We start from the raw sequence: 72,089 nt of genomic DNA on the forward strand, positions 1-72,089 counted from the left end.
GCCAATTTATTATTAGTAGCTAATTTATTATTTTAGCTACCAATTTTCTTTTGGTAGCAAAGAAAAAACATTTACCTACTAATTTTTTGGTAGCTAAAAATAAAGTTTCAATCATTTTATTTTGCAAAATTTAGCTACTAATGATTGGTTTAAATTTTTCGAGGATGACACAGATGAATAAAATTTAAAGTAAGTTTATACACAGATGATTAGTTTATACAACATTTTACAAAATATGTTCTTGAATCCAATATATTTAATTCAAAACAACCAATGAATAAAATTAAAAAGATAAGCTCCCGTTGAAAAGCTCCTCAATCTACACCTGTTAGCAATCATAATCAGTTTCAACGGATTCATAACCTCACAGTAGAAAGGCCAAAATTAATACTCTATATTCATATATATATATGTATATTTAAATTTAATGAAATCATCTTTCAATACTCCAAAATTATACTTGTGGTTTATGTTTACTAATAAACAAGAAAAATGGTACAAATCTAAGTATAAATGGTTGATATTATGATTTATCATTTAAAACTTATTAGGATAAATAAGTCCAACAATCCACTTATTAACAATGAAATATTAACCAATCCAAACTTTACCACCTTAGCTCATTTAGTATTTTTTTATATTAAAAAAAATCTAAAGTCAGGAATACTAATTTATTTCTAGAGTCAGTAACTTCTATTTCCCTATCAATCACTCTATATAGCCAAAACCAATATTAATACATGATTTATCTTATTTAGATCAACCATGACCAAGTTGTGCAAGCTTGCAACAAAAGAATATGAATATGGTTCTTTTATCTGTATTCTGGACAAGTAAGTTTGAATATGGTTCTTTTATCTTGGATAAAAAAATTGGTTCTGTTTTTCAAAGTTTGTTCTTTAATATGATGAGAAGATAATATGCTTGTTCAAAACTTGGAACTTTGTATGGACACGTATATGTTTGTGTTCACATCTATACATGTACACATGTTGGTTCGTTGGAGTTTTCACAGTTCTTCTTGTGTTTTATTTATTTATTTGAACTTTTGGATTGATATGAGAGGATTTGTTGTGTAAATTAGCCTGGATGGCAATTCCCTAAAAGTGGCTGAATTATTGTTCAAGAATGGATTCAAAGCGGCTTATGCAATCAAAGATGGAATTGCAGGCAAAAAGGGGTGGATGGTAAGCTTCTTAACTTTTATGTTATTTTGAAAGATTCTTCCTAACTGTTTCGCACACACAGATTTAGTGACTAGGACAACTTTACATTGTTATTTTGAAAGATTAAATAAAACCCATATGAATGCGGAATAAAATTATATAGGATAGGATCATCACAAATTTAAGGCCAAAAATATATTTACCTCCAGTCATTAATGTACTCACACAATGCACAAAATGCTTATATGTGCAAAAATAAAAGAAAATGATAGTTAATATTAAACCTTCTTGGGTATATAATCTAGAGAGCATAGAATATAGCTTAAAAAGCTACTTTCTTGGGTATATAATCTAGAGAGCATAGAATACAAGTTTCAAGATAAGCTACAAAAGTAGAGTCAAGAAACAAATAGTAAACAAAAAAAGTGAGTGAAACACACCCACTATATATATATATATAGAAAAATTAACATACAAGGATTATATTACAAAAGATTATGGAAATCAGCAAAATAATAATGGGCATTGAACATTCAATTTTGAATGACTTCTAGAAGTTGAAAATTTGGATGAGAAAGTCAGAGCAATGATCATCTAAGAAAAAGAGGAGGAAACTATAATATAAAATACAAATACTAATTAATAATCTCATTCTCTCTAAGTTCTCAAGATCACTCAAACAAAATACATAACTCAACAACAAAACATAAACTGATTTTCATCCCAATCCAAGTTGAATATTGCTACAAACAAATGGTTCAAAACTATCTCTTTTTCAAGTTCCTCTACCAGAACCAACAAACGAAAGATATCATACATTTCTCTAATATTGGGGCAGAATTAGATACTATATGACCAAACCAAAACAACACTCAATATTGATAACCTTATACTAACAAGTCTATGCTCCTTTCTGCCTCAATTCATTATATGACATATCATATTTGACAACCACTGTCTTTTTAAGCTGGTAAACTTTGATAACCTTATACTAACAAGAATGTATCTTCTTATCTCTTCTATATACTAATGAAAACTTTTTAAGCTGGTGACAACCACTGTCTCAAGCGTGCATACCACTGTCTCTAACCACTGTCTCAAGTGTGCATACCACTGTCTCTAACCACTGTCTCAAGTGTGCATACCACTGTCTCTAACTGCTATGAATTTAAGCTCATTTTGACAATATAGCTAAGACTGTGTTTAAGCAGAATACCAAAAATGATAAGTAATTTGCAAGCTATGAGATCTAAGAGAAGTTTGGCTCAAAAGGAGACTGAATATTTACACATTGCATCTTTTTGTGTCAACATATTTCTTTTAATTTTAACAAGATTGAAATAGAAAGTTAGCAAAAACAAAAGGACAAACCCTACTGAGTTTTTTGAATGCTCTAAAGCTTGCCTCAACTCTGCCATTCGTTTCTTTCGTAGCTCCTCAAACCAAGCCCTGAAGTGAAATTGCAACAAAATGAACATAAAACAACGGAGGCATTTTTCCAAGAATTTAACCAGATAAAACTCCACTCTAATCATGTCCCAGAAAGACAAAACACATAAAACTCAACCAAAAATGTTTTAAAGTCAAAGCAGGGGAAAGGGAGTGCTTTAGGTCTTCTTGAAATGAGACTGATAGACTGAGGCCTCGAATTGAAAAAACCCCAGCAATATGCAAAATCGAAAATTAATTTTGAAAACCACAGATTTTATAGATTCTATGAGATTTAAGCTGATAAATCTATCATCTACAACTAAATACTTACATGGCTTGCCAAGACCGAAGAGACGAATGAATCCGAGAAGCCCAATGACTGGAAATGGATTGACAGAGAGATAGAGAAAGACGAGAGAGAGAGAGGGAGAGAGAGAGGAGATTTGAGGGATGAAGGAGATTTGAGAGAGTGAGGAGTTCGGAGATCATACCAAGCTGAAGAAATGGGTCTCTTCTTTGTGTCGAAATGTTGAAGGAAATGGGTCTCTGTTCTTTGTTGAAGAAATGTTGAAGGAAATGAAAAAAAAAGCTAAGTGGCAGGATGACTAAATAAATTACTGCCCTTTTTTCATTAAGTTGCCCAATATAATACTTTTTTATTAGTATTATATTCATGTGTTACGGAAAAGGGTATTTGGTGTAGTGATTATAGTATTATGTTCTTTCTAGAACATTAGCAAAGTAGATAAGATCGGATGTATTTGTTACATCGAACTGGACCAATATTGACAGTTGTTTACCCGAAAAATGGCTGCTAATGATGTGGCAAGGATTTCTCACACGTGGTTGACACGTGGGGAAGTGTTGTTCGACTATCGACCAGAAGCACATCACTTCGTCAGGCTTAACTATTAGATACGGCCATCCTGGTCGTATAACTTGATTTTTTTTACTTTTAAGATTGTAATCTTATAATAAATGCATTGAATATTTCCTCATTATTACCTTGATACGCAGTTATTAAGGAAAGTTAAGGCCCGTTGGCCCATGTAACCCTCCTTGAGCCTATAAATATGCATGAAATAGCTCAAGGAGAGGACTTTTGATATCTGAATCTTTTTGCTAAGTATTGAGAGAAAGAGAGCTATAGTGCGATTATCCAACGTTCCATTGTATTTCTTTCAAGGTTTGTGAAACTCAAGAACCCTAGTTCTTTGATCATGACTTTGAGATTCAATATTAATAATAGCACTAAGTGGACGTAGGCCATTGCCATTCTTTGGGGCCAAACCACTATAAATCCTTGGTGTTTTCTTCTTATCCATTATATTGAATTCTTAATTGTTGTTTTACCTTTTGTCGTATATCTGACTCCGTGTCGTTGGCCAAATCGAGGGTCAACATTCTGGTGCTTTCATTGAGAGTTTGATGAAAAACTGTAAGAAAATCTAATGGCGAAAACATCCAAGAAGACTAGATAGGTTGCCGGCGCTACACCATCCCAACCTCCTCCCCCAAATGTGGCTAAGAATGAAACACATTTGGAGTTTGAAGAGGAGGAGTTAGATTCCAAAACACTGAGGGCAATGCTAGGGGTGATGCAGGATGAGTTGGCTAAGCTGAGGGCCAATCAGGAGAATGTTGCAGAGACAATGGCACTGTAGCAAAGAGAAATAGAACGCCAGCGCTAGGAGCTTAGTGAGCGCCAAGCAGAAATGGATTGTCGACACAGGGATGCCATGGCTGCTCTTGAAGTAGCCATCCAATTGGCTCGGAGTTAGGCTGCGCTAGCCTCCCAGCCAGATCAACCGCCGAATGTGCCACCTCAAAGAGGTCCCAATCCTAGCCCTTCGCTCCAGCCGGCAATCCCTCAAAGGCCAGAGCAGCTACCTGTGGCTTAGGATGATGTCCCACCTAGGGATCCTGAGCAGCACCCTCCATCTCAGGCTGGTCGAGGCAATCCCCAGCGCCCGAGGCAGAATAGGGCTAGGCAACCGACTCGCAGCCCTAGACGCCTAGGGGATGAAGAACCAAATATACCGAGCAGGGGACAGCGTCCTTCTGCCAACAGAAGAAACATCGAGTTAGGCTCTGCGGTTAGGGGCCCTCCACAGCATAGCAATGCACGGGGACCTAACGACCAGCACAGGCCTCCCCCTGACGCTCGGAATATACCAGCCCGAAGAGGAATTAGCATGAACAGCCAGTCACGCCGTAGTCAGCCACAATTTAGAGATGGTCATGACTATAATGAAGTCAATTCTGGCAGAGGAAATGCTGGTCGGAGAAATGAAGAAATAGGTGGAGGTAGAAGCCCCCTACCTAGAGAAAATAGGCCAGGTAGCCATAACGCTGGGGGCCAACCCAGGCAGCAGAACGTCTTTAGTCGGCTAGAAGTTAGCGAGCAGAGATGTAGAGATGATGATTTAAGGGACGTACTTAACGACCACAGTGAGAGGCATGACGAGTACGCTTCCCCAGCACCGGTGGCCTCAGCAGTCCCGGAAGCTGTTCATGCTCAAATTGATGCTCTAAACCATGCGGTACAACAACTGGTCGGGGGACGAACGTCCCATATTGAGTATGATAGGAGGAGGGGCTCCCCCTTTGTACAGAGGATTGCTGCGGCTGAAACCCCCAGTAAGTTCAAGATGCCAACATTGCCGAACTTTGACAGGTTCGGAGACCCGGTATCTTACGTTAATAAGTTTGAGATACAAATGGATATACAGAAAGTGTTGGAAGATGCCCGCTGGCTGATCTTCCCAGCGACACTGTCTGACACTACCCAGGAGTGGTTCTTTAAGTTCCCTCCTGCTAATATAGTATCTTGGGAGATGTTCGTAAAAGAATTTTACAGACAATTCTACGCAGGTCGCGTACACCCCACGAAGGCCAACCAGCTGGTTGAGATATGCCAGAAAGAGGGAGAGCCCTTAAAGGAATATGTCCAACGCTTCATGTGAGCAGCAGCTGGAGCCAAGACAGTGGGCGATGAAGGTAAGATGATGGCTCTAACTGCTGGGGTTAGGCGCCATTCACCCTTTTGGAGTAGCCTCAGAAAGAATGGGGTAAGAAGTACCCAAGGGTTTTTGGATCGGGCTGATCGATATAGCAAGCTCGAAGACATGATTTCCAATGAAGGGAAATCGCCAACAAAATACAAGGGGCTGAAGGAAGAACCCGCCAAAGCTGCCAACGGGTCGGAAAAGCCCAATGGCAAGGGCAAGGGCAATGGTAGGAACGGTGGAAAACGGGCGAACAATGAACCCTCATCTTCTGAGAGTAAACGCCCCAAAGGCAGTCGATACGAGTCGAGATTCACCAACTACATGACCCTTGTCGAAAGCCGAGCTGAAGTCTACCAGGCGACCAGCTCAATCGTGCCTTACAAATGACCCACAACTATAAGGAAAGATATCTCCAAGAGAGATACGACGAAGTTCTGTCGTTTTCACAACAACTACGGGCACGACACAATTGAATGTAACCAGTTGAAAGACGAGACTGAGTTCTTCATCAGGCAGGGACATTTAAGAAGATATGTGCGAGCTACAGGAGGGTCTCAGCGAGAGGCTTAAGGTGGAAACGAGCAGGCACCTGCACGCCAATGCTCGCCACCTCTACAGCCAGCTCTTGTGGCAGACACTTTACTCACCATCTGCAAAGGCCCACATCTTCTAGGAGACAGTGGGAAAGCAAGGGAACGATATGCTCGAACCCTACGCCAAGACCAGGACATCGAGATGATGAGTGTGGAGGATCGAGCACCAAAAAAGGCTCAAACAGAGGAGGAATTGATAACCTTCTCTGAAGATGATGCCCAGCACGTGCGATTCCCACACTCCGATCCACTGGTTGTAGACATACAAATTGCCAACATGATGGTGAAGAGGGTGTTGGTCGATACAGGAAGTTCGGTCAAGATCCTGTACAAGTCTTCACTAGAAAGAATGAAGCTGTCCGTCAAGGACCTGGAGTCATGCAACCATACTATCTATGGTTTTTCTGGTGAAGGGCTCACCCCAATAGAGTCGATTAGGCTTCCAGTTATAGCAGGAACTACACCTACTAACAGGACATTACTCACTACTTTCATAGTAGTTGATTGTCCTTCGCATACAATGCTGTAATTGAGAGACCAATTCTGGTCGACTTGCGAGCCATCACTTCAATATGGCACCTTGCCATGAAATTCCTAACAGATGCAGGGATAGGATGCGTATTGGGAAATCAACGGGAGGCAAGGGAGTGCTACAATGCCTCGATAACCAAGGCAAAGAAAGGTGTGTCGAGGGATGTTCCCAGAAAAGAGTTGCAAGTGGCAATTGATGCTCGGGCCCACTCAAATGATAATGTCACCAAGTAGGGTGTTGCCCAAAGTGAGGATAGAGACTTAGATCCTCGCTTTGGGGATTTTGAGGAAGAAATAGGACCCATCAAGGACCTTGAAGAGGTCCAACTTGATGAAGAAAATCCGACCAGGGTTGTGAAAGTCGGTAAAAACTTAGAGACAACAACAAAACAAGCATTGGTGGAGCTCTTAAGGAGGAACCAGGAAGTCTTTGCCTGGTCGCACAAGGACATGGTCGAAATAGATCCTGCAGTCATCATCCATGTCCTGAACATCGACAAGAGTTATCCACCAGTGTAATAGAAAATAAGGCTGCTCGACAAAGATAGATCAAAGGCCTTAAAAGAAGAAGTCGAAAAGGTGAAGGAGAATGGGTTCATCAGGGTGGCATTTTATCCATCGTGGGTCTCTAATCCTGTGCTAGTTCCCAAACTGAATGGAAAATGGCGAACATGCGTGGATTTCACAGACCTCAATAAAGCCTGCCCCAAGGATTGTTTCCCACTCCCTAGGATCGACCAACTAGTCGATGCCACTGCAGGGCATGAGATTCTCTCTTTTATGGATGCATACTCCGGATATAATCAGATTAGTATGCATCCCCCTGATGAGGATCACACTAGCTTTTGGACTGATACCCCGCTTTACTGCTACAAAGTAATGCCCTTCGGTTTGAAAAACGCTAGTGCGACTTAACAACGACTAGTCAACCACATGTTCAAGGAGCTGATCGGGACAAACTTGGAGGTTTATGTCGATGATATGCTTGTAAAGTCAAAGAAGTCAAAAGGGCATATAGATGATTTGCAAGAGTGCTTCAACGTCTTGAACAAATATCAGATGAAGCTTAATCCCCTCAAATTCTCCTTCGAAGTTCTTGGGATTTATAGTTAACTCGAGAGGAATTGAAGCCAATCCCGAGAAAATCAAAGCCCTGATTGATATGAAATCGCCAGCAAAGATTAAGGATGTCCAAAGTTTAACCAGAAGAATTGCCGCTCTTAGTAAATTTATTTCAAAATCAACAGACAAGTGCATCCCATTTTTTAATCTACTTAGAGGCAACAAGAAATTTGAATGGACGGAGGAGTGTGAGCAAGCTTTCCAAGCATTGAAGACTCACATGGCGCAACCACCCATCCTATCAAAGCCGATCGATGAAGAGACTTTGTTTGTCTACCTGACAATCACGGAATATGCTGCTAGTGCCGTTTTAGTAAGGGAGGAAGAAGGCGTGCAGAATGCTGTTTATTATGTAAGCAAGAGGCTAACTGGAGCGGAGCTGTAGTACCGACCTATTGAAAAGTTAGCCTTTTGCTTAATTTTGGCCTCTAGGAAGCTGCAGCCTTACTTTCAAGCTCACCCAGTCATCGTTTTGACCGACCAGCCTCTACGGCAGGTGCTGGGAAAGCTAGAGGCTGCGGGAAGATTGTTGAAATGGGTAGTCAAACTTGGGCAATTTGATATCTCTTACTTACCGCGAGCAGCGATAAAAGGGCAAGCCCTGGCTGACTTCATTGCAGAGTTCATTGAACTTACAGATAGCGAGCAGACTGAAGAGCCTGATGAGCCTGAGTCTCAAAACCGAGCTCCCTCATGGAAATTATTTACAGATGGTTCTTCTCACGAGTGCCACGTAGGAGCATGAGTGATATTGATAACACCTAAAGGACATCAATTTCACTGTGCAATCAAGTTTGACTTCGCTGCTTCTAATAATGAAGCCGAGTATGAAGCATTACTCGCTGGGTTACGATTAGCCAGGGACATGAATATAAAGGTGCTCAACATCTACAGTGATTCTCAGTTGGTGGTGAATCAAGTCATGGTAGAATACCAGGCACGAGGTTTAAAGATGGCTACCTATTTAAACAAAACAAAAGATTTATTGGCTCAGTTCGACAAGTACACCTTCCAGCAAGTACCTGGTGACCAAAATTCCAATGCTAATGCTTTGGCCAAGTTAGCAAGCGCAAAGGATGCTGACACTCTTAATATAGTACCAGTTGAGTGGCTGTATGTGCCAAGCATCCGAACAGAGGAGACCACTATGGTGATCCAGATGGCAAATACATGGATGACACCATATATAAAGTATCTGACGCAAGGCGTATTACCAACGGACTGAAACAAAGCCAGGACCCTTCAACGGCAGGCTGCCAGGTATATCCTAGTCGATGGAATATTGTACCGAAAGGGATACTCAATGCTAGTCCTCAGATGTATTTCAAAAGAGAAGGCCAAAGAATTGATGAAAGAGGTACATGAAGGCTTTTGCGGGGATCACGCTGGGGGGCAAAGCTTATCGAAAAAGATCCTGAGGCAAGGGTATTTCTGGCCAACAATGAATGAAGACTCGATGGAATTCGTATGGAGGTGTGACAAGTGCCAGAGATTTTCCAAAATCCCACGAGCAGCCCCTAATGAGCTGAGATAGATGCAAAGTTGTGGTCGTTTGTTATGTGGGGGATAGACTTAATCGGATCTTTACCCACAGGAAAGGGTGGCATCAAATATGATGTGGTTGCTGTCGATTACTTCACTAAATGGGTTGAACCTGAGCCATTCGCAACCATAACAACCAAAAAGGTGCTAGATTTCATGATAAAAAACATCGTTTGTTGCTATGGATTGCCAAAGAAAATCGTCTCGGACAACGGAACACAGTTTGATAGTGATTATTTCACGGACTTTTGCGAACGACATGGAATTATCAAGAGCTTTTCTTTAGTTGCTCATCCCCAAGAAATGGACAAGTCGAAGCAGTCAATAAAATGCTAAAGGATACTCTGAAGAAAAGACTGGAAGAAGCTAAGAGAAATTTCCTGAAGTCCTTTGGTCATGCAGAACTTCCCACCGAGCAGCAACAGGCCATACTCCATTCTCTTTGGCTTATGGGTATGAGGCTATGTTGACCGTGGAGTTAGATCCGCCCTCACATCGTAGAAGAACGTATAATCAAGGCTCGAACAACCAACTATTGATGGAATCCCTGGACTTGATCGATGAGAAACGTGAACAAGCCCAACTCCGAGTAGCTGCGTACCAACAAAAGGTCGCCCGGTATTTCAACACTAAAGTACGCGAGAGAAAATTCAACGTTGGAGATTTAGTACTTCGAAGTGTTTTCCTAAACACCCGCGACCAGGCTACTGGAGTACTCGGACCTAATTGGGAAGGGCCTTACCAGATTGAAGAAGTCCTCCATCTAGGCACCTACAAACTTTCTCGCTTAAATGGAGATCTCATTCCTCACTATTGGAATGGAGAACACCTGCGCAAGTACTATCAATAAACAATTCTTCTTAAAAGAGTTAGCTTCTATTAATTTTACTTTTTACAAGTTATGAAAAAAGGTTGGTCATTTTATATGACTGATCGCTTATAAGTGTAAGATCTTATTGATCACTCGTACATACACGTTTTGTCCATTTATTACGAGAAATCTAAGGGACTGTGCGCAGCCAGTCATTCTTTCCAATTATTGTATTTATTACAAGTATTTGCTCATTACGTGTGTTGATTTGCTATATTATCATGTTAATTCTTTTGCTCCGAGTAGTAATGTTCGAACAGGTTTGGTCAAGGCAAGTGACCAAGGACCTAGAGCTCCTCGATCACTTGGGGGGCATATAAGGTATCTAGTAAGCAACGCATATCGAAATGTATGCAAACACATGAGCAAAATAAGTGAAAGCATGCTAGGGTACTTAGAGTATTTTTCAAAATTTTGTATTTTGTTAAATCAAACCAAAGTACTATGCTAAGTTCGGTCATGTGAACAGATGTTATAATAAAAGGAAAATATTATAATATCAAAAGGAATCCCTTTACACCGTGAGCAGTAACCGCTCAGATGTAATTGTTTGTCAAAAGAAAAAAGTAGCTGCCCGTGGAGCAATAAAAATTAGTGTCTTTACATCACGACCTATAGGCTGTGTACTTCGAAGATTAAAGAGTAAAAGAAAAATAGCAGACTATGAAGCTGGAGGATCTTGAGAGGTGCCCTGGTCGACGACAGTTGTAACATCATTATCCGCCTCTTCTACGCTAGGGGCCAAGGAGATTTCGGGCGAGGTAGGTACCTTTGCTCTCTCTTCTTCCGCCAAGCAAACAACGCAGCGGGCTATCTCAGCATGCCTTGTGCGCTCGGGAAGACAGCTGAAATCAACCTCCTGATAATGTTTCCAGAAGTCATAGAAACACTTAACCGTGGCATTCTTGTACCTTTTCGAATTGCTGGAGTTGACTTTTTCAAGCTTCTCGATCTGGCCCTCCAATGTTGTAGTCTCTTGTCTGCTCGCAGTCAAGTCCTCCTCGAGCTTTTTAGCTTTGTGGTAGTTGACGTAGTTAGACTCCTTGAACTGGTCTCTTTGCTCGACGACCCTGTCTGTAATGCCCCAAATTTCCTAATAAGGTTTAGGACCTTGATTAAGAGGCCGAGAGGGCCATAATTGATTTATTATGTTATTTAATAATTATATGCATGTTTACGTGAATTATATTATTATATGATGGTGAATGCATGCATATGGGAGTATTTATTATTATAAGGGTATTTTGGTAATTTGGCCACTATGGGCGTAATTGTATATTTTGGGTGCATGGTTGTGATTAATTAATATAGCCACATTATAAGGTGGATTGGTTCGATCTGATCGACATGAGACGATCATGAGATGTAAGTATTCGGTCTAGTCATAGCGGGTTTAAGTTCGGGGCTCGGGGAGAGTCTCGGGGTCATTTTGATGACTAGAACATTACCGGGAATAAAAGGGTAATGGGATATGATTTATTGGTATTTGAGAATATTGAGAATAATGGGAATTGGAGGGTGTTAATTATAATTAACGAGATAGGCGGGAAAGGACGATTTTACCCTTGGGAGTCTTTAGAAGCCTTTATTTGACCTAGGGGCAAAATGGTCTTTTCACCCCTAAGATATATATCAGCCCATTTAGTTTAGAAGGCTGTGGAAAAGTGTAAAACAGAGCCCCATCCTCTTCTTCTTCTTCTCTCCCGTACATGTTTTCTCCTTCATTCTTCCTTTTGATTTTTGAGGCCAACTTGAAGTAACATGCTAGGAGATCAAAGGTGGGGGCTTAGGACTTTGGTTCAATCATTGAAGAGGACTCAAATCCAACTTGAGGTAAGGTTTCATCCAAGAACTTAAGCTTTACCCTGTTTTTCAAGTTGGTTTTCAGTTGGGAATTTGAGATGTTAGTTATGAGAATTCATGGAAGTTCTTGTGTAAGATTGCTTGGGTTTTGATGAGGGTGTGGTGTAGATGAGATTTGGGGGTTGAGTTTGATGTTTTGATGATGTTTGGGATTGATTTGGAGGTTTATTTTTCAAGGGAAATCGCAGGGGAGAAGACCAGAAAAGTTTCTGGTCTGCTGATGGCGCCCCAGAGCCATTCCTGGCGCCCCAGCGCTAGGCAGAGCTGATTCTGAAGCTCTCTGATTTTGGGGCAGCGCCCCAGTGCCATTAGGCAGCGCCCCAACGCTAGTGTATTTTCCAAGAAGCATATTTTGGGGCTCGGGAGGACTTTTAAGGCTCGGGGGTTGGTTCCTTTACCCCGTTTGGGTAGATTGAGAGTCCCGAGAGTGTGGGATGGATCCCGGGAGTGAGGTTTTGGATTATAAACCTTTCTATGATTTATTTTATTGATGGGATTCCATATTTGGTTATGACTAGGTGACCGCTAAAGGACCAAAGGATTGATTGTTCTCAAGGGTCGTTCTTTTAATCGTTCTAGCTCAACTTTGAGGTAAGAAAACTGCACCCTGTGTATATGAGACATGCATGGTTATTATGGTGCATGTTGGTTGATTAATGAGTATGACATGTGTGGTTATTATTGATGCATGTCGGTTGATTATTATGTATGACATGCATGGCTATTCTTGATGCATGTTGGTTGACTATTAAACGTGACATGCATGGCTGTTATTGGTGCATGTTGGATTGCTGGATATATTGCATATGATGCATGAGAAACATGTGATTGGGACATGCTTTATATACTGAGTATGATATCGTTCAGAGCTTGAGCCTCTGTGTTTGTGCATGGTCCTAGTTGTACTAATACCTATTTAGTAAGCATGCTGAGTACCTTGTTTATGGATATGGAACATGTGATATATGATTGGCGGCATGACTTACTTGTGTATGACACTGACTAGTCAGGGACCGACTCTAAGGTCGATGAATCATGCATTGAATGGCTCCAAGGCATTAATGCTGGACAGACTCTAAAGTCGAGAAACGCGCATTGAGTGGCTCTAAGGCACTAATGCTAGACCGACCCTAAGGTCGATGATTACGCATTTAATGGCTCTATGGCATTAATGCTAGACCGACCCTAAGGTCGATGATTACGCATTGAATGGCTCTATGGCATTAATGCGGGACCGACCCTAAGGTCGAAGAACTTATAAGCGCTTGCCTGGTCTACGACCAGATGACTATAGCCAAGGTATAGGACCCCGGTGACCGTTTGTCACATGGCTAAGGGACGTTGTCCATAGTTTCAACTCTAGAGTCGTGAGGAAGGTTATGTTGGTGACTAATCACCTTGCACCTGTCCTAATCAAACTTAAGAAAGAATCACTTATCGGTTAAGCCCTGGTGACCCTATCGTCACATGGCTAGGAGGAGCGATGCTCATTATTGTGACTTTTGGCTATTGTCACCTATTTGCTTGGACTGATAGTCCTGAATGGTTATTATGATCGTTGTTGATATTATATCATGCTTTATTGTGTTTTCTTGCTGGGCTTTGGCTCACGGGTGCTACGTGGTGCAGGTAAAGGCAAGAGGAAGCTGGACCATCCTTGAGTTGAAGAGCTTAGGTGATGATGTGTACATATGCAGTTGCTCGTCCTCCACGGCCGAGGTTTAAAGTGGAACTAGGGTTGAACCCTGTTTTGTCGCTTAGAACGGCCTGTTGTAAATATTTTCTGTAGTAAACTCTGAAATTATATTTTCGGGATCCCAATGTATATATTAAACGTTCTAGTGAAACGTTATCTCCTAACCAAAGTTTTAATCCCTAAATCGCTAATCATACCTAGATCACGATTTTGGCCAAGTGTCTCGATTAGCGAGTTTAGCACTGTTTACAAGGCACACCGTAACGATCCCTAGGGTTTGGGGCGTTACACTGTCCAGAGTAGACTGCTTCTCCCTTAACTCCTCAACCAGCTTGTTCTTCTCCTCGAGCAGCGCTGCATTTGTCTTCTGGGGTGCCTCAAGCTATTCAGCGTATTTGCTTCGGCAACTTTGAGTTCTTCAGCGCACCGTTGCTCAGAAGTCTTGGACTGCTCGGTGATAGTACCTGAGCAGAGCCGGCCGACAGTAATAGTCAGCATTGCCTGCGATCAGAGCTAAAGTTAAACTGACTATAGTATATAAATGGGCTATCTCCATAGAAAAAGATGACTTACACTGGCAAGCTTGTTTAGTGTGTGGGTTAAGATTTGGTCGACGTCCATCGTCTTTGTCCCCGCCATCACCTCTAGGCAATGTTCGTGCCTCAAAATTTTGGCCATCCTGTCTTTGGCCGATCTTAAGGCACGACTCGATATGTCGCCCTCTATCGAAGCAAGAGCAACCTGCTGAGTCTGGTTGGTTGGAGCTGGTGGAGAAGGTGTCGACCCGACCGGAGCAGGAGGAGTTTGCTGCTCAAGAGGAGAAGGAGGTGGTGTTGCATTTGTTGATGGTCTGTTTGCCTGAGCGTCTGCAGTACGGGATTTCTTGGCCGGAGGTGCTTTACTGCTTTCCCCTTGATGCCGCCTGCTCACTTTCTTCTTGTTCGTAGGAGCTTCAGGAACCTCGGGAGCACAGTACATGTCGAACACGTTTTCAGAATCCATGTCTACAAGAAAGCAAATACACAAACATTGAGATAGTACAAACGACTGAGTATGTTGTGTCAGGAAAAGAAACAAAGGAAATCGTAAGTAAAATACCCGAGCTATCATTACTGGTCGCTACATTATATACTTTACTAGTGTTACACTCACTCTCTGGCATGAAGAAGTCTGAATCTAAAGCAGGAGGATATCTAAAATTTCCATCCGCGTCGAAGAGGTGACAAGGAATAGGCAAGCTATCTAAAAGCATAAAATCAGTACCGTTCTCGTCCGACGACTCAAGAATAGGCTCTGTGGCCTTCTTCTTTCTCTTCCCTGGAGGGGCCGGTGCAGCAGCAGGTCAGGGGGCATCAGTTGGCTCATTGATGGTCGCCCCAGTTGCCCTCCTCGGAGGAGGTTGTGACACATCTGGCTGTTGTTCGGGGACTTCAGTGCTAGTAGCACTCCCCTCAGTAGATTCCCTCACATCCTGGTAAGGAGCCAGAAGGCCGACCAGTCTCAGATTGGCCTCTGTGACTAGCTGTTTGACACTTTTATCTATGTTAGTCATGCTGGCCAGAAGGGCTGATCGGATCACCATGTCCGAAATAGGGTCTGATCGCAACCATGGGTCTGAAACGTACTAAATTTCTAAGAGAAATGCAGCAAAAAATTCGAGAAAAAGAAACGACCAGTGGTACACAGAATTTACCTCCTTGTGTGAAGGCCAAGTTGTTCATTACCATGTCAGTCGTCAGAAAGTACTCCAGATGGTACTTCCCCACGTTCGAGAAAAAAGTGGTATTAAACAGGAAAGTGCGACCTGTTTCATGGTGACAGAAGTGGAAGAACCTCATGTTTTCCTCGTTGGGGTTGGATTTTAGGTCGAGCAAGTAGTTGACCTCATGTGGTGTGGGGACGAGCCATTTCTTATGGCTATAGAGGATATAGAGTGCAGAAAGCATTCTATATCCGTTGGGAGTTATTTAAAAAGGAGCGACCCCGAAATAATTGGCCACTCCCTGGAAGAAAGGATGAAGAGGCAGGATTGCTCCTGCCTCGATGTGATATCTCGACTAGGTACTGAAAGCGCCTCCAAGCAAGTTCGCCCGTTGGTCTTCGATGGGTTGGACTAGGGTCACCCCGGGAAGTCCATATTTTTTAATATAATTGGCAATCATCCTAATCATAACTTGGCTAGGAGGAGCGACATACCATTCAACATCTGGTTGAACGACGTTTCAAAGCTGAGTGCGAGTTTGAATGCTAGGGTCAGGGATATTTCTTTCCTGACCACTGGTCGAGGGAATTCCAGCCTGAGGAGCAGGCTAATTTGAAGGGTTGGATGGTTTCTTTTTCTGGGCAGTGGATTTTACTCTACCCATGGCTGGAAAGTTTGATTGAGGTCTATTGGGTGGGGTTCGAGAAAAAGGAATTTCTGGTATCAACAGCGACGGTTGCTCCCCGTCTTCAAGCAATTGAACTAGAAAGTCGTCGTCGATAGGCCTTTCACCTCCCCACAGATCTTGCATGAAAAGCTGCGAACAGAGAAAGGGGGAGATGAGAACATAAAGCCTAAAAATTTGTGTCGAGAGTTGGGAGAACGTTGCTCGCGTATAAAAGTTAAGCTTTTATATGACCAGCAACATTCTAACAAAAACACTAAATTTTATACAAGCAGTTTGAAAAATAGATTGAAATGCGGAAGTAAAAAGTTTTTCAGAGAAAACTTTTTCAACTCCGGAAGGGCGGGAAAAACCCAGTTTTTCAGCTAGCTTAAAAATCAAAATTTTACTTCGATTTTACGCCCTAAATCTACGGTTTCAACGACCAAACTTACTCCTAACTTCTACGAAACGTTACTTCACTACCCTATCAAGCATCTATTGATATACACACAACCCCCATAACAGTTTCAGCCAAGAACATTCAAAGGTTCAGAGATAAAAATAAGTATGAAACCATTTTGCATGGCAACTGAAACGTCTAAGGAGTTCGTGAAACTTACTTAGATGAAAAATGAAGTCTAAACACAAAAGCTTTAGAGCGTCCGGATGTGAGTTCCTGGGATTTCTGGGCTTTGAATATGGGAGTTCTTCGCAATTCTTAGAGAGGAGATAGCGAGTGAAAAGTAAAAAGTAAAAATGTGGATTTGGGGGGTATTATTTATAGTGACTACAACACGGTAGAAGAAGTAATCATGAATTACCTTTTTTAAAGCATGGGGAAGTGTAATAGCCGTCAGACAAATTTTTGGGAAACCAAAAAGTCCTGATTGGACATGATTGGTTGCTTTTTTCAAAGAGGCATGACGGCTCTGACAGGTTTCATGGGGCCACGAAAGGTTAGTTTCCTAAGTTTACTTTTTGCTGGTCGCAATAAATAAACTTGGGGGGCAAATGTTTACCCGAAAAATTGCTGCTGATGATGTGGCAAGGATTTCTCACACGTGGTTGACACGTGGCGGAAGTGTTGTTCGACTATCGACCAGAAGCACATCACTTCGTCAGGCTTAACTATTAGATACGACCAGACTGGTCGTATAACTTGCTTTTTTTTTTTACTTCTAAGATTGTAATCTTATAATAAATGCATTGAATATTTCCTCATTATTACCTTGATACGCGGTTATTAAGGAAAGTTAAGGCCCGTTGACCCATGTAACCCTCCTTGAGCCTATAAATATGCATGAAATAGCTCAATGAGAGGACTTTTGATCTCTGAATCTTTTTGCTAAGTATTGAGAGAAAGAGAGCTATAGTGCGATTATCCATCGTTCCATTGTATTTCTTTCAAGGTTTGTGAAACTCAAGAACCCTAGTTCTTTGATCACAGCTTTGAGATTCAATATTAATAATAGCACTAAGTGGACGTAGGTCATTGCCATTCTTTGGGGCCAAACCACTATAAATCCTTGGTGTTTTCTTCTTATCCATTAGATTGAATTCTTAATTGTCATTTTACCTTTTTTCGTATATTTGACTCCGTGTCATTGGCCAAATCGAGGGTCAACAACAGTAGATAGGATAAGTAAACATACCGTTATTATCTATTCTAGTCATATAATATAGTTAACCATAGGTCAATTCAATCTCAATTCTGAGTGGTTAGTATTTTAACTGATTTTATTATTTGAGTTCTTTGACTTGTTCGTTACTAGCATACCCTACGGACTAGCCCATACTTACATCTTGGGAAATCGGTAGTATAATTGAGTGGGAGTGTTAATCATAGATATGAAACTCTATAGCTTCTAATGAAGAAGTAAAATGATGGTTTCCTTTTAGTTTGGTTCGAGGTGCTAAATGACAGAGATCTCATTTCAGTAATTAATATTAGTTTGCTAAAATATCATTTACAAGGAACTAAGTCTTTTAAGGATAAAATACAATGAGGGGTAAAACGGTATTTTAGTCCCATCTCATTGGAGACAATCTATAGAGGATTGAGTGACAATTATGGTTGTAACAATGGATAATTAATAATGTATCTATATTTGTTATAGAGCATTCTATGAATTCAATAGTGCAATTTTGAATCTTTTGTGGAGTCACGATGAATTAATAAGTTAGTAAATTTATTTGTTAAATTTATGATAATTTATTAGAGCTTGATTTCATAGGCCCATGGTCCCCACTGTACCTTGGATAAAATCATCTAGATAGTCTCAATTAATTGATTTAATTATCAATTAGAATTATCAAAGTTGACCATGTCAATTTTGGATAGTTCCATAGAGTTTTACAATTTAGGGAAGAAAATAGATTTTAGGGAAGATTTATTAATTAAGACAAATTGGTGTCTAAATTAATAAATAAGTTTAAATCAAGATTCAAATTATAAATAATTAATTTGATAAAGGATTTAAATAATTAATCAATAGAAAATAATACAAGCCTTGATTTTAAGGCCAATGGGCTTATAGTTAAATGAGAAATTTCACGGGCCTAATGCCTGTGAGAATTTCGACCTAATGGTTGATATTATCTATTATTTATAGGCCTTTTGGCAAAATGACCTATTTTTTAAAGTTATTTTGTACTCTAGCCTAGTTTTAATAATTCGTTGCAAAATAACATCTCATAATTTTGACAGCTAGTCAAAAATTTCAACAGATGGTCGAAAAATTCAAACATTCGGTTGAAAATTTTAGACAGCTGGTCGAAAAATTTAGACAACTGGTTGAATTTTAGACAGAGGCCATTTTGCAAAAAATTATCAACAGTATGCCAGAGTGCAAAATCACTTAAGAAAATAGGCTATTTTCACCAATTTCTCTTATTTTATTGATTTTTTTAATCAAAATAAATGACCTAATTGATCCTATAAATGGAATGCTAAGTGAGAGTTGAAATCAGATATTGAAAGACAATCTGGCAGAAGATCAAAAGATCTATTCTTGATGCTCTAGGGTTTTAGATTCTCTCTAGAGCATAAGTCACTTTCTAAGCCTCAATATTCTCTTCTATTCTTCTTCTATTTGTATCTATCTCATGTGTTGAGAATTGTCCACTCTAGTCTAGATGTATCTAAGGATACTTTGGAAAGTTGTGAAGAAATTTGAAGATTGGTTCAGTTTCTTGGTGATACCCTGCGACAGAAAGGATTCAACGGTTAGAGAAACTGAAGGAAGCACTAATACATTCCGCTGCTTATAATGTAAGTGTTCTTATCATTGTCTCTGTTTAAATTCAATTGTAGAAACATGTTTTCTAGGTTGTCTTATATTAATGTGTTTAATATATGATTTACATGAAAATAATTAAGATCTTGTATAAGTTTTCCTAACAACTGGCCTCAGAACCTTTGGTAATCTTTATTTTTATGCATGAACATGGTAAAATTTGAATTATTTGATGTGTTGAATAATTGGATGGATTTCATGTTTTTTTATGAAGCATATTAATTTTTATGTGATTATTAGCAAATTTGGGTTATATTGTTTTATTTTTCTATGCAATTAATTTTTATAAATGCTTTATTGATATAAAACATGATAAAAATTATTTAGAAAACATTTTTGGATTGAAAAATTACCAAAAATTTTATTGAATTTTTTTATCGAGCTCTGGCCACGGCCTGCGATAAATTTTTTCTTAAATTTTTGCGCTCTGGCTGCGACAACCTTTTCACTGGCGGACTGCAATAAATTTTTTCTTAAAATTTGAATTTTGAATGTATTTTTTATTTAAAATATCTTTTTTAAAATATGATATTTTTGTTGTTTGATCTTTTAAAAAATAGATATTTTATACAAAGTTTCAAATTCAAATTTAAAAGTAGGTTAACTAATTAATTTTAAATATTTTAATATATTAAAATATTAGAATTATGTTATCAGATATTTAAGATATTTTTTAAATCTTTTATTTGAGAATAAAAATATCTAATTATTCTATGGATTTTAATATTTAAATAATTTGAAATTTGAAAATTTGTTGACTTGATATTTTTGTAGATATTTGAATTTTTTTAACTATTAAAGATATTTTTTCAAAAACAGCAGATGATATTTTTTTTTAAATTTATAACTGGTTAAATTTTTAAAAATATCACATTTTTCAAACTAGTTAATAAATTATTTTTTAATAAATGAGATTTAAATTAATTTGGGTCAATTGTTGATAAGTCCTATTCAAATTAATTAATATTTCAAAATGACATAAACTAAGTTGATTGTTGATAAATTTTATTTAAATCGACTTATTTATTCTTGCAAAAATTTAATTAATTCGAATTTTTGGATAAATTCTAGAAAATTAATTGTGGTATTTTTGCAAATGAATTAAATTGTGGTATTGCTGCATAAATTCATAGACTTGCTCATGTAGTAACATGATTTGACCCATCCAATTATAACATGTCTGCTTGCACTATATGTGGTATTTTTGTAATTGGGATTAGATGCATATAGTGGCCCATATGTTTACTTAATATATTGATTTTGCTAAATAAAACATTCATAAAATGATAGGTTTCATTTCAGCCCATTAGAAAATGTAAAGTTTAAATTCCTCTCTTATGGGTGGTTCCACTTGTGAATGCTCATTTGCTTTGCATCACTATAGTGGGCATGATCAATTAATAACAATTAATAAAATGAATGTTTAAATTCTTGTCTTTTTGACCTTGTATAGAAGTATGGGGGCCTTAGTAGTGGGAACGACATGCTGGACCTAGCCATCCTCTATACAAGCCCAATTGTTAAGGCCCATATGCCTGAGTTGGACTTAATTGTATATGTTCATTATAGTAGTTAAACCTAGATATTGATTAGCAACAAATTAATTCCAATTTAATTGAATTTGTTTCAATGTGACACTTTAGAATTAATAGAAAATTATAGGACTTTGGTTTTAAATAAAATTAATTTTTACAATATTTTGGAGAACCATAGTCATTAGTTTTCAGAAAAAGAATGAGCTTATTTTAAGAATAATATTCGATCTCCACCGTTGGTTTAACAAGGTCTATAGCGTAATTGGGTCCCGAGACGCTTTGATTCGTTCCCCTACAGAAGGTGTTCATTAGTTATTTTGACAAGAATAGATTTCAAAAGACAGATAATTATAGGTCAAATTCTACTAGACTCACCCCTACGGTGACTACTAGGACTAAATCTATGATTATCGAAACCGTGGGTCTAGCTCATAAAATAAGAGATTTTGTTTTCTTATTTTGATCGAATAGTAGGTTGTTAATAATGGTGTCCATTATTAAATGAGTTTACACCTCTATTTAAGTAATGATATTTTTTTACTCTTGCTAATCAGGACAACGATATCATAGAATAGTTAAAAATCTAAAGAAATATAGATATGATCATTTTGGTATTTTTTTCCATATCTTACATATTTTTTTGTATATGTTGTGTTATTTCTTGAAATTAGAGTGTATAGAAGTTCTATTGAGCAAAAGTGATTGATTTCTATTTTATTGATAATATGTAGTTTTAAGTATGGTTGTGTCTACACCCATCATATCTCAACTTTCAATGGAGAAACTCACTGGAGAAAACTTCCTTAAGTGGAAGCAGAACATCAACATAGAGTTGATTGGTAACAATTCCAAGTTCGTCATGACTGAGGAATACCTAGAAGTTCCCGCTGAAGGAGCTACCAAGTCTATAAGAGACAAATATGAGCATTGGTAGGTGACCAATAACAAGGCACGATACTACATGTTGACTAGTATGGTCGACACTCTCAAAACAAAGATGGAGAATATCGAGACGGCCTACGAAATCATGGATCAGCTCCAAGATATGTTTGGTGAAAAGTCTGTGCATACTCATTTTGAGGCCATCAAGAAATATGCCAATGCTCAAATGGCACCGTCTCAGAACATTCGTGATCACCTGATCAAGATGACCAACTACTTTCAGGAAGCTGAACTGCATGGAGTAATTATAGATGATGAGACTCAAGTCGGCTTAATCCTCAACAATCTCTCTCCAGCTTTCCTGCTGTTCACCACAAACTATGTATGAATAAACTCAACTATGGTCTAATGCAGCTCATGAATGAGCTTCAGAATTTCGAATCTATCATGGGTGGACCAAGCAAGGGAGGAGAAAAGAAGACCACCGTTGCTGCTGTTGATCCAGCTAAGGCTGAAGCTAACCAAGCTTCATCTTTGAAAGCTGGAAACAAGAGGAAAGATGGACAAAACAACAAGTGCACAATCAAGTGCACAGATGCCTAAGGGGAAGAAAAATAAAAACAAGAAAGGTAAAGGTAAGTGTTTTCACTGCAAAGAGAAGGGGCATTGGAAACATGATTGTCCCAAGTTTCTAGCAGCGAAAAACAAAAGTAATGATTATAGTTCATATATCTTAGAAACATGTGTTTTAGAGAATGATAAATCCATTTGGATTATTGATTATGGAATCACTAACAATGTTTGTAACTCTTTACAACTTCTTGAATCATGGGAGGAAGTGGATGAAGGCGGCTTAAAGCTTAGAGTTGGGAATGGAGCAGTCATTATGGTCCAAGCTAGAGGAAGAGCTCGCCTAAAGTTCGGAAATAAATATTTAATCTTGAAAGATGTATTTTTTATTCCAGATTTTAGTAGAAATTTAATTTCAGTTTCCATGTTGCAATTAGAACAATTTGTTATGACTTTCACAAGTTCTAATATATATATTTCTTTCAATGGATCACTATTGTGTATTGCATGTTTGGAAAATGGGCTTTATATTTTGTGACCTAATGAACCCCTTGCTCTCAACAATGATATATTTATAATAGCTAAACCTAGGGCCAACAAACTTCAAAAGACTGATAATGATAACATGACATATTTATGGTACTTGCGACTAGGTCACATTGGCTATGATAAAATTCAAAGACTTACAAAGGACGAGCCTTTGGGAGAATTCACATTAGGTAAATTATCTGTCTGTGAATCTTGTCTAGAAGGAAAAATGACCAAGCGTCTATTCTCTGCAAGGGGTGATATGGCCAAAGAACCACTTGCACTTGTTCATTCAGATGTTTGTGGACCTTTGAATGTACAAGCTAGGGGTGGTTTTGAGTATTTCGTCACTTTCATTAATGATTACTCTAGATACTCATGTCTTTACCTAATGCATAGGAAATCATAAATATTTTCAAAGTTTGAGGAATTCCTAGCTATGGCTTAGAACCAATTAGGTAAAACATTAAAGATCTTGCGATCTGATAGGGGTGGAGAATATTTGGATATGCAGTTCCAAGATTATTTAACTAAACTTGGGATTTTATCACAACTTACTGCCCCAGGTACTCAGCAATAAAATGGTTTAGCGGAACATCGGAACAGAACTTTATTGGAAATTGTTAGATGCATGCTTAGTTACTCAACTCTGCCAACTTCATTTTGGGGACATGCAATTGAAACTGTGAACGACATTCTAAATGTCGTACCATCGAAATCAATCCCCAAAATACCTTTAGAACTCTAGAATGGCTGTGAACCTAGCTTATGTCATTTTAGAATCTGGGGGTGTCCCACCCACACCCTTTCTATAGTCATTTAGAAAAGAAAGTGTTTACTTATACGAGTGCTACTTTTCTGGAAAATGACTATGTCCAAAACTTCAAACCGTGCAACAAAGTTTAGAGGAGATGGTTGAAGAATTGACTCCAATCAATGTTCCATCATCACCAACGCAAGTTGATGATGAAATTCCCACTCTTCATGTCCAACCAACACAAGTCGATTTAAATGAACAAAGCACCATTGTTCCTGAGCAAACAGTCACAGATCTTTGTCGTAGTAGGAGGGTTTCTACGAACCCAGTTCACTATGGTTTTTGGTGACACTGGCGACGATGATCCGTTGTCTTTCAAAGAGGCAATGGCTAGCCCTGAAAAGAAACTATGGCTCGAAGCCATGAAACAGGAAATGGAGTCCATGTACTCAAATTCTATCTGGGATCTTGTTGAAGCACCTAGTGACTTTAGGGCCATTGGATGCAAGTGGATCTACAAGAAGAAACGAGGTGTTGGTGGAAAGATTGAAACTTATAGAGGTCGATTAGTGGCAAAGGGTTATGCCCAAAGAGAATGAGTGGACTATAAGGAAACTTTGAGTTCGGTAGCCATGCTCAAGTCCATTCGCATCCTCCTATCATTAGCAGCCACTCTCGACTATGAGATTTGGCAAATGGACATCAAGACAGCTTTTCTTAACGGGAAGCTTGATGAAGTCATTTATATGGATCAGCTAGAAGGATTTAAAGTAGTTGGACAAGAAGGAAAATTTTGCAAGTTGAATAGGTCCATTTATGGACTCAAGCAACATTCTTGTTCCGGGAATCTTAGGATTGATGAAATAATCAAAACCTATGGCTTTGAACAAAATATTGATGAGCCTTGTGTTTACCAACTGAAGGATAATCAAATAGTGGTATTCCTGGTTCTTTATGTAGATGATATCTTACTCATTGGAAACATTGTTAAAAAATTATTAGATGTGAAGAATTGGCTGAGCACTCAATTCCAGATGAAGGATTTATTTGAAAACCAATCAGAGCACGCAACGAAAACTGGCGTGATGGGCCTGTTGTTGTTTTATTCTTATTATGAAACAACACAACAACAACATATACAAATTTTCAATAATCATATAAACAATTTATATGACAAGAAAAAAATCCATAAACATTAACATACAATACTATTAATCATGCAAAATATATATGTATAAATATACAATATATTTATATATATAATATATAAACACAAAAGGAATCAAGAACATAAACTTTTACCTCTTGAAGCCTATCAAGTGTCCTTGAGTCTTTTTGTATTTTTATCGATCTTCCTATCCAAAGCTTTGAGCACTCAAACCACGATCTTCTGGAGTGTTCTCTACACCTCAAGATGTGTGTGGGCACATAGAGAACATGGGTTTGTGTTGACCCTCGATTTGGCCAACGACACGGAGTCAGAAATACAACAAAGAAATAAGAAGGCAATTAACAATGGAATCAAATGGTAAGAAATGACGCAAATGATTTATAGTGGTTCGGCCCCAACAATGTGGTAACAACCTATGTACACTTAGTGTTATTATTGATGTTGAATCCCAATGCCGTGATCAAAGAACTAGGGTTCTTGAGTTTCACAAGCCTTACGAGAATTACAACTTTTCGGTGGATAATCGCACTGTGCTCTTTCTATGAATCTTCAGAAAAAAGGTTCAAAAGTCCCTTCCTTGAGCCATCTCATGCATATTTATAGGCTCAAGGAGAGTTACATGGGCCAATGAGCCTTAATTCTCCTTAATATCAGCATATTGAGGCAATAAAAATAATATAATAAATGTAGTTATTACAAGATTACATATCTTTAAAGGAAATAAATCGAAGCATGCGACCAGGCTGGCCGCATCTAATCGCGAGATCTAATGAAGCAACAAGGAGCTGGTCGATAGACAAAAAACACCTCTTCACTTTGACGCTGCCACATGCCAACCACGTGTAATAAGTTCTTGCCACATCATCAGGAGCCATTTTCGGGTAAACATTTGCCCCCCAAGTTTATCTTAATACGACCAGCATAAAGTAAACTTAGGAAACTGACCCTTCGCGTACCCCACCAAATCTGTCAGAGCCGCCCATGCCCTTTCGAAAAAGGCAACCAATCATGTCTTTTCAGTTTCCAAAAAATTGTCTGACGGCTATTGCATTTCCCCATGCCTTGAAAAAAGTAATTCCATGATTACCTCTTTTACAGTGCTACGATCAATATAAATAATCCCTCAGGATGATTTTTCACTTTATACTTTTCACTTTCTCTTCAAGAACACTGAAGAACAAGGCGTAGAAAACTCAGAAACCTCAGATGAACTCGACGATCCACGGAGTGTCCACCCAGCCAACCGACTTAGTGTCTCAGAAACTTGCTTCAATCTTTTATCCAAGTAAGTTTATCGACCTTTTTAGTTGTTGAAATGCCATTCAATATCTATTTTATATTTGTTTCTTATCCTGAGTTCTTGAGAGAAACTGTTTTGGGGTAAACGAGCATATTGATTTGCACTAAGTTTGGTAGGAAAATAACATTTTGCTGGGATGATGAATTAGTTGGGTAGTTAGGATTATAACTTTAGGGCGCGAAATCGAAGTAAAAATTCGATTTCTTAGCTTGTAGAAAAAACTAGGGTTTTCTCGCCTGGTCAGAGTCGAAAAATTATTTTCTGAAAAACTTTTCACTTCTGCTTTTTAATCCACTTTCCAAACTATTTGCTTAAAATGTAGTGTTTTGTCAGAATGATGCTGGTCTTATAAAAGCTTAACTTTTATACACGAGCAATGTTATTCCAACTTCTAAACATCTTGATCCTTTTGGCCATTAGATTCTCATCTCCCATTTTCTGTTTGCAGATTTTCATGCAAGATCCGTGGGGAGGTGAGAGGCTAATCGATGAAGATCTGCTAGCCCAACTGCTCGAGGACAAAGAACAACCGTCGCTGCTAGTTCCAGAAATCCCTTTTTCTCGAATTCGCCCAAACAAACCTCTTTCTAGTCCATCAATACTGGGTAGAGTAAAATCCGCTGCCCAAAAAAAGAAAACATCAAAACCTTCTGAAAAATCGGCCTGCTTCTCGGGCCGAGATTCCTTCGACCAGTGGTAGTGCTGAAACCACTGATCCTAAAACCAAACACAGGCCCGTCTCCGCATTGCCATTCGACCAGACATCGAATGGTACCTTGCTCCCCCTAGCATGATCATTGGTAGGATTATAAGTAATTTCCTCATAAAGTATGGACTTTCTGGGGTTACTTTATTTCTTCCTACCATCGACCAACAAGCAAACCTGCCTGGCAGCGCCTGGTCGAGGTACCACATTGAGGCAAGAGCAATCCTGCCTCTTCATCCTTACTTCTAGGGAGTGGCAAATTATTTCAGGGTCATTCCCTTCCAGATAACTCCAAATGGGTATAGAATGCTTTCCACACTCTATATCCTTTACAACCATAAACAATGGCCTGTCCCTTCTCCTCACGAGATCAACTACCTGTCGATCTCAAATCTAACCCCAACCAGGACAACACGGGGTTCTTTCATCTCCTCCACTAGGAAACGAACCGCACCTTCCTTTGTGAGACTACCTACAAGTCTAATGTCAGAAAGTACCACCAGGAGTACTTTTTAACCACCGACCTAGTCGCCAACAACTTAGCCTTCACCCAAGGAGGTAATCTCTTCATTCTCATGGTCGTTTATTTTCTTTTATTTTATCTACGTTTTCCTTAGAAAATTAGCTCTCTTCAAGTCCATGGCTGCGACCAGCTCCTACTCCAGAAATGGATCTTCGAGCAGCGCTACTAGCTAGCATGACTGACATGGAAAAAAGCGTCAACAGCTGGTCACTAAAGCCAACCTAAGACTGGTCGGGCTTTTGGCACCTCACCAAGATGTGGGGAAACCACTGCGGGGAGTGCCACTAATGAAGGAGTTCCCGAGCAGCACCCAGATGTGTCATAACCACCAAGGAGGAGGACAACTGGAGTGACAACCAGGGAACCCTCCAGCACCCCACGAGCAGATGCTCCTCAGGCCCCTTTAGGGAAGGGCAAGAAGCAGGCTTCCGAACCCTTTGTACCCATTGATGAATCTTCAGACAAGAATGGTACTGATCTTTCGCTTTTAGATAGTTTGTTTATTCCCTGTCACTTATTTGACGAGGACAGCAACTTTAAGTACACTCCCACTTTAGATTCAAACTTCTTCATGCCAGAGAGTGAGTGTAACACTAGTAAAGTATATAATGTAGCGACCAGTAATTATAGCTCGGGTATTTTGCTTACAATTGCCTTTGTTTCCTTCTTTGTCATATCATACTCACTTATTTGTACTATCTAACTGTTCGTGTACTTTCCTTCTTGCAGACATACCATCCGAAGACATGTTTGATCTCTACAATGCGCCTGATGATCCTACGAGCAAGAAGAAGGCGAGCTAGCGGCGTCACGGGGAGTGCAGCAAAGAGCCTCCGGCCAAGGAAACCCGCACTGAGAACCCTCTAGCAGCTGGTCCTTCGAAAGATACAACACCACCTCCATCTCCCCTCGAGTAGCCATCTCTGCCTGCACCGGTCGGGTCGACCCCTCCTCCATCGGCTCTTGTCGATCAGACACAGCCAGCTGTCCCTACTCAAATAGGGGATGATTATCGAGCCTCACTTTAAAGTCTGCCAAGGACAGGATGACAAGGATCTTGAGGCACGAACGCAGCTGAGAAACCATGGCTGGGACAGAGTCGATGGATGTCGACCAGATCTTGAACCGCGCACTAAACGAGCTTGCCAGTGTAAGTTGTCTCTTTCTGTTGACACAATCTTTTTATCTATAATAGTCATTTTAACTTTTGTTCTGATCACAGGATATGCTGACCGTGACTACCAGCCGACTCCGCTCGGGGGTCATCATTGAGCAATACAAGTCGTCTGAGAAACGGCACGCTGAGGAGCTTAAGGCCATTGAAGCAAAATATGCCGAGCAGCTTGAGGTGGCTCAGAAGGCAAATGCGGCATGGCTCGAGGAGAAAAATAAAATGGCTGAGGAGATGAAGGAGAAACAGGCTGCTCTTGACAAAGCTCTCGAGGCAAAGGCGAAGTACAAAGAGTCTCACCTTATCAATTTTCGCAAAGAGAAAAAGCTCGAGGCGGACCTGATTGAGAGTAGGCAAGAGGCTGATAAGTTGGAGGCTCGCATCAAGGATCTCGAAAAAGCGAACGCCAGCAATCTGGAGAGGTACAAGGGTGCCACGTCCAAGTGTTTCTATGATTTCTGGAAACACAATCAAGGGGCCAATTTCAGCTATCTCTCTGAGCGCATGGGGCAAACAGAAATAGCCCGGTGCATTGCTCTCTTGGAAGAAGAAGAGAGAGCGAAAACCCCAGCCTCGCCCGAGATCTCCTTGGCCACTAGCGTTGAAGGCATAGAGAACGAAGCCAAAGCTGCAGTCGACTAGGAAAATCCACAAGACCCTCCTACCTCATGATTATAATATTTTTATATTTATATATCTATATTTTTTTTATCTGTACTTTAAGACAATTGTATTTATTGCTGCATGGGCAGCTTTAACTTTTAATCAGACAATTACATCCGAGCAGTAAATGCTCGCGGTGTAAAATGTTTCTTTTTTTTTTTGATATTATAATACTTGCATTTATTATAACATCTATTCGCATGACCGAACTTAGCATAACACTTTGGTTTGATTTAACAAAATACAAAATTTTGAAAAATACTCTAAGTAACATAGCATGCTTTCGCTTATTTTGCTCGTGTGTTAACATACCTGTCGACATGCTTTGCTTACTAGATGCCTTATGTGCCCCCCAAGTGATTGAGGAGCTTTAGGTCCTCGGTCACTTGCCTTGACCAAAACCTGTTCAAACATTTCTGCTCGTAGTAGAGAATTTAAAACGATAATATAGCAAATTAACACACGTAATGAGCAAATACTTGTAATAAATACAATAGTTGGCAAGAATGACTGGCTACGCACAGTCCCTTTTAATTCTTGTAATAAATAGACAAACATGTCTGTACGAGTGATCAACAAAATGATATTACACTTATAAGCGATCAGTCACAAAAAATGACCAATCCTTTTTCATAACTTGTAAAAAGTAAAATTAATACAAGCGAATTCTTTAAGAAGAATTGTTTATTGATAGTACTTGCGCAGGTTTTCTCCATTCCAATAGCGAGGAATGAGATCTCCATTTAAGCAAGCAAGTTTGTTAGTGCCTGGATGGAGGACTTCTTCATTTTGGTACGGTCCTTCCCAATTAGGCCCGAGTACTCCAGCTGCCTGGTTGCGGGTGTTGAGGAAAACCCTTTGAAGTACTAGATCTCAGACACTGGATTTTCTTTCGCGTACTTTAGAATTGAAATACTGGGCGACCTTTTGCTGGTACGCTGCTACTCGGAGTTGGGCTTGCTCATGCTTTTCATCAACCAAATCTAGAGATTCTATCAACAGTTGGCTATTGGAGCCTTAATCATACGTTATTCTTCGATGTGACGGCGGATCTAACTCAACAGGCAGCATAGCCTCATATCCATAGGCTAAAGAAAATGGAGTATGGCCTGTTGCAATTCGATGAGAAGTTTTGTATGACCAGAAGACTTCAGGCAATTGTTCTGGCCATGCCCCCTTCGCTTCCTCAAGTATTTTCTTCAAAGTATCTTTTAGCATTTTATTGACTGTCTCGACTTGTCCATTTTCTTGAGGATGAGCAACTAAAGAAAAGCTCTTGATAATTCCATGTCGTTCGCAAAAATCTATGAACAGGTCACTATCAAACTAGGTGTTGTTGTCTGAGACAATCTTTCTTGCCAATCCATAGCGACACACGATGTTTTTGATTACGAAATCCAGCACTTTCTTGGTCGTTATAGTATCAAGTGGCTCAGCTTCGGCCCATTTAGTGAAATAATCGATGGCCACTATGATGTACTTGACGCCGCCCTTTCCTGTGGGCAGAGATCCGATTAGATCTATACCCCAGACTACGAACGGCCATAGACTTTGCATCTCTTTTTGATCATTAGGGGCTGCTCGTGGAATTTTGGAGAGCCTTTGGACTTTATCACACCTCCACACAAATTCCATTGAGTCTTCATTCATTGTTGGCCAGAAGTATCCTTGCCTCAAGATCTTTTTTTATAAACTTTACCCCCCAGCATGGTCCCCACAAAAGCCTTCGTGGACCTCTTTCATCAATTCTTTGGATTTCTCTTTCAAAATACACCTGAGGAGTGGCATTGAGTATCCCCATCGGTACAAGATTCCATCGACCAGGATATACCTAGCAGCATGCCGCTGAAGGGTCCTGGCTTTGTTTCTGTCTGTTGGTAACACGCCCTGCGTCAAGTACTCTATGTAAGGTGCCATCCATGTGTTCGCCGCCTGAATCACCAAAGAGGTCTCTTCTGCTCGGATGCTCGGTGTAGATAGCCATTCAACCGGTACTATGTTTAGAGTGTCAGTGAAAGGTCGCCTGATAGACCTTTGCTCGACTTTCGATGAGGGTCGTATAGTTGGTGAATCTCGGCTCATATATATTGCTTTGGGGCGTTTATTTTCAGACATCGACGGCTCACTGCCTGTCCTTTTTCCACCATTTCTGCCATTTTTGTTCTCGTTGCCTTTGTCGTTGCCATTGGGTTTATCCGACCCATTGGCGGCGTTGGCGGGATCTTCCTTCAGTGCCTTGTTCTTCGTAGGCGATTTCCCCTCGTTGGCAATCACGTCCTCGAGCTTGATGTATCGATCAACTCGATCCAAAAAATCCTGGGTACTCTTTATTCCGTTCTTTCTTAGGCTATCCCAGAGGGGAGAATGGCGTCTGACCCTGGTAGTTAGGGCCATCATCTTTCCCTCGTCGCCTACTATTTTGGCTCCAGCTGCTGCCCGCATGAAATGCTGGACATATTCCTTTAAGGGCTCTCCCTCTTTTTGGTGGATTTCCACTAACTGGTTGGCCTCAATGGGGTGTATGCGACCTGCGTAGAATTGTCCGTAAAATTCCTTCACGAACATTTCCTAGGATACTATACTAGCTGGAGGGAACTTAAAGAACCATTCTTGGGTGGTGTTAGATAGTGTGGCGGGGAAGATCCTGCAACGGGCATCATCCGACACATTCTGTATATCCATTTGTATCTCAAATTTGTTGACATGAGATACTGGGTCTTCGTACCCATCAAAGTTTGGAAGTACTGGCATTTTGAATTTGCTGGAGGTTTCCACCACAGCTATCCTCTATACAAACGGAGTGCCTCTCCTCCGGTCGTACTCTATGTGGGATGTTCAACTCCCGACCATCTGTTGTACTGCCTGGTTCAAAGCATCGATTTATGCCTGAATCGCGTCTGGGATCGCTGGGGCGACCGGTGCTGGAGGAGCGTACTCATCGTGCCTCTCACGATGGTCGTTGAGTACGTCCCTCAAATTATCATCCCTGCGCCTTTGTTCGCTAACTCCTAGCCAATCAAAGAAGTTATTTTGTCAGGGTTGCCCCCCAGCATTATGGCTCGCCGGCCTATTTTCTCTAGGTGGGGGGTTTCCACCTCTTTTTTTGTTCCCCCGACCAACATTCCCTCTGCCCGAATCAACCTCATTACAGTGAAGGCCGTCTCTAAACTATGGTCGACTATGGCGCGATCAGCTGTTCACGCTGTTTCCTCCTCGGGCTGGCATCTCCCGAGCGTCATGGGGAGGCCTGTGCTGGTCGTTGGATCCTTGTGCATTATTATGCCGTGGGGGGGCCCTGACCACAGAGCCTGGCTCATTGTTCCTTCTGTTGGCAGAAGGACGCTGCCCCCTGCTCAGTGGAATTGGCACTTCGTCCCCTGGACGCCTAGGGCTGCGGGGCGGTAGCTCAGCCCTATTCCGCCTCTGGCACTGGGGATTGCCACGACCAGCTTGAGATGGCGGCTGCTGTTCAGGATCCCGAATTGGGACATCATCCTGAGCCACAGGTGGTTGCTCCGACCTTTGAGGGCTTGCTGGCTGGAGCGGAGGACTTAGATTGGGAGCCTACTGAGGTGGCACATACGATGGCTGATCTGGTTGAAAGGCCAGTGCAGCCTGTCGTCGAGCCAATTGAATGGCTGCTTGAAGAGTGGCATTGGCATCCCTCTGCCGACAGTCCATGTCCGCTTCCCGCTCATTCAGCTCATGGCACTGACACTCAATCTCCCTTTGCTCCAGCGCCAATGTTTCTGCTGTATTCTCCTGATTGGCCTTTAGATTGGCCAACTCGTCCTGCAACACCCCCAGTGTTGGCCTCAGCGTCCCCGAATCTAATTCCTCCTCTTCGAATTCCAAATGTGGTTCATTCTCAGCCACATTTGGAGGAGGAGGTTGAGATGATGCAGCACCAACGGTCTATCCAGATCTCTTGGATGTCTTTGCCATTCGATTTTCTTAAAGCTTCTTGATCAAACTCTCAATGAAAGCGCCAGAATGTTGACCATCGATTTGGCCAACGACACGGAGTCAGAAATACAACAAAGAAATAAGAAGGCAATCAAGAAGGGAATCAAATAGTAAGAAATGACGCAAATGATTTATAGTGGTTTGGCCCCAACAATGTGGTAACAACCTACGTCCACTTAGTGTTATCATTGATGTTGAATCCCAATGCCGTGATCAAAGAACTAGGGGTCTTGAGTTTCACAAGCCTTAGGAGAATTACAACTTTTCAGTGGATAATCGCACTATGCTCTTTCTATGAATCTTCAGAAAAAAGTTTCAAAAGTCCTTTCCTTGAGCCATCTCATGCATATTTATAGGCACAAGGAGAGTTACATGGGCCAAGGGATCTTAATTCTCCTTAATTTCAGCAGATTAAGGCAATAAAAAGAATATAATAAATGTAGTTATTACAAGATTACATATCTTTAAAGGAAATAAACCGAAGCATGCGACCAGGCTGGTCGCATCTAATCGCGAGATCTGATGAAGCAACAAGGAGCTGGTCGATAGACAAACAACACCTCTTCACTTTGACGTTGCCACGTGCCAACACATGTATTAAGTTCTTGCCACGTCATCAGGAGCCATTTTCAGGTAAACAGTTTGTATTTTAGGAATCACAAGTATTTCTCAACACATGAGAACTTGAATTATGGCCTGAGAATGGCTTGAATAAAGAAGAAGAAATAGAGAGAGTTTTTGTCTAACAAAAACCTCTGAGAACTATTATGAATTGTATATTCTCGTATTTGATGTTGTTGTGTTTTTCTGTTCTTCTTCCATATCATATATATATATATATATGTAAAATGCCCTAATCTAATACTTTGTAAAACTTTTACATGCTCATAATCTTATAGAAGAAAGCCGCTTATTATATGAAAAATCCCAGTGGGGCTTTGCTAAAACATGCAAGTTGGGCCCATTAGTTTAAAAATAAAAATAATACTTTTCATGCAACATTTGTAAAAAAATAAATAAATTTCAAGTCCCACTTATAAGTTCTGAAAAGTAAAACAAAAACATAACATTGTTCTTTAGAAATTGGCGTTAAGCTGATTGTTTGTTCGCCCATAGGATACCCCCACACCATACACACCCTGACGTCGGAATTCCCCATATCACCACGCGTGCCAAAGACAAATCCTATTTGTTACTTGGAAGGAAAGTAAGGGGATGGGCTAAAAGCCCAGTAAGGAAGTGCAAACAACACACAAGTAAACACAATAAACATATTCACGTTCATACATCGTTATACATAATACGTCATCATCATAAATATCATTATCATCATAAACATCATCATCATAAACATAATCATCATAGACATCATCATCATAAACATCATCATCATAAACATTATCATCATAAACATCATCATCATATCTTTGTGAACGTGACCCGCTAACTTGTCCATGTCACATCTTGAGGTAAACAGGATCTCTGGTCCTTGAATAACCTCAGCGCGTCTGCGCTATGAGTTACATCTTTATATCCTTACGTCATCACATCCTTAGTAACCCCTTTATTGTGTCGCGTTCATCACGCTAACAATCATTACATATCATACAACATACAGAAATACATGCAATCCAGTCATATCAAAGCCAAGGAAAAATACATGATTTCTTACATTCACCATCAGATCATAACAACATTTCATACATTATATCACATGGTACATCTTCATATTTATCATTTATCCTTAACATGCCAATCTTACCGTGCATAGCATAAACAAATAGAAATCTATCTAACTTCCTTACCTCAGGTCCAAGCAAAACAAAACTGACAAACTTCACAACGAGCCTATAACCATAATCAAATAGCATTCTTTAGCATCACATAAGACTTTCTTGTGCCCAACTCACATACCCCGTGTATACATGGGTCATGCACACTCGGTGAAAATTACACATATTTTCCAAACATTCATATTTACACATAAAATCACCAAATGAATAATGCAAATTATACCTATCCTACATGCATGGTTTTTAAGTAAAAATCATATGGTTTATTAGTAGACATATTTTTGAACGTAAAAGTGCATTTGCATGCGACATTCATATGTGGGAACATTGTTAAAAAGTGACGAAAAAAATGATAATTCCTACGCGGTTATTTCTATCATTTTCAAAATAAGGATTTAACAACATATTTTCTTACCATTATTAATCTCTTTGAAATTACTAAGTTGATTAAATTTCTTAAAACATTATTTTTATTTCATAAAAATAATTTATTTAGCCATAAAATAATGTAATAATCCCATTTATATATATTTATTTAAATTACATAGAAATAATAAAGGCTTGAAGTTATTTAAAATACTTATCATTATCATGTTTCCTTTAGAAAATAACCATTTGATTTAAATTAACAAAATTACAAAAATTTAATTTGAGAAAAATATAAATTTTAGGTGTGAGAGAAATATATATTGTTTGCATTATCTTAGGACTTAATTTTTATGTAGTATAAATTCATATGTGATAATCAAAAAATTAATTTTAATTTATTAAACTAAACTTTCAGCCACCATTTAATTTATTTAAAAATCACCAGTGAATTAATCTCAACATTTTTCTCAAAGAAAATCATATATATTAAAATGAACTCTCATGATTACATATAAAAATACCACTTTTAATCTCTATATAGTTTAGGTGTTATATTATTTCAAAAACACACAAATTTTCTTTCAATTAAAAAGACTTTCCAATATTTTACCAAAAATTCCAGTAACAATATACACTCTAAAAAATCACCATCTTGAATTTAAAATATCATATTTTCTCTAAAATATATAAAAAATCTGAAGGTATTTATTTGAGTAAAAACACCATTGTAATGTTTATTAAAATTCCCTTTAATTTCTAAAAAAAAATATCATAGCACTTGCAAAATCATTTAGGCATGCAAAAATATTATTTTCATCATATTCTAGATCTTTTAAACATCAAAATCAGCAAGCTTAACAAATCAAGAATCCATTTTTTTCATCACGCTTCACAAAATTTACACAATAATCATACATGTTTAAATCTATACAAATAAATCACAAACCCTAATATGTAACTATCATCATATTGTTATTCTAAGAAAATCCCTATTATCACATAGACAATTAAATCATAGGCATGCTTCTAAGATCACAAGATTCTATATTTTAATTACCATGTCAATATTTACATAGGATCCTAGAACATGGATCTAACAAAATTTAAATATCAATCATACAAGAAAGATCCCTATACATGGTGCTCTTTTTTTTCTTCCTTCCCTCTTTATTCTAACCTAACCATAATAGCCTAAGGAAAACATAGGTAAGTTTCCTAATTGTGTCTATTTTCTTTTATTATAATTTTATTTAATTTTAACTTAATTGGTAGAAAAATAAAGATGACAACCTCCATTCCCTTTATAGCTATTGTCTTCATTTTAATTGCCAAATAAAATAGGAAGAAAATCACTCACCTTCTCACTATGCTCACACGTTCACACTCTCCCTTTCCCTTTCTTTTATTAATTTTTTTCAATTAAATAAATATAATATAAGGAAACTATAAAGTGTGTAAAAAATTCTACACAAGTGTACCATGCACATGCACACACTCAATAATTAGGGTGTATCACTACCTACCATGCACCTTAATTAAAATCAACCAAACTCTCATATGCATCTCTTTCATCCTCGACAATAATATTGTGCAATATGATACATGCATACATAATATCTTTGAGAACATCTCTTTGCCAAAAACGTGCAGGTCCTCGTACAATAGAAAAACGAGATTGAAGTACTCCAAATGCTCGCTCAACATCTTTACGTACCGCTTCTTGGCATTGAGCAAATAATTTTCTTTTCTCTCCTTGAGGTAGTGGGATAGTTTTAACAAATGTACCCCACTCTGGATAGATACCATCTGCTAGATAGTACCCCTTGTTGTATTGTGTGCCATTTATTGTAAACTCAACTCTTGGAGCTTGCCCTTGTAAGATTTCAGTGAATAATGGGGATTGATTTAACACGTTCAGATCATTATTGGATCCCGGAACACCAAAAAATGCATGCCATATCCAGAGATCTTGTGATGCAACTGCTTCGAGCATGATTGTTGGCATGCCGTGATCACCTCACGTGAATTGTCCTTTCCATGCAACTGGGCAATTTTTCCATTCCCAGTGCATACAATCAATGCTTCCCAACATGCCTGGAAAACCACGCACCTCCCCTATTTGAAGTAAGCGACGAATGTCCCCAGCATTGGGCCGTCTTAAATATTCGGTCCCAAAAATATCATTCACTCCTCGAACGAAATTGACTAGACATTCAATAGCAGTAGTTTCACCAATTCGAACATACTCATCAACATAATCGGCAGGCGCTCCATATGCCAACATTCGCATAGCAGCGGTGCACTTTTGTAATGGCGAAAGCCCCCTTCTACCGACTGCATCAAACCTCGTATGGAAATACTCTGAATGATTTTCTAGAGCTTGCACTATGCGTAGGAATACATGTCTACGCATTCTAAATCTTCTTCGAAATTGATATTCTGTATACACCGGTTCATCAGAAAAGTAGTCATCGAACAAACGTTGGTGTCCTTCTACATGACCTCTATCAATGTGGGCTCTCTTTCTTCCTTGTCTTGTTGAGCTACCCCCATCCATGAGCGCTTTGAAATATTGATCATCATGATCGTCAGTACACTCTGCAATTATGATATCCTCTAGACTCATATTGTCGTATGGATTCGGAGAATTTGGCGAATCCATTGTTGAACTTAGAGTATATGATATTTGGGAATGAAAGAGTAAAATGAAGGATTGAATGGAGAGTTGAGTAAAAGGAATATTGAAATTTGGTATTTATAGACATGGTAGCCGTTAAAATATAGCCGTTAAAATGTAGCCGTTAAAATATAGCCGTTGAAATGTAGCCGTTGAAATATAGCCGTTGAAATGTAGCCGTTGAAATATAGCCGTTGAAATGTAGCCGTTAAAATATAGCCGTTGAAATATAGCCGTTAAAATGTAGCCGTTAAAATATAGCCGTTGAAATATAGCCGTTAACATAAAAGATAATTTATTTAAATAAAATAAAATACATAATAATGCGGTTGATAAAAATACATAGCAATTACAACTTCAGGATATTATTCTTAATATAAGTACACAAGTTTTCATGATTTTTCTTTTGTTCATGAGTCATATGCGACGTGTCCATGATGAGATAATCCATGTATTTTGTCATCCTATTATCTTCTGCCTCTTTCTCCTTTATCGCCACCAATTTCTCCAATGCAGATGCTTTCCGTTCACTATTCTCTATAAATCTAGCATGTGTGTCTTTTTTTTCCTTCCCTTTTCTCTTTGCTGCCTTTTGGCCAGTAGGGCGCACTTCACGTACATCATCATCACTGATGTCTGCATTGGAAGAAGGAGTAAATGCCCCTGTATCTGACACCTTTGTTCTCTTACCACCTTTTGTTTGGTACATTGTATTCCATTTCGGCTCATCCTTTAGCAATCTCCAACAATCCACAAGCAGAAAATTTGAGTTGTTATTTTCATATTTGTACAATTGATGTGCATTCTCAAGAATTTGCTCATCAGACCAACCACTGTGATGTGCTAATTGAACTCGTTTATAACATCCATTGAATCGCGCCACCTTTTGATTCATCTTGTTCCAATGGTCTTTGCATTGCCTTCCAGTCCTTGCTTGCTCACCTTTTTTGTTGGTGTTGAAGTAATCTGCGATTCGAGCCCAGAAATGTGTAGAAGTCTGGTCATTTCCCACAATGGCATCCTTAGATGTATTAAGCCATCCACTTATCAGAAGTATAGTGGCTTCCTTGCTCCATTTGACTTTACATTTATGCCTTGATTCATCTTCATTGTGTAGAGCTACATTTTCCAACCCTTCAACACTATGTTCAGGTTGGGTTTCAGAGACAGATGTCGATGATGTTTCACGATTCAAATCAATACTAGACTTTTCCATACTTGGCCTATAATTTCTTGAAACCATTTCGGGTTGGTGTAGGGAAGGCATATGAAATGCATATGGTAGTGAATTTGTTGGTGTGAAGAATGGAGCTTGTTGGGGTGTCTCAATAGAGCCAAAATTTTGGTAAGGGTAAGAGGACATGGGATAATTTTGAGAATTTGGAAAACTTTGGTTAAATTGATAATATTGAAAATTTGGATTTTGAGGATTAGTAGGAGTATTTTGAAAATTTTGATTGAAATGAGAATATTGAAAATTTGGATTTTGGGGATTGGTATGTGGAGAAAATGATGAATTTTGAAAATTTAGATTTTGGGAGTTGGTATTTGGAGAATTTGGAAAATTTTGAGAATTTTGGGAATCCATTGGTAAAAAAATAAATTTTGTGATATTGATAATTTGGAAGAAAAATGTATGAAATGGTGTGAAAATTGAATGAAATAGATAAGTATTTATAGAAGAAATTTTTTTAATATATTACCATTTTTTACCAACGGATACATTTCTTATATAATATATATATATAATTAAAAAAAATAATAAAATATAAAGAAGGCACCGTTGCCTCACAGAGGCAACGGTGTGAGGCAACGACTCCTTCATTATTAATTGGCAACTTACGGCTACAATGGTAAGCCATTTTTTTATATGGTTGTCTGTCAGAAAAAGTCAACCGGCTATATATTTAGCAATGAGCATTGTAGTTGCTCTAAAGGCTAAAGTGAAGCAAGACAATTCTTTTAATATGAAATAAATAAAAAATAACATCAAACAACTATTGAGTGCCCTATTAGTGCATGGCTTCATTTAAATTTTTATTTTTAATCATTTTTGTATTTTTTATAATATATATTCGTGACATTAAAAAATAATTTTATTTGAGACGATTGATTACAAATGTTTTGTGATGTTTTAATTTTTGGGTAATTTATATTTTTATAGTTAAAATTAAATGATGGTGAGAATTCTCTATCCCGCCACATAATATTAAATTATCATATGTGAATTTGATCTACACTTATAATAGCGTGGTCACTCGAGTGTCTTAACATTAAATATAACAATTTAAACTCAATTCAAAACATTTTTTTTTAAGAGAAACACCTCTTACATGAAAAATGAATACCACATAATTATAAGATATGGTTCACGTTATTAATAATATCAAAAAGATTTACTCAATTTAAAATTGTTTATTTTTAAAAAAATTGTAATTAAACTTACAAATACATATAATTCAGAAGATCTATAGAATAATTTATATTCTCATAGTTAAATTCTTAAAACTTGTTTAAAAGTAATGTAAATCAACTATTTTTTAAGAATATTAAAGCATGATTGGCTAAACTTCTATAAGCTATTTTTTAGCTTCTACAATTAAAAAATATATTTGGAAGTATTTGGGTAAAAAAATTAATAAGTACTTTTGAGAAGTTATTTTTTTAAATTAAAATAATTTTCGTAAATTATAATTTACTCATAATATTTTTTTATTATTGATATCTAACCACTTTGTAAAGAACTTTTTATTAAAAAAGAATAGTTATTCAAACAAGAAAAAACAAACACATGCTTTTAGATATAAATTAAAACAAAAGCTTTTACAAAGAGAGCCTAAAACTAATTAAAATAGGTATATTATTTTCTTTTCTTCTCTTTTCCTTACAAACTTAAAATGGTAATGACCGAAAAAGTTCGAAGATGTTAAAGACTTAAGACCACACAACTTAGTTTAAATTTCTTGCCTAAAATTGTGATATTTTAATATTGTTAGTTTAAGATGATTTTGTTTTTTTTTTACACAAAAATATGTTTTTTATTTTAGGTTTATAATTTTTTAGAGTCCGACTTTTTTCTCTTTATTTGTCTTAACCATATATTTTGACAAATTAGATTTTTAGATCTTATGTTTTGAAAAATAATTCAAACACGACTCTAAATTAGATTTTGTTAAAAAAAAATTTGAACTAAAATCACAAATAATTCACCAAATTAATAACTCAAACATTTAAATTATATTTATTTGAAAATTTTTGGAAAATTCAGAGTTTAAAAACTAATTTATCGTGATGCAAACTGGTAATATAACATCAAAAAAGTAAAACAAAAAAATCAGAGATATTGGTTTTCTTAACGAGGCATTTAAAGCACCTGGCTTTACTTTGATATTTAGATAATATGAGATCAAGTTTAAGCTTGTACACCAACCTTTTATTTAATATTTTGGAAATATCTAGCTTCTGAAATTCAACGTTTTCATATAAATATCATATACGTATGGCTTAGACTGAGTCACAAGTATAGCCAACATCATGCCCAATACAAAAATATTACCCTAAATAATTATTTTAAATCATCTATATATTAATTATTATTACCACTTAACAACACTCAAATTAGCTAAAACTAGCACTCAGATCAAGTCAAATCAAGTTTCTGGTTATAAAATTCGACTTTTGCATGGGTTCTTGATCGTGAATTTGTGATCCAAAACAAGGAAAATAGATGAATACCTAACAGAACCAAGCATTTACAACATCACAAAATTTTGCAAATAATAATAATAAACCTAGAGCTCAAGCCACCCATAACAATGGTTAAAAACAAAAGTAAAATCACAAGTTAATACAGAACTCTGAACTTAATAATTAGTTAAAAAAATGGGTGGATTTGAATGGTATTTTACTGCTAAGTCGGTGGAACAGAATAATCATGAACCAGCAGCAGGCTCTGCTTATATAATTTAAAGATTTGGCCAAGAACTCAACTAGTTCCTTTTTTTTCTCTTGTGAATTTCTTTCTTCTTCCAATTATATTCTTTTTACGCTGTCACCATGAAGAGATACAAATCCCTCGCTTGAAAGTGTGTGAACTGCATTCCTCAGCTGTAATAATACAAATCAAACAAAACCAAACCAAACCAAACCAACCCTTATTAGAATGCCCATTCAAGCAAATTTGTGTAAATAGAGAGAGGGAGAGAGAGAGAGACTAACATCATTGAGGTGAAATTCGGTCCCTGAGCTCTGCTTCTTCAGTTCCTCCAATATCTAGATAGAGAAAACATAAAGTGAATTCAAGTGTTAGTTTCTCGAGAAAATTTTAAAATCAATGGTTTTGCATTTCATATCTCACAGTTGAAAACATATGTATACCTCCAACAAGCGCATTGAGGGTCCTCCTAGCTGCATCTTCTCCATGATCAGGTTGCGAGTTGCTGACAACAGATTCTCCCGTCTCATTCTTTCGCTTGCAGAGACTCCAGTTGTGATGAGATCCATGTCAATTGTTCCTTAAATAGCAGAATGATTTAAAGAGACTTGTGAGATTTGATAAAGAAGGTGAAAGAGTGGTTCAGTTTGATTGGAAAACGTACCAGTGGAGTGATCTGTAGCTGACTGTTGCATTGCAACTTCCAGAAGTCGAAATGCCTCAGTTACATCACGCTTTTCTACCTGCATGAGCAAAAAGGAGCATCAAATTCAGTCCAGTCTACTTGTTACTGTTCCATTACGTGCTGTTAGAGGAATCCAAAGAGGGAAAAGTTTACTGACCACTTCTGAAAAACGAATTCGAGCCAAGGCTTCACTAAGACGAATCAAACTTTCAATCTGCCTTGGTGTTGCAGTTATAACCTGTTGATTGACCAGATCAGAAACTGTTGATGGCACCAAGACGTATCAAACTTTCACGCATAACCACATTCAATACAAATTTAAAATAGGAGAAGTTCAAATCAAAGGCCATATTTATTGTCAAAAGATCAAACATCATGTTATACAAGAAATCTCCATGACTAGATCAGCAATGGTGTTTAGGAGTTGAAGAGACTGACATGGCATAGACACATGAACATAGAACTTCTGCATCTGTTAATCAGGTATGAACCTTTATACCTTTTTGCCACTCCCCGGGAAATTTCCTCTCCTTCTCAAGTCAACATATCCTCGGGTCAAGTCTTCAGCAGCTTCATCAGATAATTGAGGATGGATATGCTTTCTTGCATAGCTTACATATGCAATCAATGTAGGAAGGTCCAAGACATCCTGCTCTATGCTCTGCAAGGAGGGACATAGAATATTAGACGAAACATCATGATGACACATTAGGCAAGATTAGAACTTAAACAAGAGACTTGGCAAATATTTCACCATACCTCAGGATTCTCGAAATGTAATGCAACTATATGCTTGGCAAGGCGCCTGTCGGTATGTTCATCAGCCTTGTCTAGAATCAAGTAGATCAGATCAAACCTGAAAAGGTATCAAAAGAGTAAAATCCAAGCTTCAGTATAGGTCATCAATTATACAAATGATAATGAACGGCAACACATTACATATTAAAGTTTAATGGGGAAAAGTCATGCTACTGAAGTTTCTAAGACTTCGTTAACATCCTAGTTTGTATTATAGTGCTTACCTTGATAGCAGAGTAGGAGGAAGGTGTATATTGTCAATCACAGACAAGCGAGGATTATAGCGTGACCCACTTGGATTTGCACAAGCTAATACTGAAGCCCTAGCATTAAGGGAGGCAATGATTCCTGCCTTTGCTATTGAAACAGTTTGTTGTTCCATCACCTGGGGAATAATTATATTATTAGTAACAAAACCACTTAGATACACTCCCCAAAACTAGCCTATTAATGGAGGATGCTTAAATGGTTATAAACCAACAACCAATCCCATACTTAGTCAATGTGAGATCCGAACAGATACCCAGTACAGAGATCCAATATGAAAGTAAGTCTACTCTAATGCAAGTCATAGAACCATCCTCACAAACTCTCAAATATCGAAAGACATCATATTTACTCTCAAAAAGATACTTTTTCTAGCGCACACCGATATATTAGAAAAAGCAAAAATATCAATCACAAATTTGTCAAAAAGACAGCGCAATATTTCCGGTAAGACAAATAAATATGAATGATAACATAGACAACCAACCTCATGTAACATGCTCCTTGCATTATCAGACATTTTGTCAAATTCATCAATGCAGCAAATACCTCGATCACTCAAAACTAATGCTCCACTCTCCAAAACCTAAAGGCATCAAACCATTTATTGTTAAGGTTATGTCTTCTGAAGAATAACTGGATAAAATACATGAAGAAACAAAAATGTAGAATTAGTTAGCGTCATACTGTTTCCCCTGTTTCAGGATCTTTGGTAACATAAGCGGTTAAACCAACAGCAGAACTCCCTCTTCCACTGGTGTATATACCACGAGGAGATAACTTGTGTATGTACTGAAGCAGCTGGGACTTACTGGTTCCAGGATCACCAACAAGAAGGATATTAATATCACCACGGAAGTTAGCACCAGATGGCAACTTCAAAGCAATCCCGCCAAACAGCTGCAATGAGGGGGGTTGCATTTAGTACTAGTAAAAACAAACTACCACTTAAACTAACAAGTAAATAAGTAATTCAAAACAAACTACCACTTAAACTAACAAGTAAATAAAATCAAGGCGTTAGTGAGAGGGAACTGTCAAAAGTACCTGACAGAGAAGGCCCCTTTTGACATCATCCAGCTCCCAGATGTTTGGTGCCAGAGACCTCATTAAACGGTCATATATATCTGGTTTCTTTGACAGTTCTTTCAATTCTTCAACCTGTAATCCAAGCAAAAATAAGATTTTGTAGAATAATTCATTTTAGGAAAGAAGACAGACATTACACATTAGATTTACCTTCTTCTCATCGAAAATAATATCATCTGAGTTTCCACCTAGAGGGTTATCAACTTCCATTTGATCATCCACCAGCATTCTCGACTTGTCAGTCTTCTTTATATGAAGACAATCAATGTATGTCTGCATTCAAAAGAAGAAGAAAAGTCACGACTCCACCATGATCAAAGAACTATAAAAATAATAGAGAAAGGGACTGATCACACATGCCTTGAACAGTGCTTTAACAGTTCTATGTGCTGGTCCAATTCTGACGGTCATAGCCCTGTAAATCCCAGTGACCTATTGAAACAGAGATTCATTAAACAAGTGAATAAACAAATTTGCATTGCATCCTTCTTAAGATTCTGCAACATCAACTGATCCATCTTTACCTCAACTCTATCTCCTGGTTTTCCTGCATCAACCAATTTATCATGCATCAACAAGCTAACAGTATGTGGAGTCCCTCCCTCAAGAATCTCATCAGGTGTCTCCTGTAGCCTTACAATCTGCTTATCAGTAAACCTGATTTCAGAAGCAGAACTAGTTAGTAGTTATTTGTTGGAATTCACAACTATAAATTTCAGTATCCAATATAATGAACCATTATTTCGAAACAATGATATACTATCTCTAAATGCATGTCCATTGCTTTTTTTAGTCTGTTCAAAACTAGATATAGCTCTAGAAGTATAAAATTAAACTTCAGTGAGACAAAATGAATTTAAAATGAGGCGAGCATGAATTGTAAAGGAATAATTTAGAAGAGTAACAATCAGAATAGCATGTACTACCAATCAAACTCAAAATTCAATTGACAATTGCATATGTAGGCTCACCCAATCAGATTTTCATTTGTCATTTAACATCACTTGCCTCATGGAAAAATAAAAACATGTATTATCATAAAATCAAAGCTACAATTACCTGCATCGGTTGTGAACAAGTGTCATGGAGTTTCTTGCTTGGCATTCCTCCTTCAAGCATCTTGTTGGTTCAGTTATCCGTCCTGAAATAATTACTCAATAATTTAGAAGCCACTGTCATAAAAACCAATCAAGCCAATATGAATGATATCACAATCAATTTACCTTTCTCTACAGCAACAGGTTCAGAGTAGTAACCACACACAAGACATCTAAATATCGCCTCTCTGATTTCCGGAATTATTGAACTACAACGGATAACCATTCCCTTCAAAGACACCATTCTCTCAATGTCTAATTTGAAAAAACAGACCCAGTTAATAAAAATATTCAGCACACAACCGAGCAATTGTAAAAATAAGTAATAAAAAAGTAGAGAAAATTCTTACCACAGGGGTTGAGATTTCTCATTGATGTTGAGGTTTTGAGATTATATATTCGAGTCTGAATGTGCTTTTCGAATAAGGGCTCGATTAGAGGCACCATCTCCATCAAAACAATGTCGAAAATTGCAAGAACCTCAAGTGGATATCGAACCATCTTCGCGTACAGATCAGAATCATAGTCAAACACATCGTGTGCATTAACATCGAGTGAGTCTCCCTCTATTTCAAGGACCTTCTTGATAGTTTCAATATACTTTCCTTCAGTATGAAACTCCGAATCCGGAGTCTGAGACTGTTGGTCCCGAAAATTCTTCAGGAACCTAACAATGGCAGCTTTGACATCATTTACGCTAATATTCGTGCCCCAAACAAAAGTGGGTCGGTCTTCATCCATGTCAAAACCATCGCCGCCCTCAGAGGAAGGCGGCACGTCGTCGGTGGACGTGGGAGTTGCAGCAGCTGAGGGAGTTCTTCGCCTGCCGTTGGAACCGTTACGGCGCGTTCCAGCCGACGGTGTCGGTGTTGCTTCAGAGGAAGCGGCGAAACGAGAAGGAGGTTGTGTCGGAGTGGCGAATGCCGACGGAGTAGTAGATCGACCCCTTCTTCTCCGGCGAGAAGCATCCCCAGGGGAGGAGTTAGTGTTCCCGATAGGGCTCGAAAATGAGTCATCAGGTGATGAAGGACCTGTATATAATTGCTCCGAAAATTGATATCAGAATGAATAAATACAAATCGATTATTAGAATTCAAGAGAGAGAAAGAAGTTTACCATTGTTGAAGTTTCCCTGAGAAGAATCGGAAGCCATTGGTAGAGACTGGAGAGAGAGCGAGAGAGAGTGATAGAGAAATTTGGGGGTTTGGTTGGAGAGTGAGAAAAAAGGAGAAAGCTTTGTTGGGATGAATATGGCGGGAAGAAGCTAAGCATTTCCCGCCAGAAGTGTGTGTAGAGAAAAATGGGCCGAGTTACAGTTCTCGATTAGAGGCCTATACAATATGGGCCTGCTTTAGATCAATGAACTAAATTGGGCCTTTCGTGTTGGATGGAAAATGGGCCGAGTTACAGTTTTCGATTGGAGGCCTATATAATCTGGGCCTGTTTTAAATCATTGAACTAAATTGGGCCTTTCATGGTGGATGGAAAATGGGCCGAGCTACAGTTTTCGATTGGAGGCCTATATAATCTGGGCCTGTTTTAGATCAATGAACAAAACTCGGCCCTTTCATTTTCAGGGACTGGACCATAGTACTAAGGTAGTAATATGGGCTCAAAATGAGCTAAGTTATTAGAGCTGATAGCGGAGAAAATAAATCCCCTAAATTTAGAGTTAGGTATTAGAGAAATAATGTCACTAAACCATCTTACACTTTGTTTAGAGGCACTACAATTCAATATTTATTGTTAGAATATTATTTATTTGGTATATAAAATCAACTAATTGATTTAATATATTAAAGTCAATATTTAATTTATTGACAAAATATTCTAATTAATGGTCAACATTGTTTGTTACCTGATTTTGTTGTTACCCGATTTTTCATATCCCAACTGATTGAGGAAATATCTCAATCTGTGGCAGAGACTCTGATGGTAAGTCTCACTCTATAAATATAGAGTACCGGTCCCCAAGCTCACTGCTCATTCTGACTTTCAGTAACTTCATCTAAAAGAGTTAGTGAGAGCTTGGAAGCCCGTGTGATACGAACCACACCAACACTGTGATGAAACCCGACACCAAATATGGCACAGCCACCAAGAGCACACGAAATGGAATGAAGAACCGCGACCCAATGCTTAGCCAAGCACGAACCTTGGTATGAGGAAGACGCCACAAACGGGGATGGGAATCCGTTTGATAAGTCAGGTTGAACGCCACAAGGAACCCCTTGATAAGTTCAAAAGTTTCTTCAAGAACTCAAGAAGAAAACCTCACAATATTTTCATTTCATCAAAATCTGATTTTTCCAAATGTTTTCAAGGCATTATATAGCCGAAAATTACATCAAGACAAGCCCCTTTGTCTTCCTAAAAACCGAAAATTAAAGACAACCTTTTGTCTTCCTAATGAAAACTGAAATTAAAGACAAGCGTTTTGTCTTCCTAATAAAAACCGAAAAATAAAGAAAAATGACTCTTGGACTCACACAAGTCAAGTGTTTGACTTTTCACAAAATAAACAAAGACTAAATAAAAATATAAGATGACAAAATACAATAAGACTCATCAAGCTCCTAAACTGAGGCTTTTGGCTCGCGCCCTCGTCACCAGGCCAACTGGAACTAGACTTGGATCTTTAGTCTTGGTGTCCTCATCACCGTGTACTCGTTCTAACTTCTGTTCCTTTTCTTTTGTAAATCTAAAGCTAGATCGAGGTTATCAATAGCAATGGCTGGAGGTATACAATATTCGATTCTTTTTGTATATGTTCATTCTATATATTAATTCCGCCTACATGTATATAGGATTGTTCATATGCCCACTTTCATATTAATCTAACATTTGGTATCAGTCGCCAGTCTACATTTCTGCCTTGCTAATTTTATCTGCATATATATTTATTTGATTTATATATGTCTTCATATTCATATTCATATATATATATATATACATATATCTACGTTTTTTTTTTGTTGGCCTACATTTAACAAAATTTCTTTTGGTAATTTTATTGTTTTTGTATTGTTTTGTGTTTACATATATGTTATATCTAACATATTTTGGCAATATAAACAAATTATACACATATATTTTTTTATGATTTATAGATGTGCCTATGTCTTCATCTATACACATATATTATATATTCGTGTATATAGTTTTATATATTGTTTGAGGGCCATATTCATAATTTTTATTTTTTTATTTTTATTTTGATAGAGAGTTTTAATGTCTCATATTTTTTTATTTTTTGTTTCAAAACTAATTTTCCACATAAGTACCATTAGAAATCCTTCAGATTATTTTTTCTAATGATCTATGTTTCCAAATCAAGTTTTGAGAATCCAAAATCAGTTTTGCAACCTTCATGTACCCGGTTATGGCCAAAAACAATTTTGATATTAAAGTTCGATTTTTTGTTGTTGTTTAATCATTCTAACGTCATGAATCTCTTTAGACATGAATTTCGAACCAATTTGGACAATAAATTTTATCTTGCCAATTTAATTAAAACATATAATTTTGGTAAATTATATATTTGGAAATTAATTAAAATGTGCACTTACTTGATTTTGGTGTATGGTATATTTCTTTTATTCATGCAATATTAAATAATTGTGCTATTTTAAGAATGTAATAAATTTTTACAATTAAGTTTGTGCAATTATTTTATTAATTCACGAAATCAGTAAATGATGTTATTGTCTTATTAAGCATGATTTTTTCTGCCATTAAGTATATATATGGAATTATTGTATTTTCGTACATATAATTAATTATACTAATTTGTATGATTATTTTGTTCTTATTCATGCAAAATTTATTTTGAGTATAATTATCTTTAATTTTATATGTATGCATTTATAATTTTAAATACATTATATATATTCCATTATTGTGCTAGATATATTTAGATTATATTCAAAACATTAAGATAGGTTGAATAATATTTAGCACATTAATCTTCATAATTTATTCATAAAATATTCATAAAACATTTAGGGTGAATAAAATTATGAATAATTCATAAACAATTTTGTGGTTGACATAAGAACGCATGAAACTGAGACAAATGCTCAAATCTAGAACGATTTTTAATGATCTTCGGACGACCACACTAGGAGCACTACTCTCTGTGATTGCCTATTATGTTATAACGAAATTGTTCTTAGGTCTTCCTAGAGCCTAAAACATAATGTCTAGTGAACCATATAATTTTACATAATTAGGGAGTAGCCACAGCATCTTTAATTATATAAAATTATATATTAATTTGAAAGGATCACATAATGGACAAAATTGTGATTGATTATATAAATATAACAATTTTACCCCACAGGGATTTTATTATATTTATATAATCAATTAGGATAATATATTAAATTAATTTTCTTAATTTACCCACAGGAGTTATGATAATTAATTTAATAGTTTTATCATAAAGTTTAATAAAGATAGAAGTATCAAACCTTACTTTATCCCAAATAATTCGTTTGAATAATCTATCATCCTTTACATCCAATTTTATTAAATTAAAAATTTAGCCCACAGGCAATTTTTGTTTAATAAAATTTCATTCTTCAGCATGTTATACATTGGTAAAACATGACTTCATTAAGCCTCAATCTTCTAAATCTAAGTTTGTAATCCTATTCATGCAGCTTCTTCATCATCCTCTAGTTTCGCTGAAATCCTTACCGAAATACCTGAGCTTAGGGGTGATAATTTCAAAATCTGGAAGGAACGAGTTCTTCTTCATTTAAGCTGTGCCGACATGGACTACGCAATAAGGAAGGACGAACCTGCTGCAATCACTGCGACTAGCACTGCTGCTCAGATCGCACTATATGAGAAATGGGAGCGGTCCAATCGCCTCAGCTTCATGTTCATCATGTCCAAGATCCCTCTGGGAATGCGTGGATCGGTAGAGCAACCTGAGAAAGTCAAAGACTTGATCAAACTGATCGATGAGCAGTTCGACACTTCGGACAAACCACTTTACAACAACCTCATCCACCAGTTCTCATCCACAAAACTCACTGGTGTCAAAGGAGTTAGAGAACATATTTCAAAGATGAGGGACATTTCTGCTCAACTGAAGAAACTCGATGTAGTCATTCCTGAAACCTTCCTTGTCCACTACATTCTTAACCATCTTCCACCTCAATATGGGCCTTTCAAAATTTCCTACAACACACATAAGGACAAATGGAGTATCAATGAACTGATAACCATGTGTGCTCAAGAAGAAGCAAGGCTCCTGCAGGAACAAGGTGAAAGTGCTCACATGGCCACCCAAGGCAAGAAACACAAACCATCCAAGAAGGACAAGGGGAAAAATAAAGTGCCTCCCCAAGGCGATATAAAGAAGGATTCCATCAAATGTTTCTTCTGCAAAAAGAAGGGACATGCGAAAAAGGAATGCGCCAAGTTCAATGGATGGACGACAAAGGTAATCCAATTTCATTCGTATGTTATGAATCTAATATGGCTAATGTTAATATTAACACATGGTGGATTGATTCTGGATCGACAATTCACATTTCAAATTCCTTGCAGGGTTTACAAAACCTAAGGAAGCCAGTGGGAAGTGAGCAAAGCATCTTATCCGGAAACAAGATGGGCTCACATGTGGAGGCTATAGGAACGTGCCATTTAGTTTTAAGTAGAGGTTTTGTTTTAAAGTTAGAAAAGACATTTTATGTACCAAGTTTCTCTAGAAACTTGATTTCCGTTTCAAGACTTGTACCTTTTGGTTTTTCCTTTACATTTTCAGACAAATCTTTTAATTTATATAATAAATTTGAATGTGTTGGAAATGGTATTTTGTCTGATGGTCTTTACTGCCTTAATTTACAAAACAATACCACTTATAATACTATGCACGTTCACGCTGGCAATAAAATATGTGTTATGAATGAGAATTCCTCTACATTATGGCACCGGAGATTGGGACATATCTCTATTGATAGAATTAGAAGGTTAGTAAATGATGGGGTACTCAATACCTTAGATTTTACTGATTTTGATACTTGTGTGGATTGCATTAAGGGAAATCATACCTCCAAGTCTAAGAAAAGTGGTGTCCATAGGAGTTCTGACCTATTAGAAATCATACATACTGATATATGTAGTCCAGACATGGACTCATATGGTCAGAAATACTTCATCTCTTTCATAGATGATTACTCACGCTACATGTATATCTACTTACTTCATAACAAAAGCGAAGCGTTAGATGTCTTTAAGATATTTAAAGCCGAAGTAGAGAAACAATGCAACAAGCAAATTAAGATAGTGAGATCAGATAGAGGTGGAGAATATTATGGTAGATACACTGAAGATGGACAAGTACCTGGTCCTTTTGCAAAGTTTCTTCAAGAAAATGGGATTGTTACCCAATATACCATGCCCGGTACACCCGAACAAAATGGTGTTGCAGAAAGGAGAAACCGAACATTGATGGACATGGTGCGAAGTATGCTTAGCAGCAACCCTAAACTTCCTAAATCCTTGTGGACTGAAGCTCTAAAGACATCCGTGTACATATTAAATCGAGTTCCAACCAAGGCAGTCTCCAAAACTCCTTTTGAATTATGGAAAGGTTGGAAACCGAGTTTGCAACATGTACGCATTTGGAGATGCCCATCTGAAGTTAGGGTATACAATCCACAAGAAAAGAAACTGGACCCAAGGACCATAAGTGGATACTTTATTGGTTACGCTGAAAGGTCTAAAGGTTACAAGTTTTATTGTCCATCTCATAGCACTAGGATTGTGGAATCAAGGAATGCAAAATTTCTTGAAAATGCCTTGATTAGTGGGAGTGATCAATCCAAGGACTTAGGTTCTGAGAAAGATCCTTTAGAACCCTCCACCTCAAGAGCAAGATTGATTGTGGTCGATAACACCCCTGCAGTCCAAATGGATGTTGAACCACCACAGCCAATTGTTGAAGATCCACAAGTCAATGATGAAGTTCAAATGGATCAAGTTGTTCAAGAGTTGCCTATAATTGTTGAACAACAAGCTGAACCACCCGCTCCTCAAGAGCCTGCTGGTGTAGCCTTAAGAAGATCCACTAGGACAATAAAATCGGCGATACCTAGTGACTACATTGTGTATTTGCAAGAATCTGACTACAATATTGGAGCCGAAAATGATCCAGAAACGTTTTCACAAGCTATGAATAGCAAAGAATCGAAACTGTGGTACAATGCCATGAATGAAGAAATGAATTCTATGAAAAGCAACGGAGTCTGGGATCTTGTTGAGTTGCCTAATGGGGCGAGGGCTATTGGGTGTAAATGGGTCTTCAAAACAAAGAAAGACTCATTAGGCAACATTGAGAGACACAAAGCGAGACTCGTTGCTAAGGGATTCACTCAAAAAGAAGGAATTGACTACACGGAGACCTTTTCTCCGGTATCTAAGAAAGATTCCCTCAGAGTTATCCTGGCATTAGTTGCTCATTTCGATTTAGAGCTACAATAGATGGATGTGAAAACTGCCTTCCTAAATGGTGACCTAGAGGAGGAGGTATACATGAAACAACCAGAAGGATTCTCCTCTAGTGATGGTGAGCATTTGGTGTGCAAGCTTAAGAAGTCCATCTATGGTTTAAAACAAGCGTCCCGCCAATGGTATTTAAAATTCCACGATGTCATCTCTTCTTTTGGATTTGAAGAGAATGTCATGGATCAATGTATATACCAGAAGGTCAGTGGGAGTAAGATTTGTTTTCTTGTTTTATATGTGGACGATATTCTTCTTGCAACCAATGATAAGGGCATGCTACATGAGGTGAAGCAATTTCTCTCAAAGAACTTTGAGATGAAGGATATGGGTGATGCGTCTTATGTCATTGGCATTAAGATCCATCGAGATAGATTCAAAGGTATCTTAGGTCTATCTCAAGAAACCTACATTAACAAAGTTTTAGAGAGATTTCGGATGAAAGATTGTTCACCAAGTGTTGCTCCTATCGTTAAGGGTGATAAATTAAATTTGAGCCAGTGTCCAAAGAATGATTTTGAAAAGGAAGAAATGAAGAACATCCCATATGCTTCTGCTGTTGGAAGCTTGATGTATGCTCAGGTGTGCACACGACCCGACATTGCCTTTGCTGTCGGAATGCTAGGAAGATTTCAGAGTAACCTGGGATTAGACCACTGGAAAGCTGCAAAGAAAGTTATGAGGTATCTTCAGGGTACTAAGGATTACAAACTCATGTTCAGACGAACCGACAACCTAGAAGTAGTTGGCTACTCAGATTCAAACTTTGCTGGTTGTATTGATTCACGTAAATCAACTTCTGGTTACGTGTTTATGTTTGCCGATGGAGCTATATCATGGAGGAGTAACAAACAGACCTTGACTGCTACTTCTACTATGGAAGCCGAGTTCGTTTCGTGTTTTGAGGCTACATCTCATGGTGTATGGCTAAAGAGTTTCATTTCAGGCCTTAGAGTTGTAGATTCAATATCTAGGCCATTGAGAATGTTCTGCGACAATTCAGCTGCTGTATTCATGGCTAAGAACAACAAGAGTGGTAGTCGAAGCAAGCACATCGACATCAAGTACTTAGCTGTGAGAGAACGTGTTAAAGAAAATAAAGTGGTCATTGAACACATTAGCACTGAATTGATGATTGCTGATCCTATGACGAAAGGCTTGCCACCTCATAAATTCAAGGATCATGTAGTGAACATGGGACTTGGTTCCCTTATGTAAATTTATTGTACAAACTGAAGTTTTTATCAATGAAACTCTTATTTTGATGTTTTCTCATGTTTATGCGCATCTTAATATTTATTTGAGAAAATTTTATCTTCATAGGACCTGAATAAACATAAGGTTTATTCGTTTAAGTACATAGCCACATAAATTACATTGTTATGTAATAAACATATTGTAATACTTGAAAGATACTACTCGTCATAAAAAGAGGACCTATCGCCATGATTCATGTGTTTATTATCTAACAGGGATGATCGTCGGGCTTAAGTAATACATTAATTTAAATGCTGACCAAGTGGGAGAATGCTAGAATATTATTTATTTGGTATATAAAATCAACTAATTGATTTAATATATTAAAGTCAATATTTAATTTATTGACAAAATATTCTAATTAATGGTCAACATTGTTTGTTACCTGATTTTGTTGTTACCCGATTTTTAATATCCCAACTGATTGAGGAAATATCTCAATCTGTGGCAGAGACTCTGATGGTAAGTCTCACTCTATAAATATAGAGTACCGGTCCCCAAGCTCACTGCTCATTCTGACTTTCAGTAACTCCATCTAAAAGAGTTAGTGAGAGCTTGGAAGCCCGTGTACTCGTTCTAACTTCTGTTCCTTTTCTTTTGTAGATCTAAAGCTAGATCGAGGTTATCAATAGCAATGACTGGAGGTATACAATATTCGATTCTTTTTGTATATGTTCATTCTATATATTAATTCCGCCTACATGTATATAGGATTGTTCATATGCCCACTTTCATATTAATCTAACATTTATTTCTAACATCTTCTATATTTTTCTCTCCATATTATATAAACATTATATTTTTTAATATATTTGATTCATTTTAAAAAATATAATAGTATCACACATACTTATAGAGAGAAAAGATAGAAAAAGATATATATTTTTTGTTGCTGAAATTAAAAAAGTTTTAGGAGTGCAACATGAGAACTTTCAGAAGGACTACTCTTGCCCAAAAATGCTTAATTGTGAAGTTGTGATAGGATCTAGTATATCGGTATTGGTATGATCACACCATCTGCATGTTTCACAAACAACGAAAAAGAAATTTATTAAAATATTTATAAAGCAGTGAATAATTATCCTAATGTAGACTAGTACTATTCATCTTGGTAAAAAAATTGTAAAATAAGTCAATTTTAAGTCACTAGATGAATGCTCATTTTCACTAGAGAATGAGTTATTTCACCTAATCTATTTGGAGTGTTCTTGGATTTAGCAAAGTAAGAATTGGGTAGGTGAATTAGCTGTTACATGATTGTGTAGTATAATCTCTCTATTATTTATTCATGTTTTGTAGGGGTTTTGTGTGTGTACTTTACTATCAAGTACAATTATTGATAATTCTGGAGGGTTCTGTGGGTCTACAATCACAAATTTTTTAAATAATGCAAAAGAGAATTAAAAAAATTTAAATGATAATTCTATTGAGAAAATTGTCTATAATTTGACAAATCACCACCATTGAATAATGTTGTGGACTCACTTATTAATGGTTAGGATTTATCAAAAGAGCAAAAAAAAGTTGCAGAGAACATAACTTTACTTGTGCTGAGTCTTTTGACTGTTGACCAGTGAAGAATATTTTTAGTACAACTGAGCTTTTTCTTAGGGGCTTGGGTCATACAGGTTAAATAAGTACTTTAGATACTTTTTTTTAAAATAAATTGTTATTATTAGTAATTTTTTTCTTAATAAAATGTGTAATTGGTAAAAATAGAATAGTTTTTAAAGTGAATTTACAAAATAATTTTATTTTGATAATTTGTTTGTAAAATGATATCAAAATAGAGTATTGAGAATTTTAGATTGTATGTTGAATATTTAGATAAAATATTGAATGTGTCTCGAAAACTATTTTACAATTGCAAAGTGTTAAAAAATTTATTATGCAAAATAGCTATACAAAATTTGTACATATTTTATAGTAATATTTGCGACAAAACTACTTGGAGTTTGTACGTGGCATATACCTAATTTTTTTAGTGAGAAAAGTACCAAACGTACTAATTGTACCAATACATGTTATTTTGTGATTGGTACAACTCATAAATATTTTTAAAAATTAATTTTAATTGATTTTAAAATAAAAAATTTATTAAAAATACATTAACTAGTGAAAAAATATATAAAATAATTTTAAAAATTAAATCAAAATTTAAAACTGAATAAAAAAAATATAAACCTATTTTTCTTCATCTTCTACTTACTTATACGACATTATCAAAAAAAATTATTTTTTGATAGTTTTGCTGCAAATATCTGTATTTTATAATTAGTGTGTAATCTTGTTTAGGAAAAAAAAAATTGAATATATATTTTATTTCTTTATATTCATGGTTTGACACTTTAATCCACTACAGCCAAATCATGCTATAAAAAGAGTATAAATTCTTTTAGTACAGAAGGTGGATAAGTATGACATTTTACACATTATCCAATTCGAAGAATAACTTGATTGAATTTTGAATGAACTTTGGCTTTCAGTAGCAACCTCATAGTGGATGAAATTGAATATAATTTCACATTAAATTAATTGATAATAGTCACAAATATGTACTTTAAATAGATATATATTTATATAATTTTGTTCACACTCAAAAGGAATTACTTAAGTTGTTTTTCAAGTCTATGGAAGATTATTTTATTTAGACTCATTTATTATTAAGAGGAATGAAACGAAGAAGATAATATGAATAAAAATTAATTTAAGTGTAACAAAGTAGTTTTTTAAGAAATAATCATTCTACTAAAATAATAAAAATTATTCTACTAAATTATAATTTATTTTATATTTTAAGCAAATAAAATTAAATTATTTTTTATTCCATTTCATATTTCTTCTCACAACCAAATATAACTCTAGTCCGTTTTATAATTTATAACATCCAAAGAAAAACCCAAAATAGTTTGATTGTTAAGGCCACGATTGATTCGCGATTTGAAATAATTTTACAAATTTAAAAACTAATTGGTAATCTATTTTGAAAAAAATAAATATAAAATTAAAAGCTCATTTTCAAAAGCAAACAATTTTCATAATTTTTTTCTTTAAAAAAATGCTATTTTATTATATTCTCTATTATTTTATATTATTAAAAAAAACTAAATAATCAAAATCATAAAATATATTTTAATTGTCAAATTATAAATTATAAATTTTTAACTAATGTTTCAAAATTATAATTCCTAAAATGAAAAACCAATCAGCATATTGAACTAATAATTAATCACTTATTACAATACTTCATGTTAGATTATTTTTCAAGTTTTTTTTTCTTTTAACTTTTTATGGTTTCTAATTTTTTTTTAATATATAGTTTTTTATTACAAAAATACAGTTACTTGATACCATATTTACCTAATATATATTAAAAATATATAAAAAAAATACTACCTTATATATCTATCAAAAAAATATTTCTATATAAAATTATCTCTATTTTAAAACACTTCAATAGCTTCTGCAAAAAAAAAAAAAAAAAAAACTAGAAAGTTTTTAAAAATGTAATACAATTTCTACAGCACAAATATCTTTATAAGAAATTGAAATTTATGAAATGATAATACATCTATTATGTTTCAATAGGAAGAAACAACAATTATTTTTTACGAATTTTTTTTTATTAAATATTTATAAAGATTGAAAATTTATCAATAAAAGTAATTATTATATTTTTTTTGTCAAGAATTTATTATAGTTATTAGATTAAAATGAAATGGTGAAAATTCATTCATATAACAATAATAACTTAAAAACAAAAATCATGTTGTAAGACAATATAATATAGTTAAAATACTATGCACATGCATAGTGTACTATTTTGCTTTTGGCAATAATTTGTCTTGTCCCCTCAAAAAAATAAAATAAAATAAAACAAATATAAAAATATAAATAAAATAATGCCATAAAATAAAAATAAAAAAATAACAATAATATAATTTGTCTTGAAAATGCTGAGGTTGCCAATTATTGTACATTGTTGGTTTCATCTCTAATAGTACAAAAAAGTCTTTTCGAAATTATTAAGCTCACTTTATAATGCCATCATATCATTATCAGCCTATTGAAAGCAATCCATATCAATCTGTCTTAGTATGTTAATTTAATGGTACGTACACATCCTTAATTTCGAGTAACATAATATATATTTAGGCTTTGAATTTTGTCTTTGGGAATAATTTGAATGATGTATTTTGGTTTGATTTTATAAACATATTGTTAGGTTTAACTCCCTTTTGTATTTGACTTTATGTACTTAGGCATAGATTGATTGAAAAACAACCCAAAATGCATTAATTCCAAACTTAAGTATGTACATAAAATCAAGCATAAAATATAACAAGCACTACTAGAGAAAAGTTTCTTCACGCCCTAAAAAGCCTTTTTGTGCCGACTAGACGCAAAAGCCTTGACTTTTTCTTGCGCCTCGCATCTCACAGCATAAAAAGTTTAATTGAAACAAAAAAAAAAATGAATCTAGCGAGTCCAAAACCCAGATTCACGAGCAGAAAAAAAATCATTCCTTCAAAACTCATATTTCATTCATTTCAAAACTCCAATGAGAGAAATTCATTTATATTCCATTCAAAACTCAAAAAAATTGCATCATATTCTTATATACAAAGGGAAATTTGATTTTTAATGCAATAAGTGACACTCCGTTTCAAAAATACATTATCCCTATAAGTCTCTCGTTTTGGTCATACTAATGTAGTTACTACCCAAAATACCCCTGGCATAATTTTCCCTCTCTTTTTCTCATAGTCTTCACTCTCTATCTCTTATTTCCCTCTCTATCTCTCAAACTCTCGTACACACAAAAAAGCCAGCCACCATTAATTTGCATTTCGAATCTAGGGGCAAGTTGTGAGTCATTTCAAGTCAAGAAACTTCATTTTGGATTTCAGATCTAGGGGAAAAAATCGTACGGGTAAGTATAGATTTGTTATATGTAGTGAGGAAACTTGTCTGATTACATTACTTGTCTTATTTTGAACAGATCTGTGTATGTCTTCATGTTTTATTGCAATTTTTCACTGTTGGAATGAATTTTGGATACTTCGTGCGTTTTTTTCTGTATTTTTTTCCTGCCTCGATGAGTTTCGATGAAACTCGATAGGTCTCGATGTGTTGCATGCATGCTGGCTCGATGGACCTCGACGTGCCTCGATAGTGTTAGGATGTTAGTACCTCGATGGTACTCGATAAAACTCGATACGTGTATAAGAGTTTAATTGGATTTAATAACTCGATGGTACTCGTTGTACTCGATAAAACTCGATAGGTGTATAAGAGTTTAATTGGATTTAATAACTCGATTGTACTCGATAAAACTCAATAGGTGTATAAGAGTTTAATTGGATTGTTTGCCTTGATTGTACTCGATAAAACTCGATAGGTGTATAAGAGTTTAATTGGTTTGATTGCCTCGATAGTCCTTGACCGTACTCGATAAAACTCGATATGTGTGACATCGATAGGACTCGACATATATCGATATTTTCTATTTTATGTTGTAGTTTAACTTTTTGTCCTTTTTTTTGTTTTTTGTTTTTTTGCAGATTTGACTGTTTCCGTATTTGTTGCATTCAATGGTGTTTGGGAACTCGAAAATAGGGATTGGATTTTCAGAGATGCTGAAAATCAAGTTTTGCCCGTGGAGAAGGGTGTGACATATGAGCAACTGCATGACATGCTGTACGATGAGCTTGAAGTGGATAAATGTGTGCATGACTTGAAAATTGAGGTCCCGTACACATGCCTATCACAATCCGTCAAACCTACCGTTATAAAAAATGATAGGCATGTGCGTGCATTCATTGGGTTAGCATCGAAATCTGTAGAGAAGCTCATTCCTCTATGTGTCACATTGATTAAGAATGGAGGTGTAAGAAATGCATCGGCTTCTGCCAGCGTTAATAAAGAAGTTCGATTTGAAGAGAACATTTCTCCTCCATGTCATGGTTTCAAAGGAACTCAAGGTGATGTTGGAACATGTGTTCCCGAGACAAATCCAGATGTCACAGTCCATGATGATATCCCGGTTAGAGATCCTTCATATGTGCATGACACGGCGGACTACGATCCTTATGGCTACGAACCTTATGTCAACGACGATCCTGTTGCTGATGCAACAGATCTTGGTGGGCCAGATGTTAGGGCAGATTTTTCAACACAGAGTTCAGATGTTATGGTAGATGAGGAGCGCATAATAGAAGATCGGCAAACACCTGGGACCAGCAGTAGTCGTCCAGGTCCAAGTAGAACCGATGATAGTTTTAGAAGGAGTTCTCCATTGGACTTAGGTGAAGATCGTAGAACATGGAGTGCTCCCATGTTCACCAAAGAGGATATAGAGGCCTCACATCAACATCATTCCTCAACTAGCAAAGCTTCAGGAGAATTGCACCTTGGGAAGTTCTTTCAGAACAAGCTTGAATTGAAAACCAAAGCATCCATATTTGCGATGAAGAATAATTTTGAGTTTATGGTGAAGAATTCTGGGAATGATGTGTGGTACATTACCTGCAAGGATCCTGATTGTGGTTGGAGATTGAGGGGTAAGAAAAAAATGAGTTCTGAAATGTTCGAGATTACTGTATACAACGAAGTACACACTTGCTCACAAGAAATTCGAGATAAGGACCACTGTCAAGCATCACCGTGGGTTGTTGGGCACCTAATCAAGAGGAAATTTGCTACCGATGGTACTCGGTACATGGAAAATAACATAAAGGAGGACATGAAGCACCATTTTGGGGTTGAAATGAGCTATGAGAAGGCATGGAGATGCAGAGAAAATGCTCTTATGTATGTCAGAGGGACACCTGAGGAATCATACTCCAAGTTACCTGGATACATGTGTCAGTTGGAGCATAAGAACCTAGGTACACTTATTGATTTTTTAGCAGAAGATGGTCGTTTCTTGTATTGCTTCTTTTCCCTCGGTGTTTCTAGGTGTGGTTTCCAGTACTGTCGTCCTGTAATTTGTGTGGATGGCACATTCTTGAAGAATAAGTATGGTGGCCACATGCTCTGTGCTGTTGCGTTGGATGCAAACAACCAGTTGTTTCCAATTGCGTTTGCATTGGTGGATAGTGAGAACCATAACTCCTGGACTTATTTCATGAGAAAATTGAAGGAAGCCATAGGGGACGTTGAGAACCTTGCTTTTGTATCGGATAGGCCTAAAAGCATTAATCATGCTTTGAAGCTTGTGTTCCCAGATGCGTATCACGGTGCATGTTACCATCATATATGTATGAATGTTGTGGCAAAATTCAAAACTGACCACGTGCAAGACATCATGGGGTGTGCAGCGTACGCATTTCAAAGAACGGAATTTCACAAGTTCTTTGACAAGATTAAGGTAATTGATCCGCCCATTGCTCAATATCTAGAGGGAATTGGCTTTGAAAGGTGGAGTAGTGCTTATTTTCTTGGTAACCGATACAATATCATGACGAGTAACTACACAGAAAGCTTTAACAATAAGACCAAGGAGGCAAGGAGCTTTCCAGTCGCCACTTTTCTTGAATTCATAAGATTCACTCTTCAGTCTTGGTTTGTAGATAGATGTGAAAGAGCTGCAAAAGCAACAACTGTGTTATCACCTGAGATGGAAAAGGATTTGAAGCAAATAGGTGATAAAGCAATCTTTTTAGATGTCCAAGTCCTTGGTCATCACGAATTTCTTGTGGTTGATGGTAATGGTGATGGTGAGGTGAACTTGGCCACAAAATCATGCTCTTGTGGCATGTTCCAAACCATTGGGATACCCTGTATACATGCTTTTGCTGCAGCCAGAAAAAGAAGCATAAACATTTACTCATTGTGTTTCCCTTACTATAGAATCGAGGCATTGAAGGACACTTATAAAGATACTATTTACCCTATTGGGAACGAGGATGAATGGGTAATCCCTGATCACATCAGAGATACGGTTGTCGGCGTCCCCGTTGAGAAAACCCTTGTAGGAAGGCCCAGGAAACAGAAAGTGGGTAGGCGAAAGACAAATCGCTATGCTTCACGCGGGGAAAAGATTGTCAAGCCACGTAAGTGTAGCAGATGTGGTGGTAGTGGACACAATAGGAAGTCATGTAAGGCTAGGATTTAAAATATTGTGTTATGTAATTATTTAATTGATTTTGCTGCATTTATCATATGGAATACTTCGTCTAATACTTTGTGTGTTTGGATGTCGAGGCATACACATTATGTGAATTTAATATTTTTTTATTTAATAACTTTTTCAAAAAATATTGTTTGGAAAAAAATAATATACAAAACTAACTATATGGTATACTATATGGTATATGCTTTCACTGGCATCACGGGGCCAAATTCTGATAGAACAGGTCCACACACCACTTGGTCCTGAAATGCTGGATGTTCTCATCGATAACAGTATCGAGTGGTAGTCTGGCAACCAGATGCTCGATATGTTTGATGGCAAACATACCACAATCCACACTGCATATAATCGATTTTGTGTCAATAGAAGATAAAAATAACTTTAATTTTCCAATTTCAAAATCCACTAATTAAATAGGGGAATACCTTGTCTTAGTCTGAGGACACTCCTCTGAAGGAATACGACAATATGAGAAAGGCTTTGCATTCTGCTTAGGATATACCTGGAGGTCCTCGTGGTCGTCAAACATGCCAGAACACCATAACAACGAAGGCAACAATAAGCACCAAGGATTGATCGCTTCCTCCATCAGAGCGGGACTGAGCACGCTATGGTTGGAATCATAAACGTTGATGCACCACGTTGGAATGGAGACTTCAATGGCAATCCAATGTGCGGCTTTCTCGACGTGCAAGGAAAAATATACTTCACTCACATTTTGCCATGATACAAGGAATTGATTATCATCGCCCTTCAACATTCTCAGCACATCGTCGTCCCATGTATACTTAGTGTCAGTCTCTCTGAAATGATTCCAACGACCTAGGCACACCTGGAAGAAGGTGGTGTTCATGATCGCAGCATCCTGCTGAAATGCAGCATGGTAAAAGTGGCGTCGGCGGCGTAGCATGTGCAAAGCGGCATCAATATGCTAAAAAAACATAAAAATTCGTTAGTACCATCAATATATTTTAAGATTGAATTGAAAACATGAATGTAATTTACATACCGAATCCCAAAGCCAAGTCTGGATTGTGTGCAACTATAAGAACCATGCCACACCGTGCGTCCCAGTATACACGTTGCGGTCTCTCTTATTGTCGATCTTCCCGACGATCCACCTATGGAAGCTCTTCTCCTGCTATGGGTCACACTTCCTCAGTGGTTCAGCAACTAGCCCCTGTTTATCTAGTCTGATCTTCTTTGTTGGGTCAGTGAAGTCATCAAAACGCTTGGGCCTGCGTTTCTTCCTGACAACTTCAAGGCCAGCTGCCTCCTTGGGCTGCAGTACTCGTACACTGGGACTGTCAGCATCACTGGGAGCTACAGATGTCTAGGCATGTGGAGTGGAGGGTAGATCACCGCGCTCGTAGTCTGCAGGCAAGATATCAGACTCTGTATCTGATTTTACGTCGGTGGATCGACCTGAGACCAGTGAAAGCAGCTGCGCCAACTGAGCCATGATCGTGGTCTGTTCTGTAGTAAGGTTGCCTGGCCCTCCTCAACCCTCTTGAGTCTCTGCAGAAGTTGCTCATAATCAGGCTGGGCAACCTGACTAGATGAAGCTGCACAGGCTTGTGAAGTGCCCTCATCAACCCTCGGGACATCCTCATAAAAAATGGAGGCTTCCTTTGCAACTTCTGCTAGCTTCTCTGCCTCCTTCTCAGGTACCACTACTTCATCCACTGCAGTCCCAGCCTCTAACTCAGGGAATAACCTGGAATCAACTTCTGGGAGGCTATTGTAGTAGACTACCTCACCGGGACGTGGCTTCAGCATGGAAAATACCACTAACTGCATAGTTGAATAACATGTGTCAGAAAAAATTTAATAAAATAAATCGTTAAAGCATTAATTTGTGACATTTAACAAGATAAAATGGAACTTACTCGACGATTGGCGAATATAGGAGCCAACAGAGATGTCGAAATAGTGATATCAGTCTTCGTAGCCCAGCTGAGCATCCTGGGAATCTAATTCCCACTGTTCTCACCGAACTTACTCCCGAGAGAAGGCATGGCCTCAAAAGCCCAGTAAAGAAGCGCGGGTGCATAGCAAGTGAAACTATACTTCGCCTCCTTTTGTTTTTTGCTTGACCCCTCTTTCTTCTTCTCCTCATAGTGTTTCAATTGCTTCTTCATGTCATTTTGAAGGCCTTTGCTAACCTTCTTAAATGACAACTTCCCCCAAGGATACTTGAAAAAGTAATCAATATCTTCAACCATCCTCAGGGAATCTCCCCATATCGTTGTTGTCTTCTCTGGGGCATTCAGTACCCCCTCTATCAAATAGCACAAACCCAGCTTAAATGCATCTTCTGGGTTTGTGGAGGCCTTCAATGCATCTTCCAACTGACCAAAACTAACCTTCGGATCACCATTAAAATATTCCTGGATGATCTGATCACTTGAAAGATGCTCTTTCAATTCATCTGGGGATGGTAACTAGGGCAAACTCTGCAATACCAAATCTACACAGAGTGTTGCCCAGGTAGAGCTGACCTTCTTCAGGTTTCTTACTTTCTACCTTACGCAACATTAGCTGATGCAGCAGAACCCCAGAAAAACTAAACGGTTTTGCCTTAAAGAACTGTCCCAACGGGCATGCCTATGCCCTTTCAATATGACTATGCCTCTTAAACTACTCTATAAGAGTATCCAAGTAGGCACTACCCCTATAAGTGACACGGCCAGGAAAGTGTTTCTCCAATGGCACAATAAGTTCAGGCATCTGGAAAAAAAACAAAAAAAATGTTAAAAATGTAAAACAATATGGTAAGGCAGTTACTATCGAGGCAGAAACAATTGAGTTCTATCGAGTCTTATCGATGCCTATCGAGGTGGATTCCAAAATCACAAAGAATAATATAATCGAGTTACTATCAAGTCTTATCGAGGCCTATCGAGGTAAGGCAAAAAAACCAGTCTAGTCATATCGAGCCCTATCGATTCTTATCAAGAAGGGTCCTAAAAATCCCAAAGCAGTGTATCATCGAGTCTTATCGAGGTTGTTATCCCCAAAAATTGGAGATCGATGACGTGGCAATAGAGGTGACAAGTGGCAGTACATGGTCCGTAAAAGACACATTAAATAGTCAATAAATACATTGACTCCTCAGAGTTGTGATAAAGTGACCCGGTAGACTGATGAAGAGTTTTGACTGCTTGAGAGGTGTCATGACCAGTCAAGTTGTTGCATCCAACCAGTCACGACGTTACTGCCCAGGAGTGACATTACTGCCCAGAAATGGCATTCTAGAGGAGATTGCCATGTTAGACGAGAGGAGTGCATATGTCCAGCATGCATGTGTCCGACCAGCACTTGCATGCCCTACCAGCAAGTGCATGTCCTACCAGCAAGTGTATGTCCTACCAGCACTTGCATATGTCCAACATGCATATGTCCGACCAGCACTTGCATGGGTGGTCAGTAGGAGATATGGGTCGACCAGATAAAGGAGGACTAAGTCAAGATTCCCAGAAACAGCTTCAACGAGAACCGGTCTTGGCACGCACGGGAATCTCTCATTCTTCCCACAAATTGGGGCTTTTGTTGCATTTTGAATGTTTTTTGTAATTTAAATATAATAAGAATAATAAAATATCCCGATTCTAGGGGATATCAGATGTATGATCCTAAGCCTATAAATACATGGCTTATGAGATCAGAAAGGGGCTTCTTCTTCTTTTTAGACTTTTTGGGGAGATTTTGGGTCTGAGTTTTCTAGAGAGAGAAAGTGCTTGTATCTGTAAGAGTTCTTGTATTCTTGTAATCTGTACTGAAGAAACTCAGTTGGCTCAGTTCATCTGATCTTGAGTACAAATCTATAATCACAACTCTAAGTGGATTAGGCTATTACCAACATATTGGGGCTGAACCACTATAAAAATTGTTGTGTTGTTTACTTTCTGTTCAAAAATCGTCTGTGTCGTTTTATTTCTCTTGAAGGCTTTATCGTTTTTGACGTTCTCACGTCATTGGCCAAAAACGCGGTCAATAGAGGTAGGTTCTAAAAATTCCCAAGGCCATGTATCATCGAGTCCTATCGATTCCTATCGAGGTAGGTTCTAAAATTCCCAAAGCCGTGTATCATCGAGTCCTATCGATTCCTATCGAGGTAGGTTCTAAAAATTCCCAAAGTCGTGTATCATCGAGTCCTATCGATTCCTGTCGATTCCTATCGATTCCTATCGAGGCACAGTCTAATCCATTCCTTATCCTATACTATCGAGTCCTATCGATTCCTATCGATTTCTATCGAGCTTCATGAAAATATCGAAAAAAACCCATATTTCTTCATTGCCAGGCCTGATCTATCCTATGAACAAAAATCAACAAAAAAAACCAGCCACATACACATATTGCAGATTAAAAAAGAAAACCCTCACCTTCGCTTTCTTTGAGGTTGTTTCCTAAAAATTTGGTTGCCTTGCTCGACGTTTTCTCCTTCCCCTTCTCCGATCGTCAAGTCCGACCTTTGGGAGCCCTTGTTCGTGTTCGTGGAAGACAATGAAGGTTGGGTTCTACGGATTCAATCGAGTCCTATCAATTTCAAAGTTTGCTTTGTTCAGGTATTTTGGGGGAGAATACAGAGAGTTTGAGAAAATTATGCCAGGGGTATTTTGGGTAGTAACGGTATTAGTAGGACCAAAATGAGAGACTTATAGGGATAGGGTATTTTTCAAACGAAGTGTCACTTATTGCATTAAAAATCAAATTTCCCCATACAAATTAAACACCATTCATCACAAATTATCAACCAAAAATAATATATCATCACAAACTTGCAATTTATACACCACAAAAAATTACATCAATATACATAAAAACTACCCTATCGGCCTCCGTCCCACGTCAATCCCCATCCAGATTGTTCCTAGCAGCCCCTCCACTAACGAGCCCAGCCTCTTCGTCATCGAGCCATCATCCCATGTTGTCCAAATCGTTGAGCAGGTCCCCATAGAGCCTGGCCATGTTAAACCCATCCTCCCTCGTGCTTCTACGAGGTCAAGCTAAACTAGTCCTCTCCTTCGGGACGCCATGTTAAACCCAACCTCCCTCATGCTTCTGCGATGTCGAGCTCAACTAGTCCTCTCCTTCGGGATGTTAAACCTGCAAGAGAGGAGAGAGAGTGGCACCTCTATGTGTGTGTGTGTGTTTTATGTATTGTTTTATATAAAGAATAACATTTGACGTCGTTTATATTGTGGAGTAATAGTTTACTCCACAAAACGAGTGGTGTAATAAGAGGGCTTATTACTCTACAATATGCACATAGTAATAAGTCGAGCGACATAAAAAAGTAACATATTAGAGTGTAACGAACGCATTTATCCAATAAAATCATATAATGAATTCAAGCGTTGAAAAAAACAATAATAAGCATTGCCATTTTTATTATAAACAATGCAATAGGGTACCCTGTAAAAATAAAACATACTTTAGAATCTTTAATGCATAAAGTAATGAAAAATAAGCAAAATTTATTAATCCCTTTATTAAAATAAATAAACAAAAGTAAAACTAAAAAAAAATTGTGTGTGCTCTTAGACCATCATCGGTTATATGATCCTCACTAATACACACATCGCTAGTTGGAATCAACTTGCACTCATTATTCTAAGGCTCTACCTAATTTGACATGCACAAATAAAAACATAAGGAATGAGCTTCTAAGCCCAGTAAGAAAATACACACAAACACATAAGCATAACAAATCACATAATTTCTAACAAAAAGTTACTAATAAGTCATATATAACATACATGTACCTTTAAGACATAACCATGCAAAAACATACATAAACCTTACTAGAGTAGAAAATGTAATGTAGAAAATATGTTGAAGAGTCACGAAACTAAGTTAAAACTACTAAAAAATGCTATCATAACACCATCCAAGCATAGAAAAACTTATCAAGTATTAATACAAAAATGACCTTATCAAATTCCCCAACACTTGAAATTTGCTAGTCCCTTAGCAAAACACTAAAATAACAAAACTAAAAATAAAAATAATACAAACTAATATAGACTAACTAGACAAAGGTCTTGTCAAAAGCTTGAATGTCTCTGAGAATCATACAAATAAGTAATGCCAAAACAAATCAGATTTTCATACTCTTTAGAATTTCAACTCCATATGTAATTCACCATTTGATTTTCAAAAATAATTTACTAAGCACTTAATAACAACACCAACTCAAATGCATCAAATTTAATCCATACTTGCCAAATCATTTTCTTTTAAATCAGTCCCTATATACCAAAATATTTTTCAATAAAAAGCATCCACTCCATAGACATTAACCAATCATTCTCCACTAATATAAACACACAATGATCAAAAATCAAAAAGTCTTTATAGGCTTGTAATGTAAGGCTAAGGTTAAGGGTAGTTGAGAAAGGTACATTTAAGCTCAAATCACACCATAGCATACATCAATTCTATTCTTTGAACTTTTCCCCAAATTTTCCATACAATTAAAGAAATATCTATTTTTTCTTACTCTTCTTTCCATAATGATCTCACTATTTCCTTGTGACGTCAAAATCTCGTGATCAGCATGGGAAAATACCGGGTAAAAGCTGTGCAATCTCACATCGCCTAGGGAAGGTCAAGTGTGATGATTCTAAGACTGTGTAGGTATGGGACTACACAGTTGAAGAAGGCTTAAATGGATTGATGGGTAATACCTATGCCAACAAAATGCATCTTCTTTTCGGTAGCTCATCACTTGAGAACTCCAAAGTTAAGCGTGCTTGACCTGGAGTAGTCTCATGATGGGTGAACTCTTGGGAAGTTTTCCCAGGAAGCGTGTGAGTGAGGACAAAGCATGCTGGAAAGACTCGTGTTGGTTTGCAGGGCCAGTCGTCATTCCAGGAAGCAACCATAGTGACGTGGGGCGTTACATTCCCCCACACTTATACTTTTACAAAATTTTCATATATGCATTTTTTTTTCATCATTGCAAATCATAATTTTTTTTCCTTTTTTTTTTTGTAATATTTCAAGGAGAAAAATAGAGATCATACACAAATTACAACCAAACAAATAACCCATAACTATTTTTTTTTTTTATAAACCATCCCACAAAATCAAAAATCATATATATAACCATGTTGCAATGAGTAACAATAAAGAAATATTTTTTCAATGAGGTCTAGGGTCCAAAATTTTGGTTCATAGAAGAAAAGTAACAGTCATCATGGCTCAAACATGGGAAACTAGGGATCATCATATAATAGGTTGGCTTGAACGGCTCAAATGATCCAAAGAATTGCCTTAACCATCTTCCTAATCATGTGTACTTATGATTTTTTCTCAAACAATTAATCAATTATTTATGGAGTGGTTGGGACTTCAAATGTGTGTGTGTTTTTTTTTATTTCAAACAAGCATAAATCTTTTCCAATACATTTAAGTGGTGAATTTAATCCTGCATAGAGTGAAAAACAACATAAATCAAAATAACTATTCACATAGGAGTCAAGCACACAAATCATACAGAATTTCCCATTGTCTAACATCACTTTAAGCACAATTCAAAGTTTCATCATCGACCAATGCTTTCAACAAGACCAACACAAGAAAACACACAAACAAATAAAACAAAAAACAAAAACAAAAACAAAAACAAAAAAAAATTACAGAAAAAATAAACCCAACAACAGACAAAATGAAATTGTTCCCTTCCCCCATACTTAAATAGTATATTGTTCTTAATGAAAATAAAACGAAAGATAAGGAAAAGAAAACTCCCTCAAGTACGCTTTGTTTAACGTCGTTAGCTCGACTGAATGTTGTTCTCAAGCTCTTTATGTTGGGTATTTCAATGAAGTCTCCTTCCCTTTAATCATACCAGTAGAATCAAATACATTGAATTTGATAACTTCACCATCAAATTCCATTGTTAACGTTCCTGCCCTAATATCCAACTTTGAATTTGTTGTCATCAAGAATGGCCTCCCAAATAAAACCGGTGTCAGATTGGGTATTGATGCATCCCCCATTTCAAGTATATAGAAATTTGCTGGAAAAACAAGTCCATCAACCTTTACCAGCACATCTTCAACTACCCCTAATGGATACGCATTAGTGCGACCGGCTAGCTGAACAATAACTCCTGTCTCTTTTAGTGGCCCAAGATTTAAATAAGCATATTGTAATGACCCAAATTTCCTAATAAGGCTTAGGAGCTTGATTAGGAGGCTGAGAGGGTCATAATTGATATATTATGTCATTAAATGATTATATGCATGATTATGTGAGTTATATTATTATATGATGATAAATGCATGTATATGGGTACACTTTTTATTATAAGGGAATTTCGGTAATTAGGCCCGTTGAAGGCATATTTGTATATTTTCATGCATGTTGGTGAATTATGAATGAGGCCACATTATAATGTGGATTTGTTCGAGCTATTCAGCATGAGACGATATTTGAATGTAAGTTAGCGGTTTGGTCATAACAGGGTTAATTTCCGGGCTCGGGGTGAGTCTTGGAGTAATTTGATGATTAGTACATTACCGGGAATTATAGGATAATTGGATATGATTTCTTAGTATTTGATAATATTAGGAATAGTGGTAACTGAAGGACGTTAATTATAATTAGCGAGATAGACGAGAAATGATAATTTTGCCCTTGGGGCTGTTAAGAAAAGAAGATAGGCTTGGGGGCATTTTGGTCATTTGACCAAGGGATATATGTTAACTTAAAGATGGTTGTAGAAACCTTATAGGAAAAACAAAGCACTCATTTCCCTCCCCCGCGATCATCTTCTTCTTTCTTCTCCCTTTGAAATTTTGAAGCTTAGTTTGAGGATTCAAGCTAGGGAATCAAAGCTTGAGGTTCTAGGCATATGTTCAGCCAGTGGAGAGGATTCAATCCTGAGTTTAGGTAAGGTTTCAGCTTGATTTTTTGGTGTATTGCTCTATTTTTGAGTTAGTTCTTAGCTTGAAGTTTGATTGTGGATTTGGGTATGTGTTGGTGTTTTGATTGTGTTTGGACTTGGGTTTTGATGAGGTTGGGGTGTTGTTGAGGTTTTGGGGTTAAATTATAGGTTTGGATGGTGTTTGGGTTGGTTTTGAAGCTTGGTATTCAAGGGAAAACGCAGGGGAGAAAGACCATAATTTTTATGGTTTGCCAGTGGCGCACAGCACTAGGCAGAGGAGAGCAAGGGTGCTCTCTGACTTGG

At 37.3% G+C, this 72,089-nt stretch overlaps 1 protein-coding gene and 1 pseudogene across 1 annotated transcript; both read right to left on the reverse strand.

Annotated features, from left to right (window-relative positions):
• Positions 1–36,956: 36,956 nt before the first annotated feature.
• On the reverse strand, positions 36,957–39,722 carry LOC133784794 (uncharacterized; annotated as a pseudogene).
• A 2,131-nt stretch (positions 39,723–41,853) lies between these two features.
• Positions 41,854–47,231, reverse strand: LOC133781796 (DNA replication licensing factor MCM4). Its single transcript, XM_062220873.1, has 18 exons — positions 47,089–47,231; positions 46,323–47,003; positions 46,099–46,227; positions 45,935–46,016; positions 45,400–45,532; positions 45,236–45,307; positions 45,026–45,148; positions 44,834–44,947; positions 44,474–44,686; positions 44,274–44,372; positions 43,744–43,904; positions 43,481–43,577; positions 43,221–43,382; positions 42,879–42,959; positions 42,701–42,779; positions 42,480–42,616; positions 42,321–42,374; positions 41,854–42,209 (listed from the first exon to the last, which is right to left on the reverse strand). Exons 1-18 carry the CDS (start codon positions 47,123–47,125, stop codon positions 42,135–42,137), a joined length of 2,529 nt encoding a protein of 842 aa, XP_062076857.1. The 5' UTR covers positions 47,126–47,231; the 3' UTR covers positions 41,854–42,134.
• Positions 47,232–72,089: the final 24,858 nt, after the last annotated feature.

The sequence above is a fragment of the Humulus lupulus genome, chromosome 6, assembly GCF_963169125.1.
Source record: "Humulus lupulus chromosome 6, drHumLupu1.1, whole genome shotgun sequence".
Taxonomy (NCBI): domain Eukaryota; kingdom Viridiplantae; phylum Streptophyta; class Magnoliopsida; order Rosales; family Cannabaceae; genus Humulus; species Humulus lupulus.

Coding starts and splice junctions, on each gene's coding strand:
- LOC133781796 (XM_062220873.1), bottom strand. CDS start 47,125: ATGGCTTCCGATTCTTCTCAGGGAAACTTCAACAATG. Junction 42,780..42,878: donor GAATTCGTTTTTCAGAAGTG/GTCAGTAAACTT, acceptor TTGCTCATGCAG/GTAGAAAAGCGTGATGTAAC. Junction 42,617..42,700: donor AGCTACAGATCACTCCACTG/GTACGTTTTCCA, acceptor CTGCTATTTAAG/GAACAATTGACATGGATCTC.